This window comes from Spea bombifrons, chromosome 1, assembly GCF_027358695.1.
Source record: "Spea bombifrons isolate aSpeBom1 chromosome 1, aSpeBom1.2.pri, whole genome shotgun sequence".
Classification (NCBI taxonomy): Eukaryota; Metazoa; Chordata; class Amphibia; order Anura; family Pelobatidae; genus Spea; species Spea bombifrons.
Window position 1 is genome coordinate 164,040,599 of NC_071087.1, and position 71,855 is coordinate 164,112,453.

Consider the following 71,855-nt stretch of genomic DNA (forward strand, 5'->3'; position numbering starts at 1 on the left):
AGATGCCCCTCTTTCCTCCCCGGATTCCCCCTCTCTCCTCCCCTGATGCCCCCCTCCCCTCTCTCCTCTCCCGATGCCCCTCTTTTCTAGGAGGTCAGAGTGTTTGCTGGGTATGAGGGGATCGCAGGGTTCTACAGCCCTAGAAGCCCCCGATAATGTGTATAGAAACAGCAGAGAACGGCTTTATAAACTAAACGGGGTAAATAACCCCATTATTCTTCTTAATAACCCATGATGCCTCTGACCACGCCCCCTAAAACAGATTTGCCCCTCTTTGTACACGTTAGGGGTGCCCCCGCTCCCATGTCCTCTGGAAAGCAGCGTCTGTCTGTCCGCTTGGACTTTCTGGCGATTTCGCCGCTGAGTGACCGGATTCCTCTGCAGTGAGGCGGAAATAAACTCTCTGTGCTGTTTGTGCAGCGGCGCGGTACAACCAACAATAAGCTCTGTGTGAGTGCGAAGCCAGACGGAGAGGAGGAGGGAAAGCGTCCGTGTGAGGAGAGAGAGCCACCAGCCCAGGCAATAACCACACCGGCACAGCATGCGCGGCCCGCTCTGTATCGCCCGCCATGCGGTGTACCAGTTACCTCTGTTTATACGCAGAGACGGGATAATTTGTTACTGGGTGGGTATCGGGGCATCAGCCATTGCCGCTCCCACGCGGCCTCCTTGTGATGTTCTACTGCTGAGCCCCACAAAATGGCTCTTCGTGTAAGGCCGGTGGGCGGCTTCCTGGGCGTCACGAGGCCTCCGAAAGACCCTGGCGGGGCCCAGGGCAGGTATGATAGAAGTGGGGTACAGAAGCGTGGGCGGGGACATAAAGGATATATGAAGCCCGTGAGCAGTAATCACATATAGTATAAGCAATAAACACAGATAAAGGATATATGACGCCCGTGAGCCATCTCTGCCCCCAAGCAGCCTGTCAGAACACGAGGAGCAGCTCCTCGCTGTGAGGCAAACAGGAAGTGCTGTCCGGGGGGGGGGGGGGGGGTCTGCCTGCTGCACTCACAGGAATTGGTGTTGGGGAGGATCCTCTGTCCCAGGCGGGGCTGCGAGCGCAGAGAGCCGGATGCAGAGACTGTGCCAGGCGGGGCTGCGAGCGCAGAGAGCCGGATGCAGAGACTGTGCCAGGCGGGGCTGCGAGCGCAGAGAGCCGGATGCAGAGACTGTCCCAGGCGGGGCTGCGAGCGCCGAGAGCCGGATGCTGAGACTGTCCTAGGCGGGGCTGTGAGCGCAGAGAGCCGGATGCAGAGACTGTCCCAGGCGGGGCTGTGAGCGCAGAGAGCCAGATGCTGAGACTGTCCCAGGCAGGGCTGCGAGCGCCGAGAGCCGGATGCAGAGACTGTCCCAGGCGGGGCTGTGAGCGCAGAGAGCCGGATGCAGAGACTGTGCCAGGCGGGGCTGTGAGCGCAGAGAGCCGGATGCAGAGACTGTGCCAGGCGGGGCTGTGAGCGCAGAGAGCCAGATGCTGAGATGTAGATGCGGATGTAGAGACTGTGCCAGGCGGGGCTGCGAGCGCAGAGAGCCGGATGCAGAGACTGTGCCAGGCGGGGCTGCGAGTGCAGAGAGCCGGATGTACTATGTGCAGTATGTACAGTATGTATGTACAGTATGTAACATGTATGTGCAGTATATACTAAGTACAGTATGCGATATGTGCAGTATGTAATATGTATGTACAGTATGTGCAGTATATGTACAGTATGTATGTATGTACAGTATGTAATATGTGCAGTATGTACAGTATGTATGTACAGTATGTAACATGTATGTACAGTATATGTATGTACAGTATGTAATATGTATGTGCAGTATGTAATATGTATGTACAGTATGTATGTACAGCATTACACTATGTAATATGCAGTATGTAATATGTATGTACACTATGTAATATGTGCAGTATTTAATATGAATGTACAGTATGTATGTACAGCATTACACTATGTAATATGCAGTATGTAATATGTATGTACACTATGTAATATGTGCAGTGTGTAATATGTATGTACAGTATGTAATATGTGCTGTAAGTAATATGTATGTACACTATGTAATATGTGCAGTATGTAATCTGTATGTGCAGTATGTATTTACAGTATGTAATCTGTATGTGCAGTATGTATGTACAGTATGTAATATGTATGTACAGTATGTAGTATGTATGTGCAGTATGTATGTACAGTTTTTTTCGGGTGATTTTACCGCCGCTACCTCTGGAGTCTCTTGTTGGGAAGACGTAATCTTATTAACAGAGTTAGACGTTGGATCACATGATCTCCCGGCGACCAGACTGCCTGGCAGAGACCGGGTGGATTAGAGGGATGATTTAAGGGGGCATATAGTGTATAGGGGCGTATAGTATACAGGGGCGTATAGTGTATAGGGGCGTATAGTATATAGGGGCATATAGTGTATAGGGGCGTATAGTGTATAGGGGCGTATAGTATACAGGGGCGTATAGTGTATAGGGGCGTATAGTATACAGGGGCGTATAGTGTATAGGGGCGTATAGTATATAGGGGCATATAGTGTATAGGGGCGTATAGTATACAGGGGCGTATAGTGTATAGGGGCGTATAGTATATAGGGGCATATAGTGTATAGGGGCGTATAGTATACAGGGGCGTATAGTGTATAGGGGCGTATAGTATATAGGGGCATATAGTGTATAGGGGTGTATAATGTATAGGGGCGTATAGTGTATAGGGGCGTATAGTGTATAGTGGCGTATAGTGTATAGGGGCGTATAGTGTATAGGGGCGTATAGTGTATAGGGGCGTATAGTGTATAGGGGCGTATAGTGTATAGTGGTGTATAGTGTATAGTGGTGTATAGTGGCGTATAGTGTATAGGGGCGTATAGTGTATAGGGGCGTATAGTATATAGGGGCGTATAGTGTATAGTGGTGTATAGTGTATAGTGGTGTATAGTGTATAGGGGCATATAGTGTATAGTGGTGTATAGTGTATAGGGGCATATAGTGTATAGGGGCGTATAGGGGCATTAGTGACAGGAATAGCGAGGGCCTCTCACTATCTCTTTACAGATCTCCGGTCAGACCTCACCTAGAGTAGTGGGTACAGTGCTGGACATCCCAGCTCCAGAATGATAACCACACGCTGGAGAGTTCAGAGGAGGCCAAGAAATAAAAGGGAAATCCCCCAGAAATTCCCCCCCACAGGGGCACGAAACAGCCGAGACGTTACCGACAGATGGTTTCAGTTAGAAATGTCTTTATTGTGTGAGTCGGGGGCGCTTGGGGTCCGGCCGGGGTGGGGGGTTACTTCGGGTTGGGGGTGCGCTTTATTCGGCCGTCACTTCTCCGGCTCTCTCACCAGGGACAGGAGTCTGTCCATTTTTGCCACTTCCACCTCCGGCCCCCGCTGGGTCTCCTGGCCTTTCTTTTCCTGGAATGAGAAGAGAAAAGTCATCAGGACTGGCGCTGAAGGGGTTAATAATAAAATACCCCCCTCGTGGCCCAATCCGCCCCGCACCATATCATAAGGTCGCAGTAGTCGGGCAGTTGCCCCGTGGCAGGTGGTCTGCACCCCCCCCCACTCTACTCACTGGGACTTATTCACTAAACAGGCAGTTTGGGAAGTTTCCACCCCCCCCCCGGTTGGCCCTGTACAATGTATAGGCAAAGCGCTCTGACTGCCCTATACATCGTGCAGGGCCTGCTCGGCCCTTATACAGTATGATGCCGGAGGGTAAAATCCCACTCCTGCCACCTGCTCACTACACCGGGTCACACTGGGGGGGGGGGCAACAACGTGGCAGATAAATCACCCTCTCTAATGTGGCCCTTCGGCCCCCGCCATCCCTACATATTGGACAGCTCCCTGTATTCGCATTATTTCTGCAGTCCCTGAGATGATTAAAATGGTCAGAGAAGCCGCGCGTTGATCCGCCGCCCGGCTGCTTCAGCAAAATCTTCATTCACAATAAACATTTCCAGATACAACCCGTAAATAGAAGGCTTTCAGAGCCCGAGCGGCCCATGCGCGGCCCCCGCCCACCGCTATTCACACAGGCCAGCGCGTTATCTATTAATTCGCATTCAGAAGGCAGGTGCCGGGGAGACAAAAGTATTAAAGCAGGCGGCGCAATCAGCGGAGATTATTCTGCGCGCTGCCGGGGAGGAAAAACGGCTATTAATGGGAAATAAACGATGTTATTAAACGATAACGTTCATTTTCTGGGTATCTGATGTCGTTTACTGGGCAGGGAAAATAGAGTGTGAGCTCTGGGACCGAGTGGGCACCCGTTACAGGTGGGCACGTAAATTCTGTTTGTGGCCCACATAAAAAACCACCTGCACCGGGCTGCGGATTTAGGGCGTTGTGCAGAGCAGCGGCTCGCGGGTCACAAAGCGTTTGTCGGAAGCGTCTCATCTACAAAGCGCCAAATCTCCTGCGTCTCGCGCACAAAAGGCTTTTATTCAACTATTTATAACGAGCTTCATCCGCCGCCCGGCGGGGGCTAATCCCCGCGCGTTTATCCGAACGGAGGCTTAATGCAACGGCCGGGGGCCAGGGGGGGCCGCGAGCGAATATCTGGTTTATAATCAGGGAATTAATCATGAATATAAAGCCCCGAAGCCTGACGGGGGAAATCACACTCAGCTCTCCGGGGGTTAATACCGTATTTTAGGTTTATTTTCAGGGAATGAGGTCGATTCTTTATTAACTATTTCTGCGCCAGAACCCGGTGAGCAGCGAGGGGCGGCTCCGCACACTCACTGTCTGTTTATTAATAATTAGGATTGTTTTTTTTGGGGGGGGGGCATTTCCATGGAAACCGTTTGGCGTGGCAGCGCTGGAGTCTTCGGAGGGACTGGCGGGTCAGTGATCGGGAGAGAGGGTCGTACTTCGGCAGATGGGTAATTACAGGGCACTGCGCATGCGCGGCTTCTCGCTGGGGGCAGATGCTTGGCGCTCTCAGGACTCTGATGATTACTTTTGCCCCCGGCGGGGTTTTAAGCAGAAAGTGAAATCGTAGCAGAGCGTCTCCGGCCCCCGTTAGCCGCGGTCTTTATAATGTTACCCCGCGGCCCCGGGGCCGTTACTCCCGCCCTGCGCTCTCCTCCCGTCTCCACGCATCCTGCGCTCTCGCCTGACACTTCACGTTATGCTCAGCGAGCGCTCTGTGGCCGTCACGCCGAGACCGCCCGGATCCGACAGGCTGTTAGTAAAATGAAACATGATGGGGATTTGGACGAGGGTCACGTGGCAAGGCAGCCGACAGACGGGGGTCTCTCCGACGGCAGCCGGGGGTCTCTCCGACGGAAGCCGACAGTCTCTCCAACGGCAGCCAACAGCCGGGGTCTCTCTGACGGCAGCCGACAGCCGGGGGTCTCTCCTGTAACCCTTCTAAGTCTAATGCATTCTATACACTGATCCGTGACCGGCAGTGACCCGGACGCCCTCGGCATGGTTACACGCGTGTCCCGTGTTATATCGAGCCCGTGTGATGCATGTCGTTCTGAAACATGCAGATGACAGAAGCCCCCGGAATGATGACCTGCGCGGGGTTAATAGGTAGTAGCCGAGCATCCGCCTCCCAGCCGGATTTGGCCGTATTAAGAAACACTCAATGTCTCTGATCCGCTTTAAATGGCATCAAAGAGCCGCCAGACACCTCCTCTGATCCCATAATCTGATTGGTCGCGCACGTTCCCGCGGCAGATGCCGCCTGCGATGAAGCGGCCGTACGTGGCAGATCCGGGCGACTTACAGGAGCCGCATGCCTTTCCTATACGGGGTTAAATCCCCTCACTGTACCAACCTCTACCACTTCTGCCTGGAGGCTGATCCACTTATACGAACTCCCCGATTGGCTCTGCTGATTGCACCACACTTTGGTGGAGTATGAGAGCTGAGAGTGATAGGAGTTTTAGCTCCATGCTGTGAGTCACGGGGGGTACTGCGAGCCGATGTAATGAATGCAGATTCCTGGGCGGAGGGATATAATGGAAACGCGGCCATCGCTGCCCCTTAATACCCTGCGGGGGGGGCGGGGGTACAGCGCTGTGTATATAGAGCGTCGGGGGGCACGGAGCGGCCGGCCGGTAAACATTATACAAGAAAAGCAGGAAATGAAATTCCATCAGATTCTGACGATGCCTCGGCTGAGGGTGCTGAGAGTTCCCCGCGCGCCCGTGGCCCCTCCCCCCGCCGGCGGCGCACTGACCTTCGGCATCTTCCGCAGGTTTGGCGACAGCTTCAGGCTAATGACGTGTCCTCGGTCGTCGCCCACAATGATGATGGGGTGCACGGGGTTAAACGCGATGTGGGTTAACTTGGTCTTTTTCTTGGCCACCACTGCCTGCTGGCAGATCGCCTCGTACTTACTGACGGACAGATCGAACACGTGGACCTGCGGGGACAACGGTCAGTGATGCACCCATTGTACAGCGCTACGGAATATGATGGCGCTATACAAAACAATTAATAATAATAATAAATAATAATAATAATATTAATAAATAATAATAATAATAATAATAATAAATAATAATAAACAATAAATAATAATAATTAATAAATAATAATAATAATAATAATAAATAATAATAATAATAAATAATAATAAACAATAAATAATAATAATAATTAATAAATAATAATAATAAATAATAATAATAATAAATAATAATAAACAATTAATAATAATAATAATAAATAATAAACAATAAATAATAATAATAATTAATAAATAATAATAATAACGTGTTAAACGGCAGGTTAACCCTCTCAATGCCGGGGGGAGCAGAGCTGCAAGAGACACGGTGCCGATTACCACGGTGGCACCTGTGTTAACTATTTAATAGCCACAGTCTGGATTGTGTGGGGTCAGATATACATCACGCCTGTACGTGACGGCCCCTGGCGGCCCCCGTCTTGTAGCCCATTTCTCCTGCTGTAAAGACTCAAACCTTAATCAGTCGTTGGTCTCGTCTTAGATTCAGGAGCCGTATGTCTATCCCATGCATGTTTAATACCCTCACTGTATTACCCTCTACCACTTCTGCTGGGAGGCTGTTCCACGTATCCACCACCCCTTCCATCCCATCTCAGCCTGTGACTCTCCGGCGTTAGATTCCGAGGTCACTCAGGAGAGCGCTCGCTGCGTTGTGATGAATATTTCATGCGGGTCGGGTGCGCTCGGCTCGCCTGTAAATTATTTAAAAGCTGGGACTTTGTGAACCTTTTCCTTTATATGTAAAATATTATACTGCATACGTTATACACGCGTGTGCACACGGTACAGTACAGAGATCTGATGTCACCTGTGTTCAAGCAGGGATTCCAGCTGTGATAAAGCAGGGAGGAAAGCACCAATCGGGACGCTCGGATATCATTAAATCCGAGGGGAATACGAGTCGGCCCCAGACTGTGACCCCAGAATCTGCCCCTTAAGCGGGGTAACCGGGAGCGGCGGGCCGAGCCGGTTACGGCATCAGAATGATCTAACAAGGGGCACAGCTGCATCGCCCCCCCCGGCCCACGCAGGATCCACCGGCCCCCAGCTGCTGCCACCTGCGCTGAGCCTCCAGACAGCGATGTGCATGCGGCGCCCTCACCTGGCCAGCGGACGGATCCACAAATAACGCGTCCCGAGAAAAAAAACATTCAGGAACCAAAGAAGAGACCAATAAAAGGAGACCGATGAGGCGCTAACTGCCTTCCACGCAGCGAGAGCAAAGCTCCGGCACTAAGTTACCCTCGGGGATTGCACCGGGGTATATACAGCTTTAACCCCTTTAGTGCCAGGAGTGTGATCCCTGCCTATATGTGCCCTCAATGCATCAGGCAGTGGCTTAGACTTCTGCCGCTAGCGACATGAACGGCGACGGTGAGAATAAGGCCGGCGGGAGACAGGCTTTCACCAGAAGGAACTTTTTGGGGGTATCCCCCCCCCCCAGTTGCACAAAGTGCCAGCTCTGCCCAGCGGACCAGCTGGGGACGTGCGGCTACTACCTGAACTCCATTATCCTATTGCAGCAAACCAGCCCCAACCACACAGGGGTCACAGCGGCTCCCAGCACTGTAGCCCTACAAAGGGACCAACGCCCCGTGCACGCTCTCCAGGGCCGGAGGAGAGAAGCCGCCAATATTACATGCCGCTCGGGATAGTGAGGCAGCCCATTGGCTAAACAAACTTCTCCACGCCCCCGAGGAACCACCAGGAAGGACGACAGGTGTGGGGCGGGAAAGGGAGAGGCCATGGAAAGAAAGAGACATGGAAAGGTGTGTGAAGGGGCAGCACGGGGCAGGTAAGCGCGCGGAGCCGATGTTTAGGGGCCCCAAATAACCGCAAACGAGAGAGAAAGCTCTCCATCCGGATTAAATGAACCCCTCGGGGGGCAGAATGTTTGTGGCCGCGGGGCTTTAATAATCCAGGCCCCAACACCCCTCCCCCGGCTCATTCGTCGTCACCATTCGTGAAACACATTACATTATGGAAATGCGATTGGACCCGCGGCAGCAGAGCTCACAATCCGAAAAGAACAAAAAGGGGCGCAGTGTGTGAGAGGCCGGGGGACCGGGCAACAACTGGCCCGTGGCTCAAACCGCCAGTCACAGCACACAAGAGAGACGGGGGAGAGAGACGGGGGAGAGGGAGAGAGAGACGGGGGGGGAGAGGGAGAGAGAGATGGGGGAGGGAGAGAGAGAGGGGGACGGGAGAGGAGAGACGGGGACAGCACAAATGATATTATACATGGAGAGGTCCGGGTAGAGACCGCACCGCGCGCCATCGCTTCACCTACCTTCCCATCTGTGGTAACGGCGGCAAAAACGGTGGAGGAGTAAGGAGCCCAAACCACGTCGCCCACCGCAGCGTTCAGATCAAATACAAACACCGGAGACCTGGGGGCGAGATCGTAAAGGGTTAAACCCAACACGATACCGGCCCCTGTATAATGTATAGATAAATCAGTGACCGGCCCCCTGTATAATGTATAGATAAATCAGTGACCGGCCCCCTGTATAATGTATAGATAAATCAGTGACCGGCCCCTGTATGATGTATAGATAAATCAGTGACCGGGCCCCTGTATAATGTATAGATACATCAGTGACCGGCCCCTGTATAATGTATAGATAAATCAGTGACCGGCCCCCTGTATAATATATAGATAAATCAGTGACCGGCCCCTGTATAATGTATAGATAAATCAGTGAGCCGGCCCCCTGTATAATGTATAGATAAATCAGTGACCGGCCCCTGTATGATGTATAGATAAATCAGTGACCGGCCCCCTGTATAATATATAGATAAATCAGTGACCGGCCCCTGTATGATGTATAGATAAATCAGTGACCGGCCCCCTGTATAATGTATAGATAAATCAGTGACCGGCCCCCTGTATAATGTATAGATAAATCAGTGACCGGGCCCCTGTATGATGTATAGATAAATCAGTGACCGGCCCCCTGTATAATATATAGATAAATCAGTGACCGGCCCCCTGTATAATATATAGATAAATCAGTGACCGGCCCCTGTATAATGTATAGATAAATCAGTGACCGGCCCCTGTATAACGTATAGATAAATCAGTGAGCCGGCCCCTGTATAATGTATAGATAAATCAGTGACCGGCCCCTGTATAATGTATAGATAAATCAGTGACCGGCCCCCTGTATAATGTATAGATAAATCAGTGACCGGCCCCTGTATAATGTATAGATAAATCAGTGACCGGCCCCCTGTATAATGTATAGATAAATCAGTGACCGGCCCCTGTATAATGTATAGATAAATCAGTGACCGGCCCCCTGTATAATGTATAGATAAATCAGTGACCGGCCCCTGTATAATGTATAGATAAATCAGTGACCGGCCCTCCTGTATAATGTATAGATAAATCAGTGACCGGCCCCCTGTATAATGTATAGATAAATCAGTGACCGGCCCCCTGTATAATGTATAGATAAATCAGTGAGCCGGCCCCCTGTATAATGTATTGATAAATCAGTGAGCCGGCCCCCTGTATAATGTATAGATAAATCAGCGAGCCGGCCCCTGTATACTGTATAGATAAATCAGTGTCCAGCCCCCTGTATAATGTATAGATAAATCAGTGACCGGCCCCTGTATAATGTATAGATAAATCAGTGACCGGCCCCTGTATAACGTATAGATAAATCAGTGAGCCGGCCCCTGTATAATGTATAGATAAATCAGTGACCGGCCCCTGTATAATGTATAGATAAATCAGTGACCGGCCCCTGTATAATGTATAGATAAATCAGTGACCGGCCCCTGTATAACGTATAGATAAATCAGCGAGCCGGGGCCCTGTATAATGTATAGATAAATCAGTGACCGGCCCCCTGTATAATGTATAGATAAATCAGTGACCGGCCCCCTGTATAATGTATAGATAAATCAGTGACCGGCCCCTTTATAATGTATAGATAAATCAGTGACCGGCCCCTGTATAATGTATAGATAAATCAGTGAGCCGGCCCCTGTATAATGTATAGATAAATCAGTGACCGGCCCCTGTATAATGTATAGATAAATCAGTGTCCAGCCCCCTGTATACTGTATAGATAAATCAGTGACCGGCCCCTGTATAATGTATAGATAAATCAGTGACCGGCCCCTGTATAATGTATAGATAAATCAGTGAGCCGGCCCCTGTATAATGTATAGATAAATCAGTGACCGGCCCCTGTATAATGTATAGATAAATCAGTGACCGGCCCCCTGTATAATGTATAGATAAATCAGTGACCGGCCCCTGTATAATGTATAGATAAATCAGTGACCGGCCCCCTGTATAATGTATAGATAAATCAGTGATCCGGCCCCTGTATAATGTATAGATAAATCAGTGACCGGCCCCTGTATAATGTATAGATAAATCCGTGACCGGCCCCTGTATAATGTATAGATAAATCAGTGACCGGCCCCTGTATAATGTATAGATAAATCCGTGACCGGCCCCTGTATAATGTATAGATAAATCCGTGACCGGCCCCTGTATAATGTATAGATAAATCAGTGTCCGGCCCCTGTATAATGTATAGATAAATCAGTGACCGGCCCCTGTATAATGTATAGATAAATCAGTGACCGGCCCCCTGTATAATGTATAGATAAATCAGTGACCGGCCCCTGTATAATGTATAGATAAATCAGTGACCGGCCCCTGTATAATGTATAGATAAATCAGTGACCGGCCCCCTGTATAGTGTATGGATAAGTCAATGATTGGCCCCTGTATAATGTATAGATAAATCAGTGACCGGCCCCCTGTATAATGTATAGATAAATCAGTGACCGGCCCCTGTATAATGTATAGATAAATCAGTGACCGGCCCCTGTATAATGTATAGATAAATCAGTGACCGGCCCCTGTATAATGTATAGATAAATCAGTGACCGGCCCCTGTATAATGTATAGATAAATCAGCGAGCCGGCCCCTGTATAATGTATAGATAAATCAGTGACCGGCCCCCTGTATAATGTATAGATAAATCAGTGACCGGCCCCCTGTATAATGTATAGATAAATCAGTGACCGGCCCCTGTATAATGTATAGATAAATCAGCTAGCCGGCCCCTGTATAATGTATAGATAAATCAGTGACCGGCCCCCTGTATAATGTATAGTTATATCAGTGAGCCGGCCCCCTGTGTAATGATGTCATACTTCACGTTGTGCTCCCAGATCTTGACCGTCCAATCAGAGCTGCAGGTGATGAAGACCTTGGGGTGGAAGGGGTTCCAGCGCACGGAGTCCACGGACAGGCTGTGAGCGTTGAACGTGTCGAGGAAGCGGCTGGAATACGCTTTAGAGCACTGAGGAGACACGGAGACGTTAGAGAGACCAAACCCCGCCTGTCCGGCCCCGGCCCCCACGCCTGGGGGGTTCTGCAGCTGCTAGTGACCCCCCCCGGGGCACATCGTACGGCGTGAGGAGCTCGGGCTGCCCAAAGAGCTTACAATCTACCAGGACAGGCAGGACTCGCGTCTCACGCGCCCCACAAAGTGATATCACGACGGAGGGGCTTCTAGTCACCCCAAAGGGGGCAGTTATCTGCGGTTACACGCAGCCAGGAGACACGCGTGGCATCACCTTGTGAACTTTTCCCTCCTCCGTTCCCACGAGGAATAAATAATCAATCTGTCCGTGGAAATCAAACGACGTCCCGCAGCCTGTGGGGAGAGAACACGGAGTGACACGGAGCGACACGGGGCGAGAACACGGAGCGTCACCGGGAGAGCAGAACACGGAGCGACACGGGGCGAGAACACGGAGCGTCACGAGGAGAGCAGAACCCAGAGCGACACGGGGCGAGAACACGCAGCGACACGGGGCGCGAACACGGAGCGACACGGGGCGCGAACACGGAGCGACACGGGGAGAGCAGAACCCAGAGCGACACGGGGCGAGAACACGCAGCGACTTGGGGCGCGAACACGGAGCGACACGGGGAGAGCAGAACACGGAGCGACGCGGGAAGAGCAGAACACGGAGCGACGCGGGAAGAGCAGAACACGGAGCGAAGCGGGGAGAGCAGAACACGGAGCGACGCGGGGAGAGCAGAACACGGAGCGACGCGGGGAGAGCAGAACACGGAGCGACGCGGGGAGAGCAGAACACGGAGCGACGCGGGGAGAGCAGAACACGGAGCGACGCGGGGAGAGCAGAACACGGAGCGACGCGGGGAGAGCAGAACACGGAGGGACGCGGGGAGAGCAGAACACGGAGGGACGCGGGGCGAGAACACGGAGGGACGCGGGGCGAGAACACGGAGGGACGCGGGGCGAGAACACGGAGCGACGCGGGGCGAGAACACGGAGCGACGCGGGGCGAGAACAGAACACGGAGCGACACGGGGAGAACAGAACACGGAGCGACACAGGGAGAACAGAACACGGAGCGACACGGAGAGAGCAGAACACGGAGTGATGCAGGGAGACATGGGGTCCACGTACCGTTTGCTTGCAGCGGGTATCCCTCGGCTCCGTGTCCCGGAGACCCCTCTGCGCTCAGCCTGATGACGTCGGCGTGGACGAGCTCGTTCTGCGGGGAGAGCGTGGCCCTTATATGTGAGAGCGGGCAGAGCGTGGCCCTTATATGTGAGAGCGGGCAGAGCGTGGCCCTTATATGTGAGAGTGGGCAGAGTGTGGCCCTTATATGTGAGAGCGGGCAGAGCGTGGCCCTCATATGTGACAGCGGGCAGAGCGTGGCCCTCATATGTGAGAGCGGGCAGAGCGTGGCCCTTATATGTGAGAGCGGGCAGAGCGTGGCCCTTATATGTGAGAGCGGGCAGAGCGTGGCCCTCATATGTGAGAGCGGGCAGAGCGTGGCCCTTATATGTGAGAGCGGGCAGAGCGTGGCCCTTATATGTGAGAGCGGGCAGAGCGTGGCCCTTATATGTGAGAGCGGGCAGAGCGTGGCCCTTATATGCGAGAGCGGGCAGAGCGTGGCACTTATATGTGAGAGTGGGGAGAGCGGGGCCCTTATATGTGAGAGCGGGGCCCTTATATGTGACAGCGGGCAGAGCGTGGCCCTCATATGTGACAGCGGGCAGAGCGTGGCCCTTATATGTGACAGCGGGCAGAGCGTGGCCCTTATATGTGAGTGCGGGCAGAGCGTGGCCCTTATATGTGACAGCGGGCAGAGCGTGGCCCTTATATGTGAGTGCGGGCAGAGCGTGGCCCTTATATGTGAGATCGGGCAGAGCGGGGCCCTTATATGTGTGAGCGGGGAGAGCGTGGCCCTTATATGTGAGAGCGGGCAGAGCGTGGCCCTTATATGTGAGAGCGGGCAGAGCGTGGTCCTTATATGTGAGAGCGGGCAGAGCGTGGCCCTTATATGTGACAGCGGGCAGAGCGTGGCCCTTATATGTGACAGCTGGCAGAGCGTGGCCCTTATATGTGACAGCGGGCAGAGCGTGGCCCTTATATGTGAGAGTGGGCAGAGCGTGGCCCTTATATGTGACAGCGGGCAGAGCGTGGCCCTTATATGTGACAGCGGGCAGAGCGTGGCCCTTATATGTGACAGCGGGCAGAGCGTGGCCTTCATATGTGAGAGTGGGGAGAGCGTGGCCCTTATATGTGAGAGCGGACAGAGCGTGGCCCTTATATGTGAGATCAGGCTAACGGGGCACACGCAGGAAGGGGCCACGCGTGGCGGGGTAGGGGCCGCTCACCTTCACTAAGGTCCAGGACACGACGCGGCCGTCCGAGGACACGGAGAAGAAGTTGAGGTTTTTGTCGCCGTCGTCTTTCTGCCATCTCACCTGAAACACACACCGCGAGATCCATAACCCGGCCCCGCGCGGCCCCGAGCCCCCCAACTTACAGCACGGCCGGCCCCACAGATACATCACCTTCCCGGACCGTGACCCCCCCAGCGGTCTCATAACACCGGCCCCTCCGGACAGCGCACGGAAACGTGGGACAGAGTCACTAAGCTGATGTGTAACGAGGTCGCGTCAGCCACACGAGGCTCCAGGTCACCAAATAAAGGGTTTTGACGTTTCTCGCAGACGGGAAATATTATTCCGCCCCGGGGCCATTGCGTCTGAAGCGCTATTCAGGTTACAGGGTTATTCGACCCCGCAAGGTGCAGCGGATTCGCTGTCTGAGCCGCGCATGCAGAGCCCAGGCCCAGCACGGGAGCTAAACGTATCTATACACATTCATTAACAACAGCGGATACGTAAGGTGCTGGGGAGGAATAACTGATCCTGTTGTAAAGTTGCTGAGAGAGAAGAAGAGAGAAAAAGATGGGAGAGAGACTGAGAGGATTGCGTGACGTCCGGCGCATTTATCTGCGACACGTACGTCTCCTCCCCAGCCTGGATCCATGTTATACGTGTATGCGTGTTACATGTATGTGCACTGAGCCCCCCCAGAGTGATGTCACACGCATCGACGGACTGACCTGCCACACCGGGTCCGTGTGTTTGCCGGACTTGGCGGAGCTCGTGAAGCTTGGCTGGGTCGCGGCCGCTTTGAGGTTGTAGATGGCCACGTTGCCGTCGTAGAAGCCCACGGCCACCAGGTAGGGATGCTCTGCGTGGACGTCCAGACACATGATCCCGCTGTCCGTGTCGAAGGCGTGCTCGGGGAACGACGGGTTCTTCAGGCTGTAGAGGAGAAGCATCCCCCGGCCCTGCTTCACGAAGTCATCTGCGGGAAAGGAGCGGCAGGTCACGGGGCAAGCGAGGTCAGGCCGTGCGGCACCCGGGGGCCACGGCAGATATTACCCCCCCCATACGCCCGGCGCAGGTCTCTGCCGCTTATTACATTAATGTTTCCGCATACCTTGCAGACAGATAGTATACTCTGTGAGAGACGGCGGTATACTCCGTGAGAGAGCGGCATACTTATTATTAACGTGCCCGATATATATTCCTGTAAAATGTATAGGGAGCCCAGAGGGGCCGCTGGGGACACCCCAGAGGAATCTCTGTTCATATTGGGGACACAAAATAAATAAATATTTTTTTTTTTAAAACCTGGTCCTGAAAGGGTTAAAGAATAGACCCCGCCCCCCGGACGATTAGCGCTGGATATATGCACATATAAACCATAACCTCCCCAACAGCGACACCTAGTGGCAAACCCGAGGAGTGCAACTCCTAACACTGCCGCTGCGCTCTGCATCTCCTCTTTAACCCCTTGCTACCTGTACTGTCCGGCGCTATATAAAACAATAAATAATAATAATGTTTTGGATGTATGTGGATTAAGGAAAGCCGTGACTATCACGATGTATGTTTACGAGCCGATTAGAACCCCGCAGAGCCGTCGCTCCTATAATGACTGAAACTTACAGGAACCGAGGCCGACGGCGAACAGATCCTTGTACTTCGGGCTCCTAAAAAAAAAAGAAAGAAATACGATGAATAATGAATGCGCAGAACACGGGAAAAAATCACAGCGATTATTAGTGATAATAATTCCCCATTATTAGCAGGGATCCAAGATACGGCAATCGTATGACTACTCCCATCACCTCGAGACACCAGCCAGAATAACCCAACCAGCTACTTCCAGCTACGTGCGGCGACGGCAGCGGCCAGGAGATAAAAGCGGCAGTTACATTTACAGGAGATATTCACCCTACAGATACCTCCGATCTCCTTAAAAATACCCCAAGGACAACCAAGGGGGCAGTTCACTTTCCTGTTACATGCACGGCTCTGGAACAGCTTCCCTCCATCAGGGCAGGAGAGGACAGCTCGACGGAAACTAAAAACGTGGCTCTTTCAGGGGTTTTCCAGCCGTCGACCCTCCTCTCCTACGCTCTCTCTGATTGAGATCAGGGTACAGTAACACGGCGTGTGTAATACCCCCACTCACCAGCAGAGGGCAGTTACTGAGATCAGGGTACAGTAACACGGCGTGTGTAATACCCCCACTCAGCAGCAGAGGGCAGTTACTGAGATCAGGGTACAGTAACACAGCGTGTGTAATACCCCCACTCACCAGCAGAGGGCAGTTATTGAGATCAGGGTACAGTAACACGGCATGTGTAATACCCCCACTCACCAGCAGAGGGCAGTTACTGAGATCAGGGTACAGTAACACGGCGTGTGTAATACCCCCACTCACCAGCAGAGGGCAGTTACTGAGATCAGGGTACAGTAACACGGCGTGTGTAATACCCCACTCACCAGCAGAGGGCAGTTATTGAGATCAGGGTACAGTAACACGGCATGTGTAATACCCCCACTCACCAGCAGAGGGCAGTTACTGAGATCAGGGTACAGTAACACAGCGTGTGTAATACCCTCACTCACCAGCAGAGGGCAGTCACTGCCAGCCGCTTCGCCTTCTCGTACTGGAACTTCCAGAGGGGCAGTAACGTTCCGTCATGATCTCTGAACTCATCCGAAACGTCTTCAAAATACTTAAAGTCTAAAGAACGGAGGAGAAAACGAGACAAGGAATACTGTAACGCCGGGTATAATAGACGGGGGTGGGGTTATCTCACAGAAGTAGTTGGTTCATGGAGTAGTCACCTGGCAGGAGTGATAGGGAATTGGATAGACTCATTCCTCCCACTCCTAACCGTAACATTGTCATGGCCTCTGCTGATGCTCCGTAAAATAGATTAAATATAAATTGCCTCGTTTTGCGTACCTTGTGTGATGTCATCAAACGTGTTTTGATTCACCATCCTCTCCATAATCTTACTTGATTTTGCCACCTTGCTGATGTCATCGCTCTGAACGGAAAAGAGATAAAGAGCGCTTTACCGACCAATATCATTACTGGGCTATTCATAAAAAATAAAATATATTCATATAATAATAAAATAATAAAATATATTAATATAATAATAAAAAATATTCATATAATAATAATACAATAATATAACAATAGAAAAATCATATAATAGAATATAATAATAAGATATATTTATATAATAAAATATATTCATATAATAATAATACAATAATAATAATAAAATATATTAATATAATAACAATACAATAATATAATAGAATAATAATAATAAAATATATTAATATAATAATACAATAATAGAATAATAATACAATAATATAATATAATAATAATAAAATATATTAATATAATAATAATACAATAATATAATAGAATAATAGTAAAATATATTAATATGAGCCCCGATCCTTAATATCTTTACTGGATACATGAAGCAGCCGCGACATCTGATCCGAGCCGTATTCCCACTCACTGTCCGCTGCTTTATGAATTCGTGGATCTGCCCTTCTGCCCCTTGCCGTTTTGTGGTTAAACTGCCCCCTACCAGCCCCTGCATTATTCAGCCCCCACCTGAGACTCGGTTGTGGGCAGTCTCCGTCTGGAAGGGGTATCCTCATCCTTTTTGGGGGCCGGCGCCTTCTGCTTCTCCTTGAGTTTCTCCTGTTTGTGCAGCTCCTCGGCGTACGCATCATAGATCTCCCACTGCGAAGAAACCCAAGCTTCAGGAGAACAGCCGCTGGGGGTGGGGGTAAAAGGGGGAGCTCATATAGGAGAGTGGGGGTATAAATGGATGGGGTAAAAGGGGGAGCTGATATAGGAAGGTGGGGGTATAAATGGTTGGGTAAAAGGGAGAGCTGATATAGGAGAGTGGGGTATAAATGGATGGGGGTAAAAGGGGGAGCTGATATAGGAGAGTGGGGTATAAATGGATGGGGGTAAAAGGGGGAGCTGATATAGGAGAGTGGGGGTATAAATGGATGGGGGTAAAAGGGGGAGCTGATATAGGAGAGTGGGGGTATAAATGGATGGGGTAAAAGGGGAAGCTGATATAGGAGAGTGGGGGTATAAATGGATGGGGGTAAAAGGGGGAGCTGATATAAGAGAGTGGGGGTATAAATGGATGGGGTAAAAGGGGGAGCTGATATAGGAGAGTGGGGGTATAAATGGATGGGGTAAAAGGGGAAGCTGATATAGGAGAGTGGGGGTATTAATCTCATGTAGCCACGACTCATACAACTGCTGGCAACGAAGTATTTGTGCTGCTTTATACTGGGTCCCCCCCTGGCCCCTACTAAATCCTGGGCCCTGGGCGAAGGGCCCGGTACCTGGAATATGCAGGGGTAACGGGGCAGTTAATGGAGGAAGGTGTGTGGTCGTTGTGGGAATTACCTGGTTGGCAGTGGCTGAAAAGGTTTCCCGAGGCGGAGGTTCTGTCTGCGAAGCTCTTTCCTGGAACAGAAATGAGACTGCTGAGTCCTTGACCTGGCTCTGGGTGGTTGGCACAGGGGCAGGACACACTTACCCTCAGGGGGTTGTTAAATGTCTGGGAGGCGCGTTCACTGAAGTTAAACTGGTTGGTGAGTTTCCGTTCCTTTTTGTGCCTCTGCGTCTCCTCGGCTTCTGCTCCTCCATCGCCGGCCGCCTGCGGGGAAGGCACTCGGATCAGAGCGAAATACGCAGCGATCAGACACAGGGAATGCAGCCCTGCAACCCCAGCCCCCCAGCCGCAGATGGGGTCCTCGACTCTCGGGTTTATATGTAAATGAGGTGAGGTCTGAGCCGCACAGTGACCCCGGAACCCTCTCTCGAGACCCCCGTTTGGATCAGTACCGGAGACTCTGGTTTCCCCTCGGAGTCCTTCTCTGCCGGTTCCGCTGCGGCTGCTTCGCTTGGCGTTGACTCTAAAGAAAAGAACAAAACACGGCTTTACACCCGTCTATCCCGCAGAACGCAGATCGAGAAGCATCAGCCCGGGAGCGGGCGACCAGACGCCACCATATCTGTTCATTTATCTGCGTGGAGCCAGACCCACCTTCTGTAACGCCCATGCGCGCTCTCTGCCGGCGAGCTTCGTCTGAATCTTTGTGCAGCATGTTCCCGTCTAAAGAGAAGTGGACGGCCAGCTGATCCACCGCGCTCACCGGCTTGTACGCCCGCTCCTGCGCGACAAACACCGGAGACTCGTACAACATACACAAAACATATATATCATACACACACCATACACATATACATCATACACATTATACACATACATAGATCATACATCATACACATATATATCACACACACACACATATATATATATCATACACATTATACACACATATATTATTCACATATATCATACACACACACATTATACACATTTATATCATACACATTAATATATCATACACATACCATACACAGATCATACATCATACACATATATCATACACATATATCATACACATATATATCACACACACACATAAATATATCATACACACACATATATTATACACATATATATATCATACATCATACACCTTATACACATATATATCATACACATTATACACACATCCATCATACACACACATATATTATACACATATATATCACACACACACACACACACATATATCATACACATTATACACACATATATTATTCACATATATCATACACACACACATTATACACATATATATCATACACATTAATATATCATACACATACCATACACATACATAGATCATACATCATACACATATATCATACACATATATAAATATATCATACACACACATATATTATACACATATATATATCATACATCATACACATATATATCACACACACACATATAAATATATCATACACACACATATATTATACACATATATATATCATACATCATACACCTTATACACATATATATCATACACATTATACACACATCCATCATACACACACATATATTATACACATATATATCACACACACACACACATATATCATACACATTGTACACAAACATATATCATACACACATATATATATATATCATACACATTATACCTCTAGTGTTAGATTCTGGTCTCTTGTAACTTTTCTCCTCCTTTGAAATAAATTCCCTCCCGTCCTCTGTTTAATTTAAACGTCTCTTCTACGCTCCCCCCCCCCGTCTCTTCTACACCCCCCCCGTCTCTTCTACACCCCCCCCTGTCTCTTCTAGGCCCCCCCCATCTCTTCTCTTCTCTCCTCTGAGCCGGAGATTGAGATCTCTCTTTCCTGATCGTTTTTACCCCACAAACTGCTCCCCATTTTAATCGGTCTCCTCTGAAGTCTCCAGAACTGTCTCCACTACTCTAGGCGAGGTCTGACCAGAACCGTCAGATTAAATGTTGATATTCAGGCCCATCTCGTATGGTTTTGCTCCGTTTGGACTCTTGTTTGGGGGGCTCCGGTGGTCCTTTGCCCTCGGCAGGGTCACTCACTTTAAAGCTGTATCTGACGATGTTCTGGGGCGCGTGGGGGTTGTTGGCCGTCAGGATGCGAGTGAATTCTTCTTTCAGCTCCTTTGGGGGGGGAAAAAAATCATCAACGAGGGAAATAAGAAAACGTTCCAGGCGCACAGATCACGCCGGACACACTGATCGGAGACGGCTGGTACCCCCGGGACGGCCCATGCGGGGGGCCGAGGATGACAAGGCTGCCTATGGGGCATTGAGTTCTTGTTCGAGACGGGGGGGCTTTCCGACTCCTGCCCCACCAGCACAGAATCCCGAGCGCAGAGATACCCGGCACTGCTGGTAACAGCTGGTGGCGGGGCGAGCCGGGCACGGCGCCCCCTCTGGCTCTTCATGGCATGTATTGGCGAAGCCGGGAGTTTGCAGGAGATGTGAGCGCTACTCAGGTGACTCAAATATAATTCTGTGCAAGGTTCAGACGCACTACTCGTGTTTAGTGAATAAAGCCCAGTGGGTTAAAGCACTACATAAAGCGGGGGGGGGGGGGGTCGCACTCACGGCTTCAGTCAGCTGCAGCTGGTCGGGCGGCTTGGTCAGCGCCCTGGGCTGGGAGTATTCATCGGCTCCGTCCCCCATCTCCGTCGCGTCATCTTCTTCCTGACCGAGAGACGACATCCATAAAGAGACAATTCACAGCGACGACGCGAACCCTGACGGCACCCGCTGCTGCCGGCGCACAAAAGGGGGCGACGCCATTAATACGCCATTAATACGGGGGCAAACCCCATTTACCCCAAAAGGTCTCTTTATCGAGAGCCCAAAAGCATTACGGCCCGATGGTCTCAGCAGGACACGGCAGGATCCCTCCGCTACATAGTCCATGAGACAAACCTCAGGGGTGACCCCGTCTGACGTCACAGAGACGCCCGCGCGGGTGGAAGTCACCGGGACCCGCGCATGGATCGGTCTCGGGTGTCTCTTTGGAGATGCTCTGGGTTGAGCAGAACGCGAGTCTTGGGACGCTTTGCCTGCTACGAGACCCCTCTATGAAAGCCCGCAGTTTGCCCCCCTGGTGGGCAGACGTTTAGCTTACCCTCTTCTTTGCCACTTGCTTTGGCGGTTTGGGGGCAATCGACTTCTGTGTCTGGACGGGCGCCGCCGCGATACTCTGCAAGGGAACAACATTCAGTGTTTATTGCCCCACGGTAATACTGCCCCTATGGACCACAAACCTTTTATTTGGATTTGACACACAGTGGCTGTGGACAGGGCCCGACAGGAGGCACGGGGGCCGACAGGAGGCACGGGGGCCGACGGAGGGCACGGGGGGGCGACGGAGGGCACGGGGGGCGACGGAGGGCACGGGGGCCGACGGGGGCCCAGTAAGAAGGGTGGAGAGTAAAGGATCTCCAAGCGTCCTGTGGACGGGTCACCCTACCTGTTTCGGCTTGGTGGGCACCGTCCGGGTTGGCATGGTTACTGGTCAGGGTTGGAAGGTCTTCTTCAGGGAATCTGGATCAGAGGAGGCAGTTAGTCTGTAACAAGAAGAGAGGTCTCTGCGTGCGGCTAAACCCCGGCCGCGCATGGTCACGTGCATAAACTACTCCTTTAGCAGCAAAACAGACCCCAAACCAACGCAAATGTTCCGAGTCCAGGCGGAGCTCCGACGGCGCCCGGGAATGCATTAACCGGACAGCGACCGCACAACCGCCAACCGGCCCGCGTGCCGGGGGGTCAGAGCTCCCAACCCAACTCATTAATATTAATACCCAGCCGTTAACGCACGGTAACTCCGCTTAATCGATACAGAGAGCCGGGCCAGAGAGGGGCGCTACTACTTTACAAGGGTGAGATTAGAGGCGTGGCTGGGGGTTTCTGTGTTACTAAGTGGGGTATATATTAGAAGAATAATGTATTTATTTACCCCGTTTAATTGAATAAGCCATTTCCTGCTGTTTCTATACACATTATTGGGGCAATTCCTGGTGCCCCTAACCACACCCCCTAATACAAAAGAGGGGGCAGTTCAGGGAAGGATCATGCTGGTGAGGCAATAGAACTGGTGTCAAACTGGGGGTAACTACAGAACATTACCAGATACCCCAGTGACAACTGCCCCATACCCCAGTAACAAAGCCTAAAAACCCGGGAGCGCAGAAAGATACCCCCGGGAGCGCAGAAAGATACCCCCGGGAGCGCAGAAAGATACCCCCGGGAGCGCAGAAAGATACCCCCGGGAGCGCAGAAAGACACCCCCGGGAGCGCAGACAGACACCCCCGGGAGCGCAGACAGACACCCCCGGGAGCGCAGACAGACACCCCCGGGAGCGCAGAAAGACACCCCCGGGAGCGCAGACAGACACCCCCGGGAGCGCAGACAGACACCCCCGGGAGCGCAGACAGACACCCCCGGGAGCGCAGACAGACACCCCCGGGAGCGCAGACAGACACCCCCGGGAGCGCAGACAGACACCCTCGAGAGAAAGTCCGGAGAAACTGCCCCCCGCCCATGAATTTCTCCGTGGCTCTATAAATAAATCGCATTTTTCCCGGACCGGGGTATATAGAAAGATATACTTACCCGAACCGTACACGCTGCCGCTGGACCGGAAGTTGATGTTTGTTGCCATGGCAGCTAGGTCCGCGACCAGTTTGTTGTCGAGAAAAGAAGGAGGGGCTTTTAGTTGTGTTTCTGTCACCATTGGGTTTCTGAGCGCCCTATTGGGCGGCGATCGGTTCCCATGGATACACAGAATGCGTTGAGTAGAGAGTGAGAAAAAGTGCGCATGCGCAAGATGCGAGGCAGTAGGTTATATGCTATTAATACCGAGAGCACTCAGCGAGCGGTGTCCGCTATTAATACCGAGTGCACTCAGCGAGCAGTTTCCGCTATTAATACCGAGTGCACTCAGCGAGCAGTTTCCGCTATTAATACCGAGTGCACTCAGCGAGCAGTTTCCGCTATTAATACCGAGTGCAAAGAGCATCATCTGGAAAACAGTATCACTTAGTAACAGTCAGTGAGCGCCATTTGATATCAGGCAGGCAGTGAGTGTCACTCGGTATCAGGCAATGAGTGCCATTTGATATCAGGCAGGCAGTGAGTGTCACTCGGTATCAGGCAATGAGTGCCATTTGATATCAGGCAGGCAGTGAGTGTCACTCGGTATCAGGCAATCGCGACGACGCGAACCCTGACGGCACCCGCTGCTGCCGGCGCACAAAAGGGGGCGACGCCATTAATACGCCATTAATACAGGGGCAAACCCCATTTACCCCAAAAGGTCTCTTTATCGAGAGCCCAAAAGCATTACGGCCCGATGGTCTCAGCAGGACACGGCAGGATCCCTCCGCTACATAGTCCATGAGACAAACCTCAGGGGTGACCCCGTCTGACGTCACAGAGACGCCCGCGCGGGTGGAAGTCACCGGGACCCGCGCATGGATCGGTCTCGGGTGTCTCTTTGGAGATGCTCTGGGTTGAGCAGAACGCGAGTCTTGGGACGCTTTGCCTGCTACGAGACCCCTCTATGAAAGCCCGCAGTTTGCCCCCCTGGTGGGCAGACGTTTAGCTTACCCTCTTCTTTGCCACTTGCTTTGGCGGTTTGGGGGCAATCGACTTCTGTGTCTGGACGGGCGCCGCCGCGATACTCTGCAAGGGAACAACATTCAGTGTTTATTGCCCCACGGTAATACTGCCCCTATGGACCACAAACCTTTTATTTGGATTTGACACACAGTGGCTGTGGACAGGGCCCGACAGGAGGCACGGGGGCCGACAGGAGGCACGGGGGCCGACGGAGGGCACGGGGGGGCGACGGAGGGCACGGGGGGCGACGGAGGGCACGGGGGCCGACGGGGGCCCAGTAAGAAGGGTGGAGAGTAAAGGATCTCCAAGCGTCCTGTGGACGGGTCACCCTACCTGTTTCGGCTTGGTGGGCACCGTCCGGGTTGGCATGGTTACTGGTCAGGGTTGGAAGGTCTTCTTCAGGGAATCTGGATCAGAGGAGGCAGTTAGTCTGTAACAAGAAGAGAGGTCTCTGCGTGCGGCTAAACCCCGGCCGCGCATGGTCACGTGCATAAACTACTCCTTTAGCAGCAAAACAGACCCCAAACCAACGCAAATGTTCCGAGTCCAGGCGGAGCTCCGACGGCGCCCGGGAATGCATTAACCGGACAGCGACCGCACAACCGCCAACCGGCCCGCGTGCCGGGGGGTCAGAGCTCCCAACCCAACTCATTAATATTAATACCCAGCCGTTAACGCACGGTAACTCCGCTTAATCGATACAGAGAGCCGGGCCAGAGAGGGGCGCTACTACTTTACAAGGGTGAGATTAGAGGCGTGGCTGGGGGTTTCTGTGTTACTAAGTGGGGTATATATTAGAAGAATAATGTATTTATTTACCCCGTTTAATTGAATAAGCCATTTCCTGCTGTTTCTATACACATTATTGGGGCAATTCCTGGTGCCCCTAACCACACCCCCTAATACAAAAGAGGGGGCAGTTCAGGGAAGGATCATGCTGGTGAGGCAATAGAACTGGTGTCAAACTGGGGGTAACTACAGAACATTACCAGATACCCCAGTGACAACTGCCCCATACCCCAGTAACAAAGCCTAAAAACCCGGGAGCGCAGAAAGATACCCCCGGGAGCGCAGAAAGATACCCCCGGGAGCGCAGAAAGATACCCCCGGGAGCGCAGAAAGATACCCCCGGGAGCGCAGAAAGACACCCCCGGGAGCGCAGACAGACACCCCCGGGAGCGCAGACAGACACCCCCGGGAGCGCAGACAGACACCCCCGGGAGCGCAGAAAGACACCCCCGGGAGCGCAGACAGACACCCCCGGGAGCGCAGACAGACACCCCCGGGAGCGCAGACAGACACCCCCGGGAGCGCAGACAGACACCCCCGGGAGCGCAGACAGACACCCCCGGGAGCGCAGACAGACACCCTCGAGAGAAAGTCCGGAGAAACTGCCCCCCGCCCATGAATTTCTCCGTGGCTCTATAAATAAATCGCATTTTTCCCGGACCGGGGTATATAGAAAGATATACTTACCCGAACCGTACACGCTGCCGCTGGACCGGAAGTTGATGTTTGTTGCCATGGCAGCTAGGTCCGCGACCAGTTTGTTGTCGAGAAAAGAAGGAGGGGCTTTTAGTTGTGTTTCTGTCACCATTGGGTTTCTGAGCGCCCTATTGGGCGGCGATCGGTTCCCATGGATACACAGAATGCGTTGAGTAGAGAGTGAGAAAAAGTGCGCATGCGCAAGATGCGAGGCAGTAGGTTATATGCTATTAATACCGAGAGCACTCAGCGAGCGGTGTCCGCTATTAATACCGAGTGCACTCAGCGAGCAGTTTCCGCTATTAATACCGAGTGCACTCAGCGAGCAGTTTCCGCTATTAATACCGAGTGCACTCAGCGAGCAGTTTCCGCTATTAATACCGAGTGCAAAGAGCATCATCTGGAAAACAGTATCACTTAGTAACAGTCAGTGAGCGCCATTTGATATCAGGCAGGCAGTGAGTGTCACTCGGTATCAGGCAATGAGTGCCATTTGATATCAGGCAGGCAGTGAGTGTCACTCGGTATCAGGCAATGAGTGCCATTTGATATCAGGCAGGCAGTGAGTGTCACTCGGTATCAGGCAATGAGCGCCATTTGATATCAGGCAGGCAGTGAGTGTCACTCGGTATCAGGCAATGAGCGCCATTTGATATCAGGCAGGCAGTGAGTGTCACTCGGTATCATGCAGTCTTACTTGTCGTTCCTGTGTTTCCCGCTTGCATTTTGTTAATAAATCCTAGATTTTCTGTACAAAGAAGCACACGCAAGTTACGCAACACAAGTGCTGGTGGGATGGAGGGGGTGCGGGGGGAGCGAGGGGGGGTACTGAGGGGGTGTTATTATTAAACACTAATCTTCACCCACCAGACACCAAGCCAGAAGTTTTTCCCTCGGAGATCTTGTGCCGCCGTCACTGCAGGGGATTCTGGGTAGGAGCGCAAACACGGTTAACAGTGATAGCTTTATGCAGCGACCCCTTGGAGGACAATTACCATACCTGCCAACTTTTACCCCCAGGGAATCGGGATCGGGGGCAGAGTTTGGGAGGTAGAGTGTCACTCAGGCTGACAGCGTTACTGTGTTCCACACTAGAGAAATAAATCGGGGCCGCGGGATTGCCGAGCTGTGCGCTAGCGCGGCAGGACGGCAGCATCAAGTGGCAAAATTGTGACTGTCCCTCACAAAGCGCTCCCTCCACAGCCTGCGCGGCGGAACGTAAAGGAGAAGGAAGGGGAAGGTGTTTGTATTTTGTGTGTGTTGGGTATGAGTGTCTAAGGGCAAGTGAGCGTTCAGCTGCAAGGGCAAGTGTGCATGTATGTGTGTATATGTGTATGGGCAGATGTGTGTATATGTGTGTATGGGCAGATGTGTGTATATGTGTGTATGGGCAATGTATGTGTATGTGTGTGTGGAAGGGCAGTGTATGTGTGTGTGTGGAAGGGCAGTGTTTGTGTGTGTGTAAGGGCAGTGTTTGTGTAAGTGTGTGTGGTAGGGCAGTGTATGTGTATATGTGTGTGTATGGGCAGGTGTGTGTATATGTGTGTGTATGGGCAGGTGTGTGTATGTGTGGAAGGGCAGTGTTTGTGTATGTGTGTATGGGCAGGTGTGTGTATGTGTGTAAGGGCAGTGTATGTGTATATGTGTGTGTATGTGTGGAAGGGCAGTGTATGTGTATATGTGTGTGGAAGGGCAGTGTTTGTGTATATGTGTGTGTGTGAGGGCGGTGTTTGTCTATATGTGTGTATTGTGACAGTCTATCCTTATTATCGACTATTACTGTTTTGGGACTGCAGGGTAGGTTCTGTGTAACACGCGTGTAACCCGGGGGGCACTATTTAGTATTGTTTTAAATTAAGAAAGTTGATTTGTCCTTCTGTGAGTCCAGCAACAGCGAGCATCACTCAGTCTTATACAGTCACTCAGTATAGGGCAGCAAGTGCCACTCGGTATAGGGCAGCGAGTGTCACTCAATCTTAAACAGTCACTCGGTATAGGGCAGCAAGTGTCACTCAATATTAGACAGTCACATGGTATAGGGCAGCGAGTGTCACTCTGTATTAGACAGTGTCACTCAGTATAGGGCAGCGAGTGTCACTCTGTATAGGGCAGCGAGTGTCACTCGGTATAGGGCAGTGAGTATCACTTGGTATTAGAGAGTCCCTCGGTAGGGACTCTCTAATACAGCCTTAGACAGCCACTTGGTATAGGGCAGCGTGTGTCACTCGGTATTAGACAGTGTCACTCGGTATAGGGCAGCGAGTGTCACTCGATATAGGGCAGCGAGTGTCACTCGGTATAGGGCAGCGAGTGTCACTCGATATAGGGCAGCGAGTGTCACTCGGTATAGGGCAGCGAGTGTCACTCGGTATAGGGCAGTGAGTGTCACTTGGTATTAGACAGCCACTTGGTATAGGGCAGCTTGTGTCACTCGGTATTAGACAGTGTCACTCGGTATAGGGCAGCGAGTGTCACTCGGTATTAGACAGTGTCACTCGGTATAGGGCAGCAAGTGTCACTCGTTATACCGAGTTACTGTCTAATACCGAGTGACACTCGCTGCCCTATATCGAGTGACTGTCTAATACCGAGTTACACGAGCTGCCCTATACCAAGTGACTGTCTAATATTGAGTGACACTCGCTGCCCTATAACGAGTGACACTTGCTGCCCTATACCGAGTGACACTGTCTAATACCGAGTGACACACGCTGCCCTATACCAAGTGGCTGTCTAATACCAAGTGACACTCACTGCCCTATACCGAGGGCAGTGTCACTCGGTATAGGGCAGCGAGTGTCACTCGGTATAGGGCGGTGAGTATCACTCGGTATAGGGCGGTGAGTATCACACGCTATCGGGCAGTGAGGGTTACTCAGCATCACTCCGGGTCTCACATCCTCCCTTCGCCATGACAACAGCTGAGAGTGACGTTACACGGCCCGCCCCAAATCCCCTTACTGAATTTTCGAGAGACACTCCTCCGTGGGCGCGGTTACCCCGCGTCTCCGCCCTTTTGTTTATTGAGAGTTCAGCGCCGGCCGTGGGCGTGGCCCATGTTCTCTGGGCCCTGTGTCAGCCAGCCCCGCCCCTGCTCATGAATAATGCAGCGATTGTCTGGAGCCGGAAGCTGCTGACAGGCTGAGACAGAGCATCCTCAGCATCATCCGCAGCAGCATCATCCGCAGTAGCAGCACCGGGCCCGGTGCTCCGGTCGCCACCATGATGGAGGAAATAGACCGCTTCCAGGTGCCCACCGTGCACTCCGAAATGCAGCCCCTGGTAAGGCCTGGACCCCGCATCCCGTCCCTGGGGGGCGCTCACCCCGTATGTATTGAGACCCCCTCCCAGACCCCTCTAAGAGGCAGATCTAATTTACATAAAGCCCCCTGGGAGCAGCACCCTCCCCCCACGCAGACAGCGAGTGTGGCCCCTCTGTATGCGGGCTGTGACAGGACTGGGCCCCGGGGGCCCGCTCACTGTAAGTACAGTGTATGCGGGGCGCCGAGCGGTCTCTAGGGGGCGCCCCGCTACATGGCCAGGCCTTTATGAAAAGGGGGTTATGGAGATGGGAGGGGTGCCCGATGTACCCTTTTTTTTATATATTTGGGGTGCACCGATATCTGCAGGGGAGGGTTACCCTCCTTTTGATGGGGGGCGCTGATGTATGGAGATGGGGTGCCCTTTAATTAGGTAGGGGCAGTAATGTGTCGGGTTATTTTTTGATTGGGGGGCATTTGAGGTGGGGGCAGTATGGTGTGGGGATGAGGGTACCTTATTTCTGATGGGGGTCACTGATGTGTGGAGATGGGGGTGCCCCCTGATGGTGTAGGGGGTGGGGGACTCTCCTGATTGTGTGTTTGATGGGGGGGGGCAGTGATGCCGTGCCATATGGTGCCGGCGGGCGCAGAGCGTGTGATGAGATTGCGGTTAGATTTGGGCTCCGCGTTATAGTGTTAGGGGCCTCGTATGGGCTGCTATACGGGGTGGGGGGCTATGCTCTTATATACAGGATGGGGCTATGCTCTTATATACTGGATGGGGGCTGTGATCATATATACTGGGTGGGGGCTATGCCCTTATATACGGGATGGGGGGGCTATGCTCTTATATAGGGGATGGGGGGGCTGTGATCATATATATACTGAGTGGGGGCTATGTTCTTATATACGGGATGGGGGCTATGATCATATATACTGAGTGGGGGCTATGTTCTTATATACGGGATGGGGGCTGTGATCATATATATACTGAGTGGGGCAATGCCCTTATATACGGGATGGGGGCTGTGCTCTTATATACGGGATGGGGGGCTGTGATCATATATACTGAGTGGGGGCTATGCTCTTATATACGGGATGGGGGGCTGTGATCATATATACTGAGTGGGGGCTATGTTCTTATATACGGGATGGGGGGCTGTTAAACTGGGTGGGAAGCTGTGCTCTTATATACAGGATGGAGAGCTGTATACAGAGTGTGGGGCGCCGTATCGCAGAGCTGACAATCTGCCATTCACCCCCCCCTGTCTAGCGAGGGTTAATCGCGGGAGCCTTTCTCCTGTGTCTGGCTCGGTAATAATGGATCCTTGTGCTGGGTTACTGCACACTCACCGTCCCCGTCCCAGCATGCATTGTGCCGCAGAGGTTTTCTTTAACCCCACGATTCCCAGACAGGCAGGACATCTATGGCCCTGAAAACCCAAGCATTCCTTGCAGCCCGGGCCCCGGGGCCGGTGACGTGTTCTGTCAGATGAAGCCGGTCATGTAATCTCATACAGAACACGCGTGTAGCGGTGCGTGTGCCCTCAGGGCTGCTGTGTGCTGCATTCATTATGTGATATTATAGTGTGAAGCCGTAACCCCCCTGGCACTGCCCGGCCCCTGTCGGCGGGTGATCAGAGGCTGGCACAGATTAGGGGCCCCGTCCTCCCGGTCCCCGCCTGCTTGTGTTTGTGGCGCTGCTGTGGGTATGCAGGGCGCTGTACGTTGGCGTCAGGCATGGATTACAGGAAGCCTCCTGCGGTGATGGAGGAGATGGCTGAGTAATTGGACGTCTAATGAGCTGTCCTTGGTCCTTCCTGGAGCTGAATGTTCCTCAAGAAGGCGTGCGGTCTCGGCCCCCACGCAGCCCACACCCAGTCTCGGCCCCCCGCGCAGCCCATACGCAGTCTCTTCCCCCCGCGCAGCCCATACGCAGTCTCGCCCCCCCGCGCAGCCCATTCGCAGTCTCGGCCCCCCGCGCAGCCCATTCGCAGTCTCGGCCCCCCGCGCAGCCCATACGCAGTCTCTTCCCCCCGCGCAGCCCATACGCAGTCTTGCCCCCCCCCGCTCAGTCTCTGCCCCCACGCAGTCTCGGCCCCCCGCACAGCCCATACACAGTCTCGGCCCCCACGCAGCCCATACGCAGTCTCGGCCCTCCGCGCAGCCCATACGCAGTCTCGGCCCTCCGCGCAGCCCATACGCAGTCTCGGCCCTCCGCGCAGCCCATACGCAGTCTCGGCCCTCCGCGCAGCCCATACGCAGTCTTGGCCCCGCGCAGCCCATACACAGTCTCTGGCCCTGCGCAGCCCATACGCAGTCTTGCCCCCCCGTGCAGTCCCCCCCCACGCAGTCTCGGCCCTGTGCAGCCCATACGCAGTCTCAGCTCCGGGGTAACTGGGTAGGTGAGCGTCTACCGGGGACACTATATCTAAGTGAGATGGGGCATCGGCGAGGCGTTGGGGGCTTCTCTCCTGGATCAGAGGGCAGCACGGAGGGCGCAGCGAGGTCCTCGTCAGATGCTCTGTCACCCGACGAGCTGCGTTAGAATGTCAGTGAGAATGTTCTCTGGGCAGTAAGGGGTTACACGGGTGGAAGAATGTATCGAAGGGTACCATTGCCCCCTAGAAAGGGATGCATGGAGGGATTAGAATGCCCCCGCTGGGGTAAGATGCCCAGGTAGAGTTGGAATGCCCCGCTGGGGTAGGATGCCCGTTGGGTAGAGTTGGAATGCCCCGCTGGGGTAGGATGCCCGCCGGGTGGAGTTGGAATGCCCCGCTGGGGTAGGAGGCCCTGATCGCCGGGGGACCCGGGTACAGATAGCGAGGTCGCTGGGAAGCCGCCGGGGGCCGAGCGGGGGCCAGGAGTGAGGGGCGTCAGGCTCTGGAATTCACTACCTAACGAGGTTTATAAGGATAAATGGGATTGAAAGGGGGTTCAGAGGCTCACGGGGTCATTAAAAGGTTAATTGGGGGCCTACAATTTGTTTTTTGTACTTTTTTTGGGGGGTTTGTTCTCGCTGGATAGAATATATCTGCCCCCCGGCCATCCTCCTCGCTGGATAGAATATATCTGCCCCCCGACCCCCCTCCTCGCTGGATAGAATATATCTGCCCCCCCCGACCCCCCTCCTCACTGGATAGAATATATCTGCCCCCCGACCCCCCTCCTCGCTGGATAGAATATATCTGCCCCCCGACCCCCCTCCTCACTGGATAGAATATATCTGCCCCCCGACCCCCCTCCTCGCTGGATAGAATATATCTGCCCCCCGACCCCCCTCCTCGCTGGATAGAATATATCTGCCCCCAGACCCCCCTCCTCACTGGATAGAATATATCTGCCCCCCGACCCCCCTCCTCGCTGGATAGAATATATCTGCCCCCCGACCCCCCTCCTCGCTGGATAGAATATATCTGCCCCCCCCAGACCCTCCTCCTCTCTGGATAGAATATATCTGCCCCCCAGACCCCCCTCCTCGCTGGATAGAATACAGACACCAAAAATGTCAAACCAGCGCGGTGACTTCCCGGCAGCGGGGGAGACCGGGCAGAGCCACCGACCCCCTGGGGTATTAGAGGAATGAGAGCGCGTTTAGGGGCCGGCGATCGCGCTTCACGCTATTAAATACTCCGCGGAAAGAGGTAAAAATCTACAGATTGGGGTTCCAGCGGGGAAACAAATCTGTCCAGAAAACATTAAAAAAACATGAAAGGGAGGAAAAAAAGCCGAGAATCGGAGATGGGGATATTTACTCGTTATTTCTATAGGTATTTACCGGTTATTTCTATAGGTATTTACCGGTTATTTACTGGTTATATAGTTATTTACCGGTTATTTATTGGTTATATAGTTATTTACCGGTTATTTACTGGTTATATACTTATTTACCGGTTATTTACTGGTTATATAGTTATTTTCCGGTTATTTACTGGTTATATACTTATTTACCGGTTATTTACTGGTTATATAGTTATTTACCGGTTATTTACTGGTTATATACTTATTTACCGGTTATTTACTGGTTATATAGTTATTTACCGGTTATTTACTGGTTATATAGTTATTTTCCGGTTATTTACTGGTTATATAGTTATTTTCCGGTTATTTACTGGTTATATAGTTATTTTCCGGTTATTTACTGGTTATATAGTTATTTACCGGATATTTACAGGTTATATAGTTATTTACCGGTTATTTACTGGTTATATAGTTATTTACCGGTTATTTACTGGTTATATAGTTATTTTCCGGTTATTTACTGGTTATATAGTTATTTTCCGGTTATTTACTGGTTATATAGTTATTTACCGGTTATTTACTGGTTATATAGTTATTTACTGGTTATTTATATAGTTATTTACCGGTTATTTACTGGTTATATAGTCATTTACCGGTTATTTACTGGTTATTTATATAGTTATTTACTGGATAGGAAGCATCCTGCTGGAAAATCTATTTTTTATTCCCCGGATTACTTTCGATTCCTACATTTTTTTAAAATCATTTTTGTACAAATTCTAAAAAAAAGATTCTTTAAGCATTAAATAGAGGGCTGTATACAGTGATAGTTTAGGGTATTTCACCCCGATAACCCCCCTTCATCTGCAGACCCGGAGCCGCCGTTGCTGTCAGTCATGTGATATTTTGGGTGACTTTCCCGGCTCAAACCCCACACCGAGCTGATGCTTTATGGCGATGCTAATGAAGTCCGTTCCTCCATAGACTTTCATTAGTCAGAGAGTCTGGCTGGGTGATTAAGACCGAGGCATTCTATTGTTCTCCACAGGCAGTATGATAAGGAGTCGGGGTGTTTAGTAGATCGGGGATCAGATAACAGAGCGAGAATCATACAAACGGCTGATATGCGGCTGCCTGAAAATATTATATGTTTTAAAACTGAAAACCGCGTCAGATTTTTGAAAACATTTATCTGATTCTGGAAGAAAATACAGAAATAATTGGGATTCGCCTTTAAGAGATGATCCGAGAGGCTCCTCCAGATAATCTGCAGGCAGCGCATGTTCTGATGCAGTGGAGCCGTTCCCTGGGAATGCCTCTGACTGACTGGCACAGGGGCCCTCTGCAGCCGCCTTCATCCTCCTCTTTCTATTGGTTAGGAAGAGTATGACATCATACATTAGTCATGATATCACCAGAGCGCGCCATTTCTTTCCTTTGGGAATCGGAATCTGCGGGAGATAATATCTCAGGTGGGTTCCTGCTGGATGGAGAGCCGATGGACGGGTGTGGGGCTCCTGCTGGATGGAGAGCTGATGGACGGAGCGGGGCTCCTGCTGGATGGAGAGCTGATGGATGGGAGCGGGGCTCCTGCTGGATGGAGAGCTGATGGACGGGAGCGGGGCTCCTGCTGGATGGAGAGCTGATGGACGGGTGCGGGGCTCCTGCTGGATGGAGAGCTGATGGACGGAGCGGGGCTCCTGCTGGATGGAGAGCTGATGGACGGGAGCGGGGTTCCTGCTGGATGGAGAGCTGATGGACGGGAGCGGGGTTCCGTCTGCTTCTGTCGGTCATTACAGGGGAGCAAGCGATTTGTGACGCTCGATGTTTGTATGTTGAGTTCTAAGCTACCTATCGGTGCCGGGAAGAGCATTCTGATCCTCTGAGCTTGCAATCTACGTTTAATGGGTTAACGTTTGTAGTTCATGATGCCCCCTCAGGCACGCAGATAGTAAAGTGGGCAAACGTTTGTAATCTTACTGGACTTTGCTTGTCCGGTACATTCGGGACCCCGTAACTGCCGCTCCTCTGCATGCGGAGCCCGGGGACCTGCGGACGCCTTATAATTAATAAGAGTTAATCATCTGGACAGAGAAGAAACGGCGGGGAGGCAGCAGGGAGAGGAGACGGCGGGGAGGGGAGACGGTGGGGAGGCACCAGGGGAGAGGAGTCTCCAGGGAGAGGAGACGGCAGGGAGAGGAGACGGCGGGGCGGCAGCAGGGATAGGAGACGGTGGGGAGAGGAGACGGCGGGGAGGCAGCAAGTGAAAAGGTGACGGCGGGGAGGCAGCAGGGGAGAGGAGTCTGCAGGGAGAGGAGGCAGCAGGGGAGAGGAGACGGCGGGGAGGAGCAGGGGAGAGGAGACGGCGGGGAGGCAGCAGGGGAGGGGAGATGGCGAGGAGACAGCAGGAGAGAGGAGTCTGCAGGGAGAGGAGACGGCCAGGAGGGGAGACAGCGGGGAGGCAGCAGGGGAGAGGAGACAGCGGGGAGGAAGCAGGGAGAGGGCAGTCCAGGGATACCTGGACAGGGATCTGGCACTCAGAGGGTTAATGTGCTCACAGTGCAGAGAGCTCTATACAAATGAGGTTTATTTTCTTGGCCGGGAAGCTGACACTCAGCGGACACAGCTGCACATACACACGGATTATATAAGGGCTGGGATTGGTGGCAGTCTGTGGCAGAGCCAGCATTATATGACCAATTGTCTGTACTGAACCCCCCCCCTTACAAAGGCTGCCTGAACCAATCAGGAACAATCAGTAAAAAGTCCCTTTAACCCATTGCTGGATGTTTGTAGCTTTTATTTAATCTCTTTAGCATGATTATGGAATTAACCCCTTACGTCTGCCTATCTGTAGCATTGAAGCACAGCCACATCCATTGGATACCTTTCCTGAAGGGGCGGGAGCTTTTAGGAGACGGACTGGCATGGCGCCTTCATATACCGCGGCGCTGTACAGTCCGCTGTCGCTAAGTGGATTTGTATAAAAATTGCTTGCAGCCGCCAGCACTCAGAGGGTTAAAATGAGTTAAAAGCCGCCAGATCCACCTTCTGTCTGCGGAGATAACAGATTCCCGATCGGCGTCTCCGGCCCCTACCCGAGCTTCACTCCCAAACAATGAGTATCCTACTGGGGGCCCCACTCCCTGCCCCCCAGCATGTGGCCCCTGGGGTGCTAACACTGGGCAGTTTTTACCCCACATTAGCTGCCCCCCTCCCTTTGGTTCTGCTCTGTCGTGTTCCACCTGTCAGGCGGGGGCCAAATGATTGGTTTTATCGGATTAAACCTCCGGTGAGCTCGGCGTTTTGTTTAAGTGGAACGGCAGCTTTAAAAGGAGAGACGGAGGATCAGGCGACAGGAAAGAGGCGGCCCCCGGGGGCCACGTTCATGCAACAAATACACTGATTATTACATTCTTTAAAAACGATGAAATTGGTTTATGTAGAACGGTAAGCTTCGGGGTCTTATGGATTTGCTTTAGTAGAGCGATACTCGGGGTGATCCCAGGTAACAGCGGCCCCCACCGCCTGCCCTCAGAATCTGCATTATTATTCCTCCCCATCACGGTTTCTTCTCCCACGTAGTCGTACGGCTCGCGAAGGTCTGAAAAAAAAATCCTTCCAGGGGGCAAAATACCAGCCCTGCCCGGGGCATAGGCAAAATAATATAGCCCCCTTGGCCCCTCCATGCACGGTAATGCCGTCACATGCTTGTCATCGGCAGGGGAATGAGTGGGAGCCGGAAATCCCCCCAGATTAATAGTCTGGGGGTCTCGCCAGCTGCCCAGCACGGCTCCTCACTTAGATTGCGAGCTCTGTGAACCAGCTGTTGTCGGGGGGGGTTACATCCCGTGTCACTCAGTGAGTGGTCTTCAGGGGACCCCTCCCCCGGTCCGTGTCCAGTCCGTGTAAATATGAAACATTAATTCATTAACATCATAGACCCCGTCACGGAGCTGGTGCCAGAATAACGTTTAGGAAGTGAAATCGCCATGGTTACCCCTCCGCCCAATCACAGCGAGGTGCGTTCTAAGCCAAAGATACAGATGGCAGAGAAGCTGTCCGTGGTGCTGAATGTGTGACCCCGCCACGTCTTCCAGCATAAAGGGTTAAGCTGTACTCACCAGCGAGTGGCACCCGGGGCAGTTTGAAGGGTATTATGCCTCTTTCTGCCCCCACGCCAGTAACCAGCTGCCCCGGTGAATGCATTGCTGCCCGCAGGATGGGGCGTTTCAGGTTACTCACACACCCCAACTTCCCCATAAATACCCCCCATAAATACCCCCCATTACTCTGCATGCTGGAGTCAGCCTCACTGTGCAATCCAGTTAAAAGCCCCCCACGTACACACCTGCCCCCCACGTACACACCTGCCCCCACTAACTGCCCTATCATTCATCTCTGCCCTTCTTTACACCCTGACCTTTTCGGAGTGATTATTATTTCCTTTTCTGAGCAGAGGTGTGTTCGCAGCGATGGGCTGAGGATGATAGGGGTTGTATGGTCCTCCCCTGGCAGACGGTGGCACGCTGTAGGTTAAACCGCATACTTAGTAAATAATCCCCTGAGCTCTCCTTCCTTCTCCAGCTTCGTCCAAGGACAGCGTGACATTTACAAACCATTTCTCTGGGAATAATTCCCTGTGCATGCGCAGCCTGCGGGCCGACGAGAGCTCTGCACCGGCTCACAAATCGCTATTTATATGGAAATAGCTGCCCCGGTGATACACGACGGAGGCTTTAATGCCCCCTCCAGGCTGATAATCAGGCATGTGGGGCCCAATTCCAGAACAACGCTGTCAGCTGGGAGGTTTCAGTGCCGGGAGGAAGATATTTAGACTCCAGATCCATCTATTAAGGAATCTCTAGCGCTGAAGGCTCATGGGGTTGATGATGGTGGTGGGTGGAATGATAATGGCGTTGAGGTTGATGATGGTGGTGGGTGGGACAATGATTGTTTTGGGGTTGTTGATGATGGTGGATGGGATGATGATGGAGTTGGGGTTGATGACAATGGTGGAAGGGATGATGGCATCGAGGTTGATGATGGTGGTGGTTGGGATGTTGTTGGGCTTGATAATGATGGTGGATGGAATGATGATGGCATTGGGGTTGATGATTATGGCCTTGAGGTTGATGATGGCGGTGGGTGGAATGATAATGGTGTTGAGGTCGATGGTGGTGGATGGGATGATGATAGTGTTGGGGTTGATGATGATGGTGGGTGGGATTGATGGTGGAATTAGGGTTGATGACAATTGTGGATGAGATGATGGCATTAGGGTTGATGATATTGGCATTGAGGTTGATGGTGGTGGTTGGGATGATGATGGCGTTGGGGTTGATGGTGGTGGTTGGGATGATGATGGCGTTGGGGTTGATGATGATGGTGGATGGAATGATGATGGTATTGGGGTTGATGATTATGGCGTTGAGGTTGATGATGGCGGTGGTTGGGATGATGATAGTGTTGGGGTTGATGATGATGGTGCTGGGTGGGATGATGATGGCGTTGTGGTTGGTGATGATGATGGTGGATAGGATAATGATGGAGTTGATGATGGTGGTGGTTGGGATGATGATGGCGTTGGGGTTGATGATGGTATTGGGGTTGATGATTATGGCGTTGAGGTTGATGGTGGTGGTTGGGATGATGATAGTGTTGGGGTTGATGATGATGGTGCTGGGTGGGATGATGATGGCGTTGTGGTTGGTGATGATGGCGTTGTGGTTGGTGATGATGGTGGTGGGTGGGATGATGATGGCAGTGGGTGGGATGATGATGGCAGTGGGTGGGTGTTATGATGACGTTGATGATGGTGCTGGGTGGGATGATGATGGCGTTGGGGTTGCTGATGAAGATGATGGTGGTGGATGGGATGATGGCACTTGTTGGCGCTGACTCCTTTGCTCTGTGTTTTTAGGATCCGGCAGCAGCTGCCATATCTGACGGAGACTGTGACATGCGCAAGGGAGAGACGGTCGCCATGAATTATAAGCCTTCTCCTCTGCAGGTGAAGCTGGGTAAGTAAATGGTACAGCCGGCCCCTGGCATTGGCCCCAAACACAGCCTGCTGAAAGCAGGGAATGAGGGACGTTGTGTATGGGCAGTGGGGTTATTAACCCCTTATCGACCTTTGACGGTCCTGAACCGCCATTAAATTAAATAAGCTTAGAAATTGATCAACATTGTATGGCGGCGGATGCCCGTTTCGATCAGGAGGCATTCAGCGACACCAAACACCCACCCCGGACACGTCGTGACCGCTCCGGAGAGCGTCCACCACCGCCACCGCGAGTGATTCTGCCACTAGCAAGATGGCGGCGCCCTTTAAAAAAAGGTTTTTCCAGATTTGGAAAAAAAGGTTTGGAAATCATAAAACGCTGCTTGTACTTATTACCCTATAACTTACAAAAAACAGCAAAAAAACATAAAAAACATAAAAAACATCGGGTATTTCTAAACTCAGGACAAATAGAATCTTTTAGCAGGTTTTTTTACTTCCTTTTGTAGGTGAGTAAAAGATTTTTCAAAGAAAAGTCATAAAAGATGTTTTTTCACATTTTCACCATGTTATATTATTTTTTTTTATAGTAAATAAGATGATACGATCAAAATAATGGTATCTGAAGAAAGCCCATCTTGTCCTGAAAAAAACAATATATAACGTGTGGGGGTTCACTAAACGGGTGAGGAGAAAATTACAGCTGAACACGAGCGCCGCAAAAGGGTTAAAACAGCCTCGGTCCCACAGGGTACAAAAAGAAAAAATGAGCCCGGTCCTTAAGGGGTTAAGTGGTTGAGTTTGTGAAGCAGAAACTTTTTCCAAACTTTTCTTGTTTCTTTTGCTTAATGTGAACCCCCTGAACTCGCCTCGACATCCAATGCACATCATCCGTCATCGTATGACATCATAACCTCCCAATGCCTTTACCAAATTATCCCTTTCCACCCCTGTGATATCATATTTTATTTTAATATCTTTACACGTGACATCATAACCAACTGCCTGTAATATAACCCCAGCCCTGTATACAGTAATATAACCCCCAGCGCTGTATACAGTAATATAACCCCCCAGCCCTGTATACAGTAATATAACCCCCAGTGCTGTATACAGTAATATAACCCCCAGCGCTGTATACAGTAATATAACCCCCCAGCGCTGTATACAGTAATATAACCCCCCAGCGCTGTATACAGTAATATAACCCCCAGCGCTGTATACAGTAATATAACCCCCAGCGCTGTATACAGTAATATAACCCCCAGCACTGTATACAGTAATATAACCCCCAGTGCTGTATACAGTAATATAACCCCCAGCGCTGTATACAGTAATATAACCCCCCAGCACTGTATACAGTAATATAACCCCCAGCACTGTATACAGTAATATAACCCCAGCACTATATACAGTAATATAACCCCCAGCGCTGTATACAGTAATATAACCCCCCAGCGCTGTATACAGTAATATAACCCCCAGCGCTGTATACAGTAATATAACCCCCAGCGCTGTATGCAGTAATATAACCCCCAGCACTGTATACAGTAATATAACCCCCCCAGCACTGTATACAGTAATATAACCCCCCAGCGCTGTATACAGTAATATAACCCCCCAGCGCTGTATACAGTAATATAACCCCCCAGCGCTGTATACAGTAATATAACCCCCAGCGCTGTATACAGTAATATAACCCCCAGCGCTGTATACAGTAATATAACCCCCAGCGCTGTATACAGTAATATAATCCCTAGCGCTGTATACAGTAATATAACCCCCAGCGCTGTATATAGTAATATAACCCCCCAGCGCTGTATACAGTAATATAATCCCTAGCGCTGTATACAGTAATATAACCCCCAGCACTGTATACAGTAATATAACCCCCCAGCGCTGTATACAGTAATATAACCCCCAGCGCTGGATACAGTAATATAACCCCCCAGCGCTGTATACAGTAATATAACCCCCAGCGCTGTATACAGTAATAACCCCCCAGCGCTGTATACAGTAATATAACCCCCAGCACTGTATACAGTAATATAACCCCAGCTCTGTATACAGTAATATAACCCCCAGCGCTGTATACAGTAATATAACCCCCCAGCGCTGTATACAGTAATATAACCCCCCAGTGCTGTATACAGTAATATAACCCCCAGCACTGTATACAGTAATATAACCACCCACGCTGTATACAGTAATATAACCCCCCCAGCACTGTATACAGTAATATAACCCCCCAGCGCTGTATACAGTAATATAACCCCCAGCGCTGTATACAGTAATATAACCCCCAGCGCTGTATACAGTAATATAACCCCCCCAGTGCTGTATACAGTAATATAACCCCCAGCACTGTATACAGTAATATAACCCCAGCGCTGTATACAGTAATATAACCCCCAGCACTGTATACAGTAATATAACCCCCCAGCGCTGTATACAGTAATATAACCCCCCAGTGCTGTATACAGTAATATAACCCCCCAGCACTGTATACAGTAATATAACCCCCCAGCGCTGTATACAGTAATATAACCCCCAGCGCTGTATACAGTAATATAACCCCCAGCGCTGTATACAGTAATATAACCCCCCAGCGCTGTATACAGTAATATAACCCCCAGCACTGTACACAGTTAAATAACCCCCCAGCACTGTATACAGTAATATACCCCCCCAGCGCTGTATACAGTAATATAACCCCCAGCGCTGTATATAGCATTTTACCCCCCCAGCGCTGATGCTAAGGAAGTCTTTAATTAGTCAGATTGTCCCCAACATTCTATTGCCCCCCACAGGCAGTATGATAAGGAGTCGGGGGGTTTAGTAGATCGGGGGTCAGATAACAGAGCGAGAATCATAAAAACGGCTGATATGCGGCTGCCTGAAAACAGGTATCTCCAGGTGCGTTTTAGGTTATTTTGGGGGTAATCTGCGGGTGACGCGAGGCTGTCTGTGGGGTAAATACATTTTGTGCGATTCCGCGATTCGTTACACTGGGAGCCGACGCAAAATTATCCAAAAACAGGGAAACTGGAAATAAAAGCTAGAAGTAAGGCATGCTAGGTGTGGGTCAGGCGGCCGGGGAGGGTTTTAATGGGTTAATTATTTTCTGCTATAAAGATCTTTATCTCCTTTGAGTCGGGCATTAGGGAGTCGCTGGCCCGCAGAGCTTGCAATCTGTTTGATGTGATGAGGGTGGTGGGGGGGCTGTGATGTTTGTTGCAGGTTTGGCGAGGCTCGAAGATATCGCGCATAGATGTAATTGGCTGTCGCCGGGGGGCCAGCGATCCTCCGAGCCGACTGTGCCTGCGCGGCTCTCTGTAAATGAAACCCTTTCATGGATTATACCCCGGCCGGTAATTGCCTCCATCGCTGGCTTCGGAACGTTTCACCTGCTGGCTACATGTGCTGCTGTTTAACTCTTTGGCTGTATAGATAAATCAGTGACCGGCCCCTGTATAATGTATAGATAAATCAGTGACCGGCCCCTGTATAATGTATAGATAAATCAGTGACCGGCCCCTGTATAATGTATAGATAAATCAGTGACCGGCCCCTGTATAATGTATAGATAAATCAGTGACCGGCCCCTGTATAATGTATAGATAAATCAGTGACCGGCCCCTGTATAATGTATAGATAAATCAGTGACCGGCCCCTGTATAATGTATAGATAAATCAGTGACCGGCCCCCTGTATAATGTATAGATAAATCAGTGACCGGCCCCCTGTATAATGTATAGATAAATCAGTGACCGGCCCCTGTATAATGTATAGTTAAATCAGTGACCGGCCCCCTGTATAATGTATAGATAAATCAGTGACCGGCCCCTGTATAATGTATAGATAAATCAGTGACCGGCCCCCTGGATAATGTATAGATAAATCAGTGACCGGCCCCCTGTATAATGTATAGATAAATCAGTGACCGGCCCCCTGTATAATGTATAGATAAATCAGTGACCGGCCCCTGTATAATGTATAGATCAGTCCTGTTCCTGGCTGGGCTTTCTCTTGGCCCCTCGGGGCCCGCTGAGGTCACGAAGCTTCAGGTAATTTTTATTTTCAGGGATGGTCTTTCTGTGCGGCACATTAAGGGTTAAACCCATGAGGTTCATTAAACGTGATTCTGTATCAGTCGGGGGGTAGATTCACCGGACCCAGATCCGGGGCAGAGTCTGCGCATGTCTACGCGCTGGGGTGGTTTTGAGTCGAGAGGTAAAAGCCGCCGTCTCTTCTTTTTCCTCCCCAGAGAAGCAGCGAGAGATGGCCAGGAAGGGGTCTCTGAAGAACGGGAACGTCGGCAGCCCGGTGAACCAGCAGCCCAAGAAGAACAACGTTATGGCGAGAACAAGGTGGGGATCTGCCCCGCGCTGGGGCTATTACCGCTTTAACCCTGTCATCCCCAACGAGCCCCGGAGCCAGGGGTACGAGCTGCGGCTCTCTGAGATAAACGGCGGGGGGTTTTGAGGGTCAGTTATCAGTCCCCCCCGGCCCCTGGCCCCGCCCCGGCCCCCGCCCCCGCCCCCGCTGCGCTCTCCCGGGAGAAACATTGTAACAACTCCAACAATAACTCTCTCCGCAGACTCGTCGTCCCAAACAAAGGATATTCCTCGTTGGATCAGAGTCCTGACGAGAAGCCGCTCGTGGCGCTGGACACGGACAGGTGAGGAGACGCGCCTGCGCGCCCCGGCATACGTGTGTAATGTTGGGGGGGGGCTGGGTGCCCCCTGTGGCGTATGTGGCTGGGGCAGTTTGTGCCGTGATCTGTAACGGTCTCATGCTTTCTCTCTCTCTCTTTCATAGTGACGACGACTTTGACATGTCCCGATACTCGTCCTCGGGGTATTCCTCAGCCGAGGTGAGAGAGGGGCAAATCATTTAGTACAACCCCTGACGGATCAGGGGAGGATGCATGGCACAGTCTGTCAGCAGAGGTGGTAGAATGCACTGTGCTGCGTGGCTGGGGGTTTCTGTTTCATGAAATCAGGCAGTTTATGTCAGAGCTGACGACGGCTCGTGTGTAATTAACCCAGTGAGTGCCAGATGGAATGGTTTAGCCCCCGTTCTGCCCGGGGGGGGGGCATATCCAGCGACGGCCCCGAATCTGGAGCGTTTTTGCAGCTGTCGGGATGCGGCGTCTGCGTCGGGGGACTCGGCGGGTCTGGAGACGGTATTTAGTTGTGTTCGCCGTTGATTGATCTCGGTTGCCCCAGAGCCCCCGTCCAAGGAAGCCGAGGCCGTTCCGGGGGTAATTCTGCTCTTTTTGTGACCTTTCAGTCTTAACCCCGTGTTTTCCGGGCCCTTCCTTTCCTCTTTTGCCGCTGGGCCTCCTGGGCCTTCCTGCTCTCTCTGTAAATGTCAGCCCCCCCGGAGCCCCGGCAGATGCTGCGAGCGCCCCGGGATGATGTCCTTTCCATGATGAATGGAGGAGCAGGTGGCTTCCAGCCCCGAGACCCCAGAGACTGCATACATGTATCCCCCAGACCCCGCCCCCATATCCAAAGGCCGAATGATGTCAGAGCGCTCGGAACATTTCATGCAAATGATGTCACTAAACCCATGTGATCATAAGCATGTATTAATGATATCATAATGCTGCTGAACTCCTTATCCTCCCTCTTAATTACATCATAGTGCCGCTGTACCCATATCCCTGAGCTTTAATGATGTCATTGCACTTCTGCACTCATAATTCTCATTCCTAATGATGATATCACACTCTTGCACCCATAATTCACAGTTTTAATGATGTCATTGCGACCATAACCCTAAACCTTAATGATGTCATTGTGGCCTTGCATCCATAACTCATGGTCTTAATGATGTCATCATGACTATAACCCCAAGTCTTAATGATGTCATTGCAGCCTTGCATCCATAACTCATGGTTTCAATGATGTCATCATGACGGTAACCCCAAGTAGTAATGATGTCATTGTGGCCTTGCATCCATAACTCATGGTCTTAATGATGTCATCACGACTGTAACCCTCTGTATTAATGATGTCATCGCAGCCTTGCACCCATAATCAATGATGCCATTGTGCCCCAGACTTGGTAACAGTCTTTCTGTAAATGGTCTTTCTGTGGCGCATGTGATTGGCTCCTGTGATGTACGCAGCGTATGGGGGGTGTCGCCCGCATGTATACGAGTGCCGGGTATCACCTGCGCCGGGGCCGGCAGTGTCTGTAGTTTGACCGGCCGTCTCTTTATCTACAGCAGATCAACCAAGACCTGAACATCCAGCTGCTGAAGGACGGCTACCGGTTGGATGAGATCCCGGACGACGAGGACCTGGACCTCATACCCCCCAAGTCCGTCAACCCCACGTGCATGTGCTGCCAAGCCACGTCCTCCACCGCCTGCCACATCCAATGAGGACGAGCGCCGCCCACCCGCGCTTCCACCGTGACTGGAACTAAACAGCCATTGCCTCCTCCTATGGTAGGACAAGAAGCTGTCAGTGTTCCCGGCGCCGGGAGAAACCAAAAAAAGAATAATCCATCCTTTATTTTATCTGCGAGATTTCTATTCCTGGAGAAAGGGAACGGGTGTGTGAGGAGCAGGGGCCGCGGACGGCCCGGGGGCCACGGAACGGCGAGCGGGATCCTGCACGCGGTCGGCTGGCCAGTGGGAAGTCATCGTCCGGCAGGTCCTGGCAGCTGTGAGAGCTCACCCACCCTGGATGGAGTGCGGAGCGGAGCGTGACCCCCGAGCTGAAGACCCGCCCCCTCGGAGCTCGGGACACGGATTGGTTCAAAGAGACGGTCGCAGAGCTCCCGCTTTGTGCCGGACGAACGGATCGCGTCTCTTCACCAAGTCCAGGAGCCAGGGTCACGGATGAAATGAAATTGCCCCTTCCCTCCCCTGCTGGGGGGCAGAATAAGACCACAAGGAGCATCTCATTTCAACCTCTTCTGTGCCTCAAACATGATGTCATCGCCAGCGCATAAACCAGGAAGTCACCTGATGCCCTGCGATGTAACGCCAGCCGCCGAGCTCCGCCTCGCGTCGTCCGGTGTGAAGGCGAGATGCCCCCGGGGCAGATCCCAGGCAGAGCGTCATCGCTTTGTAAACCGCTAAGATTAACCCCCAAAGTGGGGCCTGGGGAGGAAAAAGCTCAATTTGTGTCCTTTGTCTGCGCCGGTCAGTAAATCTCCTCCGTGTCAGCGCCGGCCGCGGGGATTGGTTATAATAAATAGTGCGACTCCCTGCCGAGTGAGCACTCCGCAGCGAGTGCCGGCTGAGACAGAAGCGATAGCGCTCTGCATTATTCTTATTGCAGCGCTAACATATTCCGCAGCGCAGTACAATATGGGGTTAACAAAGATAAACATGTACAGATCCAACAGGGGGTGGGGACCGAGCCCATGAGCTTACAATCTAGCCTGGGTAAGCAGAACATACGGTGCATGGGGAATTACTGCGGACGCCGTCGTTTATTCCACCCCAGGGCAGGAAATGTCTCATTGATTGCGTTGGCGATCAGCCAATGAACTCCCGGCGTGGCGCTGCTTTATTATTGGTGGAAATCAATAGAAAATCAGCGATAATTTCCCGCCAACGAGAAGAAATAATTAACCAATTAGACCATCCCGGCCCCCCGGACAGATCCAGCGATCCGATATATATTCTATACATTGACTGCCCCGGAAGCTGTGTACTTAATGAAAAGCATGCTGGGTATAATGGGAATAAATAAAATTTTTACTAAATCATTTTTTTTGGCATGGCCCCTGATACTACATACCCAGGGGCCGCGTGTCCGCGGGGGCCGCCGGATAGAAATATTATAATGCGTGGTTATTATACATTAATGAGGTAAAACTAAGAGACCCCAAAATCAGCTTAAACCGCCCCAAATATTACAGGCAGTCCGTTAAGGTGCCGTAACGGGGCCGACCGGGTCTGATCCACCTTCAGGTTCTGGGTTTATACATCGGCCCCGGCCCTCGGATGCCGCCGGCCCCCAGACACTTCTTCTTGACTAATAATCTGTAAATCGTTAGGCGACCCGGAGATCCGTAACGGTTCATTGTACAGCGCTGCGGAATATGTTGGCGCCAAATAAATCAGTAAATACTTATAGCACCGGCGGCCTGGTATGCAAATTAATTCTCTGTTGACAAACCGTTCATTTGCATATGTGGCTGCGTAAGAGGAGGAGCCACTTTTTTTGTCGACCAGATTTCCAGTGACCTTCGCCACGCTCCCCGGCCGTTATTATTAATAATAATAATAATAATAGTGTTTTGTTTGCGTTTAACCCTTCCGACGCCATAGAGATTGAGCAGCAGATCACAAAGGGTTAATCGCCCGTATTAGCGCGTAGCTTCGTTTTGCGAATTGATATAACCCCCTCCCCCCCGAGAAATGGTTTATCCCAAACGCATGACAAAGCTGAGGAGATCCGCTGCTGGCTCCGCCCCTCCTCCCCATTTAACCCCGCCTCTCGTGCAGACACGCCCCCTGCCGGTCCGAGTGTATAGTTAGGATGTAAATATTGTGACGGGTCCTCGGCGTGTATTTATTCTTTCTACCTGCGTGTAGCTTCTCCCGTGACCCACGCGTGTCCCGCCAACACATGTCACTCCTCGTAATATTCATCGGGTGCTGCTTTAACCCCTTCAGGACTGCTCGGGATCTGGAAGGGTTAACCCGCTGGCACCCAAGCAGTTACGTTACCTGACGTCGTTATTTTTTTTAATATTTTTTAACTCATTATTTATTTAAATGTTTTTTTTTCTTTGAAATCTGTAAACATGTATGATATTTTGTAACATTTCCACGCAGTATTTATCCGTGTTACTGGTGTGTGTCGTGTAACATGATCATATTAAAGCATATCTCCCAACCGTCTCCGGGCTCGCCATGTTCTTGTGTGCTCTGCTGGCCCTGCCCCCTGCGCTCGCTATGGGCTGCGTCCCCTGCTGGCCCCGCCCCTGCTGGCCCCGCCCCTGCGCTCGTTGCTGGGATAAGTAATCGGCAGTTTAATGTGAAAAAAAAGAAGACAGGGACTGTCCCCTAAAGAATTGGGGCAGCTGGTCTTTGTAATGTTTGGGGCAAACGTCTCGCACTAAGGAAGCGGTTCTGTTGGGGGGGGCAGGAAGGCAGAACAGCGGCATCTGATACCAAAATCCCCTGGACCGGCCCTGCCTGCCCACGCACGTCTAAGGAGATCCTGAAAGCCTCAGCCGGCAGTTAAGGAGAAGCCCGCTGTGATCTCAGTGAAAATATCTAAAGAAACCGGAGCCGGCGGCCAACGCAGAGCGCCAACAAATACCCCCCAACCCCGAATATATTACCCCCCCAATCCCGAGTATATTACCCCCCAACCCCCGAGTACATTACCCCCCAACAGAACCCCCCAACCCCGAGTACATTACCCCCCCACACTCTTCATCAGACTCTCCCAGCCTCCCTCTCGATTTCGTCAGCGTCTGTCTCCTGGTGTGGCCCCCGTTGGCCAGGATCTGCCGAGCCGTCGCCACAGAGAGTTCCTGCCTCCATCCGGGGGTCCAAAGCGAACAGAGCGGCCACAAAAGAACCTGGAATACCAACCCTGCTGGGAGGCTCCTCTGTGTGTGACTGCAAGGTCAGCGGGACGCCGTAGGCTGCAGGGGGGCTCAGAGACCCCGCCGTGCCGTGGAGCCCCCCAGACTCTGTTTATATTACAGCAGAAGCAGCGCCCCGGACCTGAAAAACGTCTTACAACACAGGTGGGGCAGTACGAGCGGGGTAATCGGGGCGCAGGGGGCAGTACGGGCGGGGTAATCGGGGCACATACAGCTGGGGGGCAGTACGGGCGGGGTAATTGGGGGCACATACAGCGGGGGGCAGTACGAACAGGGTAATCGGAGCAGTACGGACGGGGTAATCGGGAGCATACAGCAGGGGGCAGTACGGGCGGGGTAATCGGGAGCATACAGCAGGGGGGCAGTACAGGTGGGGTAATTGGGGCACATACAGCGGGGGGCAGTACAGGTGGGGTAATTGGGGCACATACAGCAGGGGGCAGTACAGGCGAGGTAATCGGGGCACATACAGCGGGGGGGGGCAGGAGGACTGCGTGGCTGACAGACGTACAGACAATGAGAACGGGCTCTCCAGCTGATACTTTTTATTGGGCCAACATAGAAAAAAGATGTGAAAGAAACCTGGGACTTCTGGGGCCTCGGCGGTCTCCTCTTCACATGGAATTGAGCAGCAATGAGAGAAATAAGCCTCGTCGGCTGCTGTCACCCGGGTGGCGGATTCTCTGCGGGGTTCCGGGGTGATAAGCGGCGTCAGCTCCAGACGGATTAGGCAGCTGGCGGGGGCCGGGGGGTGTTTGTCACTCGGCTCGGGAGATGGGGCGGCTGATCTCAGTGCCGGGGTGATGGAGGCCGCTCTGTTTAATCCCCTCACTGTATTACCCTCTACCACTTCTGCTGGGAGGCTGTTCCACTTATCCACCACCCTCTCAGTAAAGTAATGGTGCACAGGGGGTACAGCAGTCTTATTGCTCCTGGCTCGTACTCGTCTCACAGAGATTATTACGCCATCTGCCAGGATTTTGGAAATCATGAATTAGCCGATTTCGGGTTCTTCCATTTTTTCCGCATTACCCGTTTAATGTTTCGGAAAACGAGCCGTCTGCTCAGCGAGGGGGAAAAACGGGCGAAGCGTCAGCTTATGTGACTCACGAGGGCTCCGGGGAGGCCGTTCTCTGCATCCACGCGGAGTTAAAAGCCTATAAAGGCCGTCTTTACCCATTTACTGCAGCGAGTGACATCATTCTATACCACAAGTTTTGTTTTTATGTCTTTTGTCACCAAATCAGCGACTGTCTTCAGGGGGCGCTGCTCGGCCGCCGAGATACCGGAGTCCTTCCGACAGTGGTCATCGTAGCCCATCATGATTCATTTGGAGCCGGTGAGTTCATTAACCCTCGTTTACCCAGCCTCTCCTTAAAACCAGGCCAGGATCCGCTACCAAAATTCGTTTCCTTTATGGTCTTGGCGAGCGGCACAAATGAAATGCGCGTAACGTGTTTCATCACACGCTTCTCGTAATGATGTCAGGAAGCATCACGCATTTCATGCGCCGTATAATTCCCGGCTGCAAAAATGCTTTCCCATGAAACCCAGATGTTTTGGTGAAGGCCGCAGGTTCTGGTGATAATGGGTTTTCTTTACAAGGAGTTAATATAATTATTATATTTTTATATTTTTCATAGAATTTTATATATATATTAATATAATTATACATTTTTTTAATATTATTTAGAGAATAAATTATATATATTTTATTTTATTACTATTATTATATTTTTCATGGAATGATATATATATATAATTATATTAATACAATTATATTTTATATTATATCTTTATATTATATATATTTTATATTATTTTGTTAATATATTTTGATATTTTTTAAGGAATAAATTACCTGGGAACAGAGTCGTCCATAAAACTATATTTTTTGTTTGTAATGCGTGTTGGAGTTCATTCACATTTTATTGCATGGAATAAAAAATATTATAGAGTAGACTGGCAACAGGGCAGGGGGCCCGATCCCAGACCTATGGGGCCCGATCCCAGACCTATGGGGCCCAGTAAGACCATCCATTCTACACAAATTCATCAGAGGGAACTGCAAAGGGGCAATACTTCAGAAAAACTGCAGTAATTTTTTTGTAAGGGAATGAGCCACATGCGGTGTAAAAGTCTCCTACACCCCATTCTGCTGATAAGTCCCGTTCCCGCTCTCTCATGTTCCGCAGGGGCGGGCCTACTCGCGGGCCTACGTGCTTACTCGGACGGCAGTGAGGTTGCAGCACTCCTGGAGATAATGCGTCTGTTTCACTTATCATACAGCAGTCCACCGAGCCACGGAAAGTGAGTAACACCATGGGGGGGCCATGCGTCAGCTGCCGGTGATGCAATGTAACACTATATAGCACCGCACGCGGGGGGCGGATCCAATGACCCGTCTGAACCGCCATTCATTTTAACCAATCGGAATAGCGCATGCTTTACGATTCAACGGCCGCCATTAGCAGACATTATCTTATTCCGAAACATATATTTTCTGTATGAGGGTGACAGAGGGTGGCCCCTGCGCGGACGTGGCCCCTACACTTTGGTGGAAGCTGATTGGCTGCAGAGCCTTAGCACTGAGGAGAAGGGGCGGTATTTAGTAATGCAGATTTTATCCAAATTTTCTAATTTCTTAAGGTAAAATATTAAATAATAAACTATTCATTAAGTTTGAGGAGAATTTGGCAGTAATGGGGGGGTTTTCCTGAGGTGGGGGGGCACTTCCTGTTCACAATGCCCCGAGTCAGCACTATTCTGAGTTTGATGGCGCGGGGCATTAATACGGGGGCAGAAATATATCTCTTACATAAAAACCATGATATTAATAACAGACGAGGGTCCACGGAGACCCCCGGAGACCCCCCCCCCGCTAAACGGCTCCATTATTATTTTATAACCAAAACGTAATAAAACTATATTATTATTATTATTATTATTATTTCTATAAATCACAATTTAATTACATCGGAATTCCCCCGATAACTGAAATATTACTTTACAGAATAGAACGGCTTTTATTATCACAGATTTTTTCTATTTTTAATAAAACAGAAACACATTTTTTATAAAACTCTTGATTTATCCGATTTCATTAACGAGTCGGCTTCCTGTTTCTGCCGTTTTCGGGATTTTTTTGCTGAGTATTTTTTTTTTTTTACCTCCCAGAGTGTTAGACGGTGCAAGAGGGGGCAATTGTGCTTTCCTCAGACTTTTTACATAAGTGGGGCATTTAGAAGAAGAATAATGGGGTTTATTTACCCCGTTTAATTTATAAAGCCGTTTCCTGCTGTTTCTATACACATTATCGGGGCTTTTAGGGCTGTAGAACCCTGCGATACCCTCATACCCCGCAAACATTCTGACCTCCTAGAAAAGAGGGGCATCAGGGGAGGAGAGAGGGGGGGTCTGACCAGGAGCACTTTTGGAGAGGGGTGCAGGAACGCATCAGGTGACCCCGTGGTAAGAAAGCTGCGGCTGAGGTAATGAGATGATGGAGGTATGGGGGAGGGTAATGGAGGGAATATGTATGGGAGGGTGTGTATAACGGGGTCTGTGTGTTAGCATGAATGTGAGTGCGTGAGTATGGGTTGGAGAGTATGAGTGAGTGTATGTTAGTGTAAGTATGTGTAAGAGGCCCCCTGTATAATGTATAAATAAATCAGTGACTGGCCCCTGTATAATGTATAGATAAATCAGTGACCGGCCCCTGTATAATGTATAGATAAATCAGTGACCGGCCCCTGTATAATGTATAGATAAATCAGTCACCGGCCCCCTGTATAATGTATAGATAAATCAGTGACCGGCCCCCTGTATAATGTATAGATAAATCAGTGACCGGCCCCCTGTATAATGTATAGATAAATCAGTGACCGGCCCCCTGTATAATGTATAGATAAATCAGTGACCGGCCCCCTGTATAATGTATAGATAAATCAGTGACCGGCCCCTGTATAATGTATAGATAAATCAGTGAAAAGGCCCCCCTGTATAATGTATAGATAAATCAGTGACCGGCCCCTGTATAATGTATAGATAAATCAGTGACCGGCCCCCTGTATAATGTATAGATAAATCAGTGGCAGGTCCCTGTGTATAGATCAATCAGTGACCTGCCCCCTGTATAATGTATAGATAAATCAGTGACCCGGCCCCTGTATAATGTATAGATAAATCAGTGTCCAGCCCCCTGTATAATGTATAGATAAATCAGTGACCGGCCCCCTGTATATTGTATAGATAAATCAGTGAGCGGCCCCCTGTATAATGTATAGATAAATCAGTGACCGGCCCCCTGTATAATGTATAGATAAATCAGTGACCGGCCCCCTGTATAATGTATAGATAAATCAGTGACCGGCCCCTGTATAATGTATGGATAAATCAGTGTCCAGACCCCTGTATAATGTATAGATAAATCAGTGACCGGCCCCTGTATAATAAATAGATAAATCAGTGACCGGCCCCTGTATAATGTATAGATAAATCAGTGACCGGCCCCTGTATAATGTATAATGTATAATATATGGTTCTCCAGCGCCACCTGCTGTTATTTTTGTGGATTTCATGCATTTTTCACGTCTTTCTCTCGTGTCACTAAATGACATCAACGTTTCATGTTTTGTATAAACCCCGTTTCTCTCCCCATCGCTTTCCTGCGTTTCCCGCTCCTCTCCTCTCCGCTCCTCTGGGATTCCTGCCCCGTTCTGTCAGACTCTCCCCTTCTTATTCTCGCCTGTTCAGAGGAGCTTACAATCTACCCTCCTAAAACCCTCAACCTGCATCCTGAAGAAACCGTCCGCCCTCCACACCCTCAAGATTTCCGGGCACCGGCTTCTCCCCCTCTCTGCAATCACATCATCCTCAGCCAAGCAGCCCCTCGCCTTCAGCCTAATCCCCCCTCTATAGCCAATAGATTGTAAACTCCCGCAACCCTCTTCTGTGTTAAATGGAATATTCCGCTGGCGCCCCGGAATCTGAATTAACCGAGTAACTTGTATAGAAGTGAATCGAAGTCCTGTTCCCTACAAAGAGCGCTAATGCCAGAGCTGCCTCGTCTGAGGTCAGCTATGGATACAAAATGGCCGCCCCCGCGTGTCAGAGGAATCGGTATGAGGTGATTAAGCTCTCTTGGCATGAACCCCTCATGTGTTACACGGAGACATCTCACCGACCCAGAGCCTCCTGAGGCCTCCGAAACCCATCTCAATCTAAACAAACACGCATCATATATGTAAATGTCTCCGTCCTTCCATAACTCTACACGCGCGTTTAACCCTTGCACGTAACACTTTCTGCCCCCCCCATGACGCTCCCATGCCCCTGAGTTGATCCGCGTGATGTGATTGGAGGAGGATCTGCATACATGTTACAGAACACAAGGTGTATTTTTTATTTTTTATTTTCATATACATTGTAACCAAACCACCCACCCACCACTTCCCTGACTCCGCCCATCATCTTGGCTCCGCCCCAATGAACGGGCTCATGTCGTGGAGGCGCTCCTCACTTGCGCCACAGCGGCCCCGACTCGGACACAAACTCCGGGTTGATGACGAAGGTCTTTATGGGAGGAAGTCTGACGCGGTGAAAATGGCTGCTGTCCCACCTGAGAGAGAAAAGGCAGAAAGCGCTGAGTGACGCGGCTCCGTCCCCCTCATCAGAATTACCCCCAGCAGGGGGTATCGGGGCAAAAGCCGCTGGGGTCAGATCCGTTTATGGCCAAAGCGGGGCTAATGTCGCCGGCCGTTGATCCATACACTGTGCTGACAGAGCAAAGCTTTAAACCTGTATCCGTTTGCCATTAACGTGCGGGGCCCGGGGGCCACGGAAACCTCCGGGCACAGCACAGTGTATAGATATAACCCTGCATCACGCAGTCCGAGGATACGGCGGAGGGGCTGATATCTTCACTACTTCTTATTGATTTAAATAGTGCTGCCGTATCGCTGCCATATACCGCGGCGCTGTACAATTTCTCAAAATAAAAAAAGGAATTGTTACCTTATGTTGGTTAAAGGCGCACGGGGAGGAAAAAGTGATGGAAGTCGCCGACTCTCCTCCTCTTTACAGCCAAAGATCCTCCTGAAAGGGAAAAAGACGTTAGTATTCTGCGGGGGGCTTTTGGGGCTGCGCATGCGCCTTACAGGTCCCCGGATTCACTTACTTTCCAGTCTGCTCCAGAACGGGGCCAAATCCTCTGCCACCGGACCCCCAGCCGCCATACAGAGCCGGTGCGCTCTCAGACACCGGCAGACGGGCTGTTATTAAGGCGCGAGGGGGCTTCACACCCGGGACCCCAGGCTTTGGGGTCTTCTCTCCGCTCCCAAGAAGCGGGGGCTTCGATAAGAAGCGTTCCTGGTAAATAAATCAGAGTGTCGGCGATCGGTTGATGACATCATCAGCTAATTAACCGCATTAATGAATAAAAACCACCTAAATATTCCTTATAGTAACACCTGCAGGGTGGCGGGACTGAGTCACAGAGCTCGGGGGATGTTTGCAGGGCTAGGTCTGACTACGCAGCCGCATAAGACACAGCGCATCACTCCCATCACTCCGAGTCCGGCTCAGGCGAGTAAAGAAGCCTCCCCCGGGCGCCGTTGCACTCACCTGCCTGCGCAGCTTGTCGTCGGGATAGGATTCCCGCGGCTTCCTCTGGAGCGACGGCTTTCTGTACGCCGCGCTGTAGGTCGTCGCCTGGACGGCCCTCTTCGGGGCCATTTGGGGCATCTTTCTGCCCAAACTCACCAGAGAAAAACAAAAGAGACTGCCAACCGCAGCCGATACGTCTGTAAAGTGCCGGCTCTGCGCTCACTGCCTGCCGTCACAGAGTCTCGTGTGATGTCACAGTCCCGTGACATCACAACCACCTCCCTGAGCCTCTCGGGGGTTAATGAGCCGGAGAGGTTAGAAAAATGAATAAAATGCATCCTTTTGTCCGGATTTTGGCGGCGGGGACAGAAATGAACTAAAGTCACACCGGTGATTATTTCACAGCCGCCGCGGCATTAAGTGCGGCCCGGATTAAAGCTGCCGTTCCATCTATTCTGCCGAATACAGCAGCAGAAATCGACCCCATCGGGATTTACCTTTCCGGGCGGCGCATGTGCTGCGTGTCGTCTGAATACAAAGTTCTGCTGCTTCCCAACCGATTTAACGGTTTCACTTTAGTCCTCCCCAGACTGCCGTCTTCAAAGTGTCATTGAGATGGTATTATTCCTCCCCGACCTCCGGATACCCCGCCGAAGCCACGAGCTGGAGGTTTGGGGCAGAAAGCGGGATCTGCTTCACCTACAGGGCCGGACTGGGACTGAAAAGCAGCCCTGGAAACATTTGGAGAGCGGCCCCGTATAGTTTATCTGGCGGTCGCGCTCTTATACCCACACGGACCCCTTATACACCCCCGAGTCACACGATTTACCACACAAATAACTATAAAACATTCTTTTATCGCATTATTTGTATCAAAATGCCAGAAAGCAAAGTGTTAAACGGCCCCAATAAATGAAATGCATTAAATATAACGGAATCAAAACATTTACTAATTTTTTATACAAAACAGCGATCGCATTATTCTTCACGATATTCCTGTAAGAAACTTTTATTTCTTTATTCATTCATTCATATTTAATAAAAGCTATGACTGAGACATTTTTGGTTTTATTTCCTTTTATTTGCTTACCTGCCCCCCCCAGTTATGCACATCTGCCCCCAGGCTTGCCACTCTGCCCCCTGATATGCCTTATACCCCTAAATGCCACTCTGGCATTTAGGGGGTTAAAAGGCATATCATGGGACAGAGTGGCATACAGGGGGGTATAAGGCATATCAGGGAGGCAGAGTGGCATATAGGGGGTTAAAGGGAATATCATTGGGGCAGAGTGGCATATAGGGGGGTATAAGGCATTTCTGGAGGCAGAGTGGTATATAGGGGGGTATAAGGCATTTCTGGAGGCAGAGTGGTATATAGGGGGGTATAAGGCATTTCTGGAGGCAGAGTGGTATATAGGGGGGTATAAGGCATTTCTGGAGGCAGAGTGATATATAGGGGGGTATAAGGCATTTCTGGAGGCAGAGTGGTATATAGGGGGGTATAAGGCATTTCTGGAGGCAGAGTGGTATATAGGGGGTATAAGGCATTTCTGGAGGCAGAGTGGTATATAGGGGGTATAAGGCATTTCTGGAGGCAGAGTGGTATATAGGGGGGTATAAGGCATTTCTGGAGGCAGAGTGGTATATAGGGGGGTATAAGGCATTTCTGGAGGCAGAGTGGTATATAGGGGGGTATAAGGCATTTCTGGAGGCAGAGTGGTATATAGGGGGGTATAAGGCATTTCTGGAGGCAGAGTGGTATATAGGAGGGTATAAGGCATTTCTGGAGGCAGAGTGGTATATAGGGGGGTATAAGGCATTTCTGGAGGCAGAGTGGTATATAGGGGGGCATAAGGCATTTCTGGAGGCAGAGTGGTATATAGGGGGGCATAAGGCATTTCTGGAGGCAGAGTGGTATATAGGGGGGTATAAGGCATTTCTGGAGGCAGAGTGGTATATAGGGGAGTATACGGCATTTCTGGAGGCAGAGTGGTATATAGGGGGGTATAAGGCATTTCTGGAGGCAGAGTGGTATATAGGGGGGTATAAGGCATTTCTGGAGGCAGAGTGGTATATAGGGGGGTATAAGGCATTTCTGGAGGCAGAGTGGTATATAGGGGGTATAAGGCATTTCTGGAGGCAGAGTGGTATATAGGGGGGGTATAAGGCATTTCTGGAGGCAGAGTGGTATATAGGGGGGTATAAGGCATTTCTGGAGGCAGAGTGGTATATAGGGGGGTATAAGGCATTTCTGGAGGCAGAGTGGTATATAGGGGGGTATAAGGTATTTCTGGAGGCAGAGTGGTATATAGGGGGGCATAAGGCATTTCTGGAGGCAGAGTGGTATATAGGGGGGTATAAGGCATTTCTGGAGGCAGAGTGGTATATAGGGGAGTATACGGCATTTCTGGAGGCAGAGTGGTATATAGGGGGGTATAAGGCATTTCTGGAGGCAGAGTGGTATATAGGGGGGGGTATAAGGCATTTCTGGAGGCAGAGTGGTATATAGGGGGGGTATAAGGCATTTCTGGAGGCAGAGTGTTATATAGGGGGTATAAGGCATTTCTGGAGGCAGAGTGGTATATAGGGGGGTATAAGGCATTTCTGGAGGCAGAGTGGTATATAGGGGGGTATAAGGCATTTCTGGAGGCAGAGTGGTATATAGGGGGGTATAAGGCATTTCTGGAGGCAGAGTGGTATATAGGGGGGTATAAGGCATTTCTGGAGGCAGAGTGGTATATAGGGGGGGTATAAGGCATTTCTGGAGGCAGAGTGGTATATAGGGGGGTATAAGGCATTTCTGGAGGCAGAGTGGTATATAGGGGGGTATAAGGCATTTCTGGAGGCAGAGTGGTATATAGGGAGGTATAAGGCATTTCTGGAGGCAGAGTGGTATATAAGGGGGGGGTATAAGGCATTTCTGGAGGCAGAGTGGTATATAGGGGGGTATAAGGTATTTCTGGAGGCAGAGTGGTATACAGGGGGGGTATAAGGCATTTCTGGAGGCAGAGTGGTATATAGGGGGGTATAAGGCATTTCTGGAGGCAGAGTGGTATATAGGGGGGTATATGGCTTTTACATAAAAATATTATACAGTTTGTTCAAAAAATAAATGAGTTTCCTGACCTTCTACTTCTTCCACTTTGGGGCTTTTTCATCTTGGCCTCCGTCCTCTGGTAGCTGCAGGCCGCCATTTTCTATGCTGACAGGAAGTCACTGACCCGACATCCGGTGCTCCAGCAGTCTGAGTGCGAGGAGGCGGAGCTTCCACCCCTCACGCTCCTCCCACCACTAGATGCCCATCGCACACGGCTGCTGGGTGCTGATGCCGCCGGCCAGCACTACTTTAATAATGCATCAGCACGCAGCGGCCGGTTAGATTTCGGGCGGCCTGGGGGGCAATTGCCCCCCTGCCCAGCCCGCCCCTGGCGCCGGAGGAGTCATCCAATCCCACTCGCAGACGCTCAGCGGCTGTTTTCAATGTTAGTTTGCCGGCCCACGGATCTGCCGGCCCACCGGGAAATTTCCCAGTATACCGATGGGCCAGTCCGGCCCTGTTTACCTTTCGCTGTGCTACCGGCAAATACAGCCCCCCCCCTTACACCAGATAACGGGGGCCGCAACTAAATCAGCAGAAAATCAGCAAAAAAGAGTTATTGGTCCATCTTATTATTAACGGATTTTACTAAGTGACGGTTACAGTTTAAAGAGACAGACGTTTAACCCCCCGAGTGCCGCCCCCGCTGTGCTGCTCACACATTTATACGGAAAAACCTACATACAGCTAATTATAGATACTTCGATAAGAGAACAAAGCACCCAAAACCATGATAAATTGGTAAAAAACACAACCCCTCCCCCAACACAAATATCTCCCCATAAACTCCTAACTAAATATTAAGTCATTTTTTGTAACCTTTATTGGTGGAATTAAAAATGTTGAATTTGCAGACTTGTAGTTTAGTAAATGACATCACGATATGACATCACGATATGACATCACGGCCAAGCGAAGCTTAAACGCAGCGACTACCATTCCGAATACTTGAAGGCTGCGATTGGTCTCGTATCTCAGCGCCGAGATAAAAAGCAGCAGGAAAAATAGAAATATCCCCGATAATCACCGATTCCGGCTTCATGATTTAGGAGAATTCCGAGGAATTGGGGACTCGGCTGCTAAATGAAGCTCAAAAAACAGATTTTCTACATAAAGCGAGGAAATGGAGAGAAATATTCCGATTAGCGATCAGATCGAGACGCTTCCCATTCATCTCTCACGCGATACAAACCCCAAAACCCTCAGCGTTTGGCTCCTCGTCGCCCTAAAGACGCCCGGGGGGGGTAAAATGAGATTAAAAACATAATAAAGGGAATTACAAGGAACGGCTAATCGGGTCATTTCGGGTCGTTACGCAGAGATCCAAGAAGTTTAGAATTCAATGGAACTGCTAAAAAAAAAACAAACTTCTCATTACAACCGAACGGCCCCAATAATGATTTGAAGCGGAATCCATGAAGGAATCTTATTGGTTTTCTGTATTTATATCGATAAATATAGAATAATCCGATCCACGGGAAATATGAAATTATATATCGATACATTTTTATTTTAGGTTATTTTTTTACTATTTACCGTATTTGCCCGGATTTAGGCCACACTTTCCCCCCCACTGTAGGTCTTTAAAGTGGGGTGCGGCCTGTATTCGGGGTTTAGCGCAGGGATGCACAGTTCGTGTTAATACCTGTTTATTAGATAAAATACTCTTTTACTATTCCACTAATGTTTATTTTTTCTTTAAAAATACATTTTTGTTTAAAATAGCACCAAACTTTAAGGGTGCGGCCTATAAATCCAGCCAATGAGGTGTATTATACGGTAAATATTAAGTTGTGCAAATTTAGCTATTGATTATTTAATACTTTTTTGTCTTAAACGCTTAACTTCAAAAAACAGATAAAAATTATTATGAAAATGTATATTTTTAAAGTAAGTAACATGAGAATGATTTAATGTGGCTTTGGTGTTTGTGTTTTGATTTACGAATTGAATTTTATTTGATATCTGCACATTATCGCAGGTGAAGAGGATCATAAAACCATCAACAGACTTCCTGGTACACGCCCCCGAGGAACCGGCTCACCAACGGCAAAAAGCATCTCGTCTTTTTTTTTTAACTATTCGGGGGAATTCCTGTACTTAGCGACGCGCTGCTGGAAGGAGACGCTCTGCACCGGTTCTGACGACCACGGCCTCTACTCACGCTTACAAATCCAGGAGATTATTGGCTCTGAGGTGGATGAGCGGCCCCCGAAGTTTGTGAAGTTTTGGCGAAATTTACCAAAAAAGAGGCAAACGAAGAGAATATTTTGATCCGAGAAAGAAGACTAAATTTATTTTTTTTATCTAGATCTAGCAATTTCAGGTTTAATTTATTTATTCCACTCACGTTATTACTGCATTTTTATTATATATAATTTATTTTTCAATTTTATCTAATATTTTAATTTTTTTGCCATATTTTATCTCCCTTAAACAATCCTCGCCCTCTCATTCACTCATCAGTCTCCCGCCACAAACACTGAATTATTACACCGTGAAATTTATGCAATAAACAGAAAAACAGCGGACAGCAAAATCATCATCACCATCATCATCATCACCATCATCACCATCATCACCATCATCATCATCACCATCATCATCACCATCAGCATCATCACCATCATCACCATCATCATCAGCATCATCATCATCATCAGCATCATCACCATCAGCATCATCACCATCATCATCATCACCATCAGCATCATCACCATCCGCCGCTATTTCCCCACGAAGGCCGGCCCTGTGCGTGAGTATGGGTTGGAGAGTATGAGTGAGTGTATGTTAGTGTAAGCGTGTGTATGTGTGTACAAATGTAGGGGCAAGGGGATGATGTAGGTCACTTGGCATAACTTGCCCCCGGGCCAAAAGATGCCGGCCCTACCCTGGTAATGTATAATGTATAGATAAATCAGCGAGCCGGCCCCCTGTATAATGTATAGATAAATCAGTGACCGGCCCCTGTATAATGTATAGATAAATCAGTGACCGCCCCCTGTATAATGTATAGATAAATCAGTGACCGGCCCCCCTGTATAATGTATAGATAAATCAGTGACCGGCCCCTGTATAATGTATAGATAAATCAGTGACTGGCCCCTGTATAATGTATAGATAAATCAGTGACCGGCCCCCTGTATAATGTATAGATAAATCAGTGACCGGCCCCTGTATAATGTATGGATAAATCAGTGACCGGCCCCTGTATAATGTATAGATAAATCAGTGACCGGCCCCCTGTATAATGTATAGATAAATCAGTGACCGGCCCCCTGTATAATGTATAGATAAATCAGTGAGCCGGCCCCCTGTATAATGTATAGATAAATCAGTGACCGGCCCCTGTATAATGTATAGATAAATCAGTGACCGGCCCCCTGTATAGTGTATGGATAAGTCAATGATTGGCCCCTGTATAATGTGTAGATAAATCAGTGACCGGCCCCCTGTATAATGTATAGATAAATCAGTGACCGGCCCCCTGTATAATGTATAGATAAATCACTCCCCCGGCCCCTATATAATGTATAGATAAATCAGTGACCGGCCCCTGTATAATGTATAGATAAATCAGTGACTGGCCCCCTGTATAATGTATAGATAAATCAGTGACCGGCCCCTGTATAATGTATAGATAAATCAGTGACCGGCCCCTGTATAATGTATAGATAAATCAGTGACCGGCCCCTGTATAATGTATAGATAAATCAGTGACCGGCCCCTGTATAATGTATAGATAAATCAGTGACCGGCCCCTGTATAATGTATAGATAAATCAGTGACCGGCCCCTGTATAATGTATAGATAAAATCGTGACCGGCCCCTGTATAATGTATAGATAAATCAGTGACCGGCCCCCTGTATAATGTATAGATAAATCAGTGACCGGCCCCTGTATAATGTATAGATAAATCAGTGACCGGCCCCTGTATAATGTATAGATAAATTTGTGACCGGCCCCTGTATAATGTATAGATAAATCAGTGAGCCGGCCCCTGTATAATGTATAGATAAATCAGCGAGCCGGCCCCCTGTATAATGTATAGATAAATCAGTGACCGGCCCCTGTATAATGTATAATGTATAATATATGGGTCTCCAGCGCCACCTGCTGTTATTTTTGTGGGTCACTAAATGACATCAACGTTTCATGTTTTGTATAAACGCCGTTTCTCTCCCCATCGCTTTCCCGCTCCTCTCCTCTCCGCTCCTCTCCTCTCCTCTCCTCTCCCTGCCCCGTTCCATGAGACTCTCCCCGCCGAATCCCCATCATATTAGGACTGTTTGATCCTGACGAACATCATGAACCTTACAGTATATTTGACTTAACGGTGGTAGAAATCAGATATGGATCATCCATTAAACATTACTGAGGTGGGGGGGGCATCTATGGGTAGTGGACGAGGTGAGTAAGGACGAGGCGAGTAAGGACGAGGCGAGTAAGGACGAGGCGAGTAAGGACGAGGCGAGTAAGGACGAGGCGAGTAAGGACGAGGCGAGTAAGGACGAGGCCTCTTTACAGAGACGACGTTTACATTTGAACGGCTTTTGTTTCCGCCGGAGCCCCCCTCGGCACGGACACCGAGCTAGAGACAGGAAATCTGCCCAGACAGCCCCCGGGGAGCGCTGCCTCTCCCCCTATTGTCATTCCTGAACTTTCGGGATCAGGATACCCAGAGCTCTTTGGAGGGAGGGGCCTTGTGAGCGGCGCGACACACATGGGCGGGGCTATACACAGAAGTGGGCGTGGACAGCCCCAAACATCTTAAAGTGAACTGGGGATTCAACAGGGGGTGGGCGTGGCTAAATGACGCTCCCATGACCCTGAGTTGATCCGCGTGATGTGATTGGAGGAGGATCTGCATACATGTTACAGAACACAAGGTGTATTTTTTATTTTTTATTTTCATATACATTGTAACCAAACCACCCACCCACCACTTCCCTGACTCCGCCCATCATCTTGGACTCCTCCTCAATGAACGGGCACATGTCGTGGAGGCGCTCCTCACTTGCGCCACAGCGGCCCCGACTCGGACACAAACTCCGGGTTGATGACGAAGGTCTTTATGGGAGGAAGTCTGACGCGGTGAAAATGGCTGCTGTCCCACCTGAGAGAGAAAAGGCAGAAAGCGCTGAGTGACGCGGCTCCGCCCCCCTCATCAGAATTACCCCCAGCAGGGGGTATCGGGGCAAAAGCCGCTGGGGTCAGATCCGTTTATGGCCAAAGCGGGGCTAATGTCGCCGGCCGTTGATCCATACACTGTGCTGACAGAGCAAAGCTTTAAACCTGTATCCGTTTACCATTAACGTGCGGGGCCCGGGGGCCACGGAAACCGCCGGGCACAGCACAGTGTATAGATATAACCCCGCATCACGCAGTCCGAGGATACGGCGGAGGGGCCGATATCTTCACTACTTCTTATTGATTTAAATAGTGCTGCCGTATCGCTGCCATATACCGCGGCGCTGTACAATTTCTCAAACTAAAAAAGGAATTGTTACCTTATGTTGGTTAAAGGCGCACGGGGAGGAAAAAGTGATGGAAGTTGCTGACTCTCCTCCTCTTTACAGCCAAAGATCCTCCTGAAAGGGAAAAAGACGTTAGTATTCTGCGGGGGGCTTTTGGGGCCGCGCATGCGCCGTACAGGTCCCCGGATTCACTTACCTTCCAGTCTGCTCCAGAACGGGGCCAAATCCTCTGCCACCGGACCCCCAGTCGCCGTACAGAGCCGGTGCGCTCTCAGACACCGGCAGACGGGCTGTTATTAAGGCGCGAGGGGGCTTCACACCCGGGACCCCAGGCTTTGGGGTCTTCTCTCCGCTCCCAAGCAGCGGGGGCTTCGATAAGAAGCGTTCCTGGTAAATAAATCAGAGCGTCGGCGATCGGTTGATGACATCATCAGCTAATTAACCGCATTAATGAATAAAAAGCACCTAAATATTCCTTATAGTAACACCTGCAGGGTGGCGGGACTGAGTCACAGAGCTCGGGGGATGTTTGCAGGGCTAGGTCTGACTATGCAGCCGCATAAGACACAGCGCATCACTCCCATCACTCCGAGTCTGGCTCAGGCGAGTAAAGAAGCCTCCCCCGGGTGGCGTTGCACTCACCTGCCTGCGCAGCTTGTCGTCGGGATAGGATTCCCGCGGCTTCCTCTGGAGCGACGGCTTCCTGTACGCCGCGCTGTAGGTCGTCGCCTGGACGGCCCTCTTCCGGGCCATTTGGGGCATCTTTCTGCCCAAACTCACAGAGAAAAACAACTCCTAACCGCAGCCGATACGTCTGTAAAGTGCCGGCTCTGCGCTCACTGCCTGCCGTCACAGAGTCTCGTGTGATGTCACAGTCCCGTGACATCACAGCCACCTCCCTGAGCCTCTCGGGGGTTAATGAGCCGGAGAGGTTAGAAAAATGAATAAAATGCATCCTTTTGTCCGGATTTTGGCGACGGGGACAGAAATGAACTAAAGTCACACCGGTGATTATTTCACAGCCGCCGCGGCATTAAGTGCGGCCCGGATTAAAGCTGCCGTTCCATCTATTCTGCCGAATACAGCAGCAGAAATCGACCCCATCGGGTTTTACCTTTCCGGGCGGCGCATGCGCTGCGTGTCGTCTGAATACAAAGTTCTGCTGCTTCCCAACCGATTTAACGGTTTCACTTTAGTCCTCCCCAGACTGCCGTCTTCAAAGTGTCATTGAGATGGTATTATTCCTCCCCGACCTCCGGATACCCCGCCGAAGCCACGAGCTGGAGGTTTGGGCAGAAAGCGGGATCTGCTTCACCTTCAGGGCCGGACTGGGACTGAAAAGCAGCCCTGGAAACATTTGGAGAGCGGCCCCGTATAGTTTATCTGGCGGTCGCGCTCTTATACCCACACGCACCCCTTATACACCCCCGAGTCACACGATTTACCACACAAATAACTATAAAACATTCTTTTATCGCATTATTTGTATCAAATGCCAGAAAGCAAAGTGTTAAACGGCCCCAATAAATGACATGCACTAAATATAACGGAATCAAAACATTTTTATATACTCTGCCTCCAGAAATGCCTTATACCCCTATATGCCACTCTGGCATTTAAAGGGTTAAAAGGCATATCATGGGCCAGAGTGGTATATAGGGGGGTATAAGGCATTTCTGGAGGCAGAGTGGTATATAGGGGGGTATAAGGCATTTCTGGAGGCAGAGTGGTATATAGGGGGTATAAGGCATTTCTGGAGGCAGAGTGGTATATAAGGGGGGGGTATAAGGCATTTCTGGAGGCAGAGTGGTATATAGGGGGGTATAAGGTATTTCTGGAGGCAGAGTGGTATACAGGGGGGGTATAAGGCATTTCTGGAGGCAGAGTGGTATATAGGGGGGTATAAGGCATTTCTGGAGGCAGAGTGGTATATAGGGGGGTATAAGGCATTTCTGGAGGCAGAGTGGTATATAGGGGGGTATAAGGCATTTCTGGAGGCAGAGTGGTATATAGGGGGGTATGCGGCTTTTACATAAAAATATTATACAGTTTGTACAAAAAATAAATGAGTTTCCTGACCTTCTACTTCTTCCACTTTGGATCTTTTTCATCTTGGCCTCCATCCTCTGGTAGCTGCAGGCCGCCATTTTCTATGCTGACAGGAAGTCACTGACCCGACATCCGGTGCTCCAGCAGTCTGAGTGCGAGGGGGCGGAGCTTCCACCCCTCACGCTCCTCCCATCACTAGATGCCCATCGCACACGGCCGCTGGGTGCTGATGCCGCCGGCCGGCACTACTTTTATAATGCATCAGCACGCAGCGGCCGTTTAGATTTCGGGCGGCCTGGAGGAGGCTTCCAATCCCGCTCGCAGACGCTCAGCGCATGTTTTCAATGTTAGTTTGCCGGCCCACGGATCTGCCGGCCCACCAGGAAATTTCCCAGTATACCGATGGGCCAGTCCGGCTCTGTTTACCTTTCGCTGTCCTGCCAGCAAATACAGCCCCCCCCCTTACACCTGATAACGGGGGCTGCAACTAAATCAACAGAAAATCAGCAACAGTTACAGTTACAGTTTAAAGAGACAGACGTTTAACCCCCCGAGTGCCGCCCCCCCCCCGCTGTGCCGCTCACACATTTATACGGAAAAACCTACATACAGCTAATTATAGATACTTCAATAAGATAACAAAGCACCCAAAACCATGATAAATTGGTAAAAAACACAACCCCTCCCCCAACACAAATATCTTCCCATAAACTCCTAAACAAATATTAAGTCATTTTTCGTAACCTTTATAGGTGGAATTAAAAATGTTGAATTTGCAGACTTGTAGTTTAGTAAATGACATCACGATATGACATCACGATATGACATCACAGCCAAGCGAAGCTTAAACGCAGCGACTACCATTCCAAATGCTTGAAGGCTGCGATTGGTCTCGTATCTCAGCGCCGAGATAAAAAGCAGCAGGAAAAATAGAAATATCCCCGATAATCACCGATTCCGGCTTCATGATTTAGGAGAATTCCGAGGAATTGGGGACTCGGCTGCTAAATGAAGCTCAAAAAACTGATTTTCTACATAAAGCGAGGAAATGGAGAGAAATATTCCGATTAGCGATCAGACCAAGACGCTTCCCATTCATCTCTCACGCGATACAAACCCCAAAACCCTCAGCGTTTGGCTCCTCGTCGCCCTAAAGACACCCGGGGGGGGCTTAAAATGAGATTAAAAACATAATAAAGGGAATTACAAGGAACGGCTAATCGGGTCATTTCGGGTCGTTACGTAGAGATCCAAGAAGTTTAGAATTCAATGGAACTGATAAAAAAAAAAAACTTCTCATTACAACCGAACGGCCCCAATAAAGAAACCCTGGAGTCATAGGCGTAAGGGGAACATGACCCTGCCAGCACTACAGGACGGTGCACATGGTATTAGGGCAGGAAAGGGTTAACTCAGCAAGGGTTAGCACGAGGTGAGAATGCACAGGGAACGAGGGGGAAGTCACAAGGAACGTGACTGTAGGGGGAAGGGGACAGGGCTATAAAGCCCCTCTAAGCACACGTGCAAGGGGCAATTACTGAACACCACAGGAGCAGTTTCCCGCCCGCCCTCCCTCTTTTTGTCTTTTGCTTTGTGTTTTTGTTTTGGCTTTGTGTGTTTTTTCTTTCCCCCTTTCCCTCTTTCTTTTTGCAGGATCCGTTTTCTTTGCTGTGGCGGAGGAGTTCCCTGGAGAAGTTTGAATGATAATGGGAGTGGCAAGTTGATGGTTTTGGTTAGAGGTTAGAGTTAATGCCCTCCCTGTACAGGATTAACCAAAGCGTTAAGGTGGAGCTCCCCTATCCGACCCGCGGTCGCTTGGGCGATTGTGGTATCCGGCGGAAGGGGTAGTGTGAAGCCATTGTTTTGTGTTTAGGTTGGGAACCCTCAGCTGTTTGTACACAGGTGTACAGAAGACTGTATAGTATTTATACAGAAGTTATTATTAAAGTGTTTTTACAATAATTTATAAGATGTTAAATAAAGTTATGTCGAGACATTTGTTAAATAAATGTCTCGGCCTTTTCTAAATCCAATCCTGCTGGTGTCTGTCTCTTATTTCGGGTTTGAGAAATGGGGAACCGCCTGGGTATGGGCAGTGCAAGGGTCATGATTTGAAGCGGAATCTATGAAGGAATCTTATTGGTTTTCTGTATTTATATCGATAAATATAGAATAATCCGATCCACGGGAAATATGAAATTATATATCGATACATTTTTATTTTAGGTTATTTTTTTACTATTTACCGTATTTGCCTGAATTTAGGCCACACTTTCCCCCCCACTGTAGGTCTTTAAAGTGGGGTGCGGCCTGTATTCGGGGTTTAGCGCAGGGATGCACAGTTCGTGTTAATACCTGATTATTAGATAAAATACTCTTTTACTATTCCACTAATGTTTATTTTTTCTTTAAAAATACTTCTTTGTTTAAAATAGCACCAAACTTTAAGGGTGCGGCCTATAAATCCAGCCAATGAGGTGTATTATACGGTAAATATTAAGTTGTGCAAATTTAGCTATTGATTATTTAATACTTTTTTGTCTTAAACGCTTCAAAAAACAGATAAAAATTATTATGAAAATGTATATTTTTAAAGTAAGTAAAATGAGAATGATTTAATGCGGCTTTGGTGTTTATTGTGTTTTGATTTATTCATTGAATTTTATTTGATATCTGCACATTATCGCAGGTGAAGAGCATCATAAAACCATCAACGTAGTTCCTGATACACGCCCCCGAGGAACCAGCTCACCAACGGCAAAAAGCATCTCGGATTTTTATTTCATGTCCGCCGTCTTTTTGTTTTAACTATTCGGGGGAATTCCTGTACTTAGCGACGCGCTGCTGGAAGGAGACGCTCTGCACCGGTTCTGACGAGCACGGTCTCTACTCACGCTTAGAAATCCAGGAGATTATTGGCTCTGAGGTGGATGAGCGGCCTTCGAAGTTTGTGAAGTTTTGGCGAGATTTACCAAAAAAGAAGCAAACAAAGAATATTTTGATCCGATGAAGAAGACTAAATTTATTTTTTTTATCTAGATCTAACAATTTCAGGTTTAATTTATTTATTCCACTCACGTTATTACTGCATTTTTATTATATATAATTTATTTTTCAATTTTATCTAATATTTTAATTTTTTGCCATATTTTATCTCCCTTAAACAATCCTCGCCCCCTCTCATTCACTCATCAGTCTCCCGCCACAAACACTGAATTATTACACCTTGAAATTTATGCAATAAACAGAAAAACAGCGGACAGCAATATCATCATCATCATCATCATCATCACCATCATCATCACCATCATCACCATCACCATCATCATCATCACCATCATCATCATCATCATCACCATCAGCATCATCACCATCATCATCATCACCATCATCATCATCATCACCATCATCATCATCATCACCGCCGCCATTTCCCCACGAAGGCCGGCCCTGTGCGTGAGTATGGGTTGGAGAGTATGAGTGAGTGTATGTTAGTGTAAGTATGTGTAAGCGTGTGTATGTGTGTACAAATGTAGGGGCTGATGTAGGTCACTTGGCATAACTTGCCCCCGGGCCAAAAGATGCCGGCCCTACCCTGGTAATGTATAATGTATAGATAAATCAGTGACCGGCCCCTGTATAATGTATAGATAAATCAGTGACCGGCCCCCCTGTATAATGTATAGATAAATCAGTGACCGGCCCCTGTATAATGTATAGATAAATAAGTGACTGGCCCCTGCATAATGTATAGTTATATCAGTGTCCGGCCCCTGTATAATGTATAGATAAATCAGTGACCGGCCCCCTATATAATGTATAGATAAATCAGTGAGCCGGCCCCCTGTATAATGTATGGATAAATCAGTGACCGGCCCCCTGTATAATGTATAGATAAATCAGTGACCGGCCCCTGTATAATGTATAGATAAATCAGTGACCGGCCCCCTGTATAATGTATAGATAAATAAGTGACCGGCCCCCTGTATAATGTATAGATAAATCAGTGACCGGGCCCCTGTATAATGTATAGATAAATCAGTGACCGGCCCCTGTATAATGTATAGATAAATCAGTGACCGGCCCCTGTATAATGTATAGATAAATCAGTGACCGGCCCCCAGTATAATGTATAGATAAATCAGTGACCGGCCCCAGTATAATGTATAGATAAATCAGTGACCGGCCCCCTGTATAATGTATAATGTATAATATATGGGTCTCTAGCGCCACCTGCTGTTATTTTTGTGGATTTCATGCATTTTTCACGTCTTCCTCTCGTGTCACTAAATGACATCAACGTTTCATGTTTTGTATAAACGCCGTTTCTCTCCCCATCGCTTTCCCGCTCCTCCCCGCTCCTCTCCTCTCCCTGCCCCGTTCTGTCAGACTCTCCCCGACGAACATCATGAACCTTACAGTATATTTGACTTAACAGTGGTAGAAATCAGATATGGATCATCCATTAAACATTACTGTGGTGGGGGCGCATCTATGGGTAGTGGACGAGGCGAGTAAGGACGAGGTGAGTAAGGACGAGGCGAGTAAGGACGAGGCGAGTAAGGACGAGGCGAGTAAGGACGAGGCGAGTAAGGACGAGGCGAGTAAGGACGAGGCGAGTAAGGACGAGGTCTCTTTACAGACGTTTACATTTGAACGGCTTTTGTTTCCGCCGGAGCCCCCCTCGGCACGGACACCGAGCTAGAGACAGGAAATCTGCCCAGACAGCCCACGGGGAGCGCTGCCTCTCCCTCTATTGTCATTCCTGAACTTTCGGGATCAGGATACCCAGAGCTCTTTGGAGGGAGGGGCCTTGTGAGCGGCGCGACACACATGGGCGGGGCTATACACAGAAGTGGGCGTGGACAGCCCCAAACATCTTAAAGTGAACTGGGGATTCAACAGGGGGTGGGCGTGGCTAAATGACGCTCCCATGACCCTGAGTTGATCCGCGTGATGTGATTGGAGGAGGATCTGCATACATGTTACAGAACACAAGGTGTATTTTTTATTTTTTATTTTAATATACATTGTAACCAAACCACCCACCCACCACTTCCCTGACTCCGCCCATCATCTTGGACTCCTCCTCAACGAACGGGCTCATGTCGTGGAGGCGCTCCTCACTTGCGCCGCAGCGGCCCCGACTCGGACACAAACTCCGGGTTGATGACGAAGGTCTTTATGGGAGGAAGTCTGACGCGGTGAAAATGGCTGCTGTCCCACCTGAGAGAGAAAAGGGAGAAAACACTGAGTGACGCGGCTCCGCCCACCTCATCAGAATTACCCCCAGCAGGGGGTATCGGGGCAAAAGCCGCTGGGGCCAGATCCGTTTATGGCCGAAGCGGGGCTGAAGTCGCTGCACTCGCTGGCCGTTGATCTATACACTGTGCTGACAGAGCAAAGCTTTAAACCTGTATCCGTTTGCCATTAACGTGCGGGGCCCGGGGGCCACGGAAACCTCCGGGCACAGCACAGTGTATAGATATAACCCCGCATCACGCAGTCCGAGGATACAGCGGAGGGGCCGATATCTTCACTATTTCTTATTGATTTAAATAGTGCTGCCGTATCGCTGCCATATACCGCGGCGCTGTACAATTTCTCAAAATAAAAAAGGAATTGTTACCTTATGTTGGTTAAAGGCGCACGGGGAGGAAAAAGTGATGGAAGTTGCTGACTCTCCTCCTCTTTACAGCCAAAGATCCTCCTGAAAGGGATAAAGACGTTAGTATTCTGCGGGGGGCTTTTGGGGCCGCGCATGCGCCGTACAGGTCCCCGGATTCACTTACCTTCCAGTCTGCTCCAGAACGGGGCCAAATCCTCTGCCGCTGCCTGCGGACCCCCAGCTGTACAGAGCCGGTGCGCTCTCAGACACCGGCAGACGGGCTGTTATTAAGGCGCGAGGGGGCTTCACACCCGGGACCCCAGGCTTTGGGGTCTTCTCTCCGCTCCCAAGCAGCGGGGGCTTCGATAAGAAGCGTTCCTGGTAAATAAATCAGAGCGTCGGTGATCGGTTGATGACATCATCAGCTAATTAACTGCATTAACGAATAAAAACCACCTAAATATTCCTCATAGTAACACCTGCAGGGTGGCGGGACTGAGTCAGAGCTCGGGGGATGTTTGCAGGGCTAGGTCTGACTATGCAGCCGCATAAGACACAGCGCATCACTCCCATCACTCCGAGTCTGGCTCAGGCGAGTAAAGAAGCCTCCCCCGGGTGGCGTTGCACTCACCTGCCTGCGCAGCTTGT

General features: G+C 50.3%; 2 protein-coding genes and 1 long non-coding RNA gene across 6 annotated transcripts; 1 reads left to right on the forward strand and 2 right to left on the reverse strand.

Annotated features, from left to right (window-relative positions):
* Positions 1 to 3,293: 3,293 nt before the first annotated feature.
* Positions 3,294 to 23,340, reverse strand: DNAI1 (dynein axonemal intermediate chain 1). 3 transcript variants are annotated; one of them, XM_053457984.1, is made up of 21 exons: positions 23,278 to 23,340; positions 22,135 to 22,231; positions 21,790 to 21,864; positions 21,255 to 21,353; positions 20,724 to 20,804; positions 19,271 to 19,397; positions 19,069 to 19,139; positions 18,761 to 18,880; positions 18,628 to 18,687; positions 17,809 to 17,940; positions 17,131 to 17,215; positions 16,788 to 16,905; positions 15,819 to 15,862; positions 14,924 to 15,171; positions 14,187 to 14,276; positions 12,967 to 13,054; positions 12,104 to 12,183; positions 11,678 to 11,826; positions 8,780 to 8,879; positions 6,199 to 6,384; positions 3,294 to 3,413 (listed from the first exon to the last, which is right to left on the reverse strand). In XM_053457984.1, exons 2-21 carry the CDS (start codon positions 22,168 to 22,170, stop codon positions 3,321 to 3,323), a joined length of 2,082 nt encoding a protein of 693 aa, XP_053313959.1. In that variant the 5' UTR covers positions 22,171 to 22,231; positions 23,278 to 23,340; the 3' UTR covers positions 3,294 to 3,320. The 3 variants fall into 3 exon arrangements, with proteins under 3 accessions (XP_053313959.1, XP_053313960.1, XP_053313961.1); XM_053457985.1 differs by having other exon boundaries at positions 22,135 to 22,208; positions 23,278 to 23,330; XM_053457986.1 differs by lacking the exon at positions 6,199 to 6,384 and having other exon boundaries at positions 3,300 to 3,413.
* A 932-nt stretch (positions 23,341 to 24,272) lies between these two features.
* Positions 24,273 to 25,819, reverse strand: LOC128485152 (uncharacterized). The gene is made up of 3 exons (XR_008351507.1): positions 25,762 to 25,819; positions 24,619 to 24,715; positions 24,273 to 24,348 (listed from the first exon to the last, which is right to left on the reverse strand). It is a non-coding gene; the product is annotated as an uncharacterized LOC128485152 (long non-coding RNA).
* Positions 25,820 to 28,908: 3,089 nt separating this feature from the next.
* Positions 28,909 to 45,294, forward strand: FAM219A (family with sequence similarity 219 member A). 2 transcript variants are annotated; one of them, XM_053457988.1, is made up of 6 exons: positions 28,909 to 29,052; positions 38,695 to 38,794; positions 43,043 to 43,145; positions 43,376 to 43,456; positions 43,597 to 43,651; positions 45,017 to 45,294. In XM_053457988.1, exons 1-6 carry the CDS (start codon positions 28,993 to 28,995, stop codon positions 45,170 to 45,172), a joined length of 555 nt encoding a protein of 184 aa, XP_053313963.1. In that variant the 5' UTR covers positions 28,909 to 28,992; the 3' UTR covers positions 45,173 to 45,294. The 2 variants fall into 2 exon arrangements, with proteins under 2 accessions (XP_053313963.1, XP_053313962.1); XM_053457987.1 differs by having other exon boundaries at positions 28,916 to 29,052; positions 45,014 to 45,294.
* The last annotated feature ends 26,561 nt before the right edge of the window (positions 45,295 to 71,855 follow it).

Bases quoted from the DNA above. Each gene is read 5' to 3' on its own strand.
- FAM219A (XM_053457987.1), top strand. From the start codon at position 28,993: ATGATGGAGGAAATAGACCGCTTCCAGGTGCCCACCGTGCACTCCGAA. The intron at 29,053-38,694 runs GTAAGGCCTGGA...CTGTGTTTTTAG, and splicing joins ACTCCGAAATGCAGCCCCTG to GATCCGGCAGCAGCTGCCAT. The intron at 38,795-43,042 runs GTAAGTAAATGG...TTTCCTCCCCAG, and splicing joins TCCTCTGCAGGTGAAGCTGG to AGAAGCAGCGAGAGATGGCC.
- DNAI1 (XM_053457984.1), bottom strand. From the start codon at position 22,170: ATGCCAACCCGGACGGTGCCCACCAAGCCGAAACAG. The intron at 18,688-18,760 runs GTAAGTGTGTCC...TTTCTGTTCCAG, and splicing joins CATTTAACAACCCCCTGAGG to GAAAGAGCTTCGCAGACAGA. The intron at 15,172-15,818 runs GTAAGTTTCAGT...CCTTTCCCGCAG, and splicing joins CGCCGTCGGCCTCGGTTCCT to ATGACTTCGTGAAGCAGGGC.